Raw genomic sequence first — 67,929 nt, forward strand, 5'->3', positions numbered from 1 at the left:
GGGGTCACCTTGGTGCCACGCTGGGGACGTGGTGGGGCCACATTGGGGTCACATTGGGGTTAAATCAGGGCCACTTTGGGGCCACATTGGGGTCACATGGGGGCCACATTGGGGTCACATGTGGGGCACATTGGGGCCATATTGGGGTCACACTGGGGTTAAATCAAGGCCACTTTGGGGCCACATGTGGGGACATGTTGGGGCCACTTTGGGGCCACATTGGGGCCACATGGGGGCCACATTGGGGACACGCTGGGGTCACATTGGGGTCACATGTGGGACACTTTGGGGTCACATTGGGGCTACATGGGGGCCACATTGGGGACACGCTGGGGTCACATTGAGGTCACATGTGGGACACTTTGGGGTCACATTGGGGCCACATGGGGGCCACATTGGGGACACGCTGGGGCCACATTGGGGTCACATGTGGGACACTTTGGGGTCACATTGGGGCCACATGGGGGCCACATTGGGGACACGCTGGGGCCACATTGGGGTCACATGTGGGACACTTTGGGGTCACATTGGGGCCACATTGGGGACATGCTGGGGCCACATTGGGGCCACATGTGGGACACTTTGGGGTCACATTGGGGCTACATGGGGGCCACATTGGGGACACGCTGGGGCCACATGTGGGTCACATGTGGGACACTTTGGGGTCACATTGGGGCCACATGGGGGCCACATTGGGGGTCACATGTGGGACACTTTGGGGTCACATGTGGGGCACATTGGAGTCACATTGGGGACACGCTGGGGCCACATTGGGGTCACATGTGGGACACTTTGGGGTCACATTGGGGCCACATGGGGGCCACATTGGGGACACGCTGGGGCCACATTGGGGTCACATGTGGGACACTTTGGGGTCACATTGGGGTCACATGGGGGCCACATTGGGGACACGCTGGGGCCACATTGGGGTCACATGTGGGACACTTTGGGGTCACATTGGGGCTACATGGGGGCCACATTGGGGACACGCTGGGGCCACATTGGGGTCACATGTGGGACACTTTGGGATCACATTGGGGTCACATGGGGGCCACATTGGGGACACGCTGGGGCCACATTGGGGTCACATGTGGGACACTTTGGGGCCACATGGGGGCCACATTGGGGGTCACATGTGGGACACTTTGGGGTCACATGTGGGGCACATTGGGGTCACATTGGGGACACGCTGGGGCCACATTGGGGTCACATGTGGGACACTTTGGGGTCACATTGGGGCCACATGGGGGCCACATTGGGGACACGCTGGGGCCACATTGGGGTCACATGTGGGACACTTTGGGGTCACATTGGGGTCACATGGGGGCCACATTGGGGACACGCTGGGGCCACATTGGGGTCACATGGGGGACACTTTGGGGTCACATTGGGGCCACATGGGGGCCACATTGGGGACACGCTGGGGCCACATTGGGGTCACATGTGGGACACTTTGGGGCCACATGGGGGCCACATTGGGGGTCACATGTGGGACACTTTGGGGTCACATTGGGGCCACATTGGGGACACGCCAGGGACACATGTGGGGCACACTGGGGCCATATTGGGGTCACATCGGGGCCACATTGGGGCCACATTGGGGCCACATTGGGGTCACATGTGGGCCACACTGGGGGACACGCTGGGGCCACATCGGGGGGGGGGGTCACACGGGCCCCACGGTGGCCCCACGCCGGCCCCACGCCGGGCTCTCGCCAGGCTCCGCCCCCCCCCTCCCCTCCCCATTCCCGGGAACTGAGCTCATCCCGGCCGGAGGCGGCATCCGGTGCCGGGAGGTCACCGCCGTCCCCGTCCCACCGCCGGCCCCGTCCCACCGCCGGCCCCGGCCATGGGGACCCCGGAGCCCCCCGAGGTGGGACGAGTCTCAGCGCTTCGCTCCGGGCGGGGGGTGGAGGGGGGAGGGGGGGGGGAGGACATGGAGGGTGGGGACGGCGGCCGCGTCCCCCTGCTTGGGGATTGGGGTGGGGACGAGGGACGGTGGGGACCTCGAGGTGGCCCTGGAGAGGGGACGAGGGACATCAGGGACCTCGAGGTGGCCCTGGGGACCCGGGGAGGGGACAAGGGACATCAGGAACCTCAAGCTGGCCCTGGGGACCGTGGGAGGGGACAAGGGACATCAGGGACCTCGAGGTGGCACCAGGGACATGGGGAAGGGACCTCGAGGTGGCACTGGGGACCTGCAGAGGGGACAAGGGACATCAGGGACCTCGAGGTGGCACCAGGAACATGGGGAAGGGACCTCGAGGTGGCACTGGGGACCTGCAGAGGGGATGAGGGACGTTGGGGACCTTGAGGTGGCCCTGGGGACCCAGGAAGGGGACATGGGACATCTGAGACCTCGAGGTGGCACCAGGAACATGGGGAAGGGACCTCGAGGTGGCACTGGGGACCTGGGAAAGGGACCTCGAGGTGGCCCTGGGGACCTGCAGAGGGGACAAGGGACATCAGGGACCTCGAGATGGCACCAGGAACATGGGGAAGGGACCTCGAGGTGGCACCGGGGACCTGCAGAGGGGATGAGGGACGTTGGGGAGCTCAAGATGGCCCTGGGGACCCAGGAAGGGGACATGCGACATCAGGGACCTCAAGGTGGCACTGGGGACCTGGGGAGGGGATGAGGGACGTTGGGGACCTTGGGGTGGCCCTGGGGACCCAGGAGGGGGACAAGGGACATCAGGGACCTCAAGGTGGCCCTGGGGACCTGGGGAGGGGATGATGGACGTTGGGGAGCTCGAGGTGGCCCTGGGGACCCGGCTCAGCCGCGTCCCCGTCCCCAGGCGTCCCCGGGGCTGCTGGAGCCGCTGGTGGCCGCGGTGGCCGCCCTGGGCCAGCTGGCGGCCACCCCGGGGGACGTGGCCCTGCCGGCCCCGCTGGGCTCGCTGCGGGCCGCCTTGGTGGCCCTCAGCGCCGACGTCCGCCGGGCCCTGGACCACGGCCACGCCGAGGCCACCCGCCTCCGCCGGGCCCTGGCCACCGCCGGGGACAACCGGGCCACCAACCGGGACGCCGCGGCCACCACCTGCGACGACCGGGCCACCGCCGGAGGTGCCCAGGCCGGCAGGGCCACCGTAGGAGCCACCTGGGCCACCACTGGAGATGTTCAGGCCACCGCTGGGGACACCACTTGGGCCGCTGGAGCCGCCGGGGCCACCACCGGGGCCACCACCGGGACCACCGAGGGTGTCACGACCACTGAGGCCACCACCGGAGCCACCATGGCCGCTCCTGGGACCACCAGAGCCACCACCGATGGTTCCACGGCCACCGTGACGGCCACCGAGGCCACCACCGGAGCCACCATGGCTGCTCCTGGGACCACCAGAGCCACCGCCGAGGGTGCCACGGCCACCGTGACGGCCACCGAGGCCACCACCGGAGCCACCATGGCCGCTCCTGGGACCACCAGAGCCACCGCCGAGGGTGCCACGGCCACCGTGACAACCACCGAGGCCACCACCGGAGCCACCGCGGCCGGGGCCACCTGGGCAACGGCGGTGGCCACCGCCCGGCAGTGGCGGGAGGCGGGTGGCGGCCGTGGAGGCCACCTGGGAGAAGGCGGCGGCGGCCGCCGAGCGCCTGGGGGACGAGTGCGGGGCGGTGGTGGCCGCGGGGGCCACCGACGAGGCCACCGGCGAGGCGGCCAGGGCTTTGGAGGCCGCGGTGGCCCGGGAGACGACGGCGCGCCGGGAGCTGCTGGTGGCCGCCCGGACCTTGCCCGTGGCCACGGACCCGGCCGAGGCGGCCCAGGCGGTGGCCGCCCACGGGGACCGGGTGGCCGCGGCCGGCGCCGGGTTGCGGGAGGCCACCGAGGCCACCGGGCGGGCGGCGGAGGCCATGATGGCGGCGGCGGCGGCCGCGGCCCGGGGACACCGAGCCGTGGTGGCCAGGGGACCTCTGGGACAGCTGGTGGGCGCCTGCCGTGGGGCCACCTGCTTCTACCGGCACCTGCGGCACCGGCTGGAGGACATCGAGGCCACCTTGGCCACCGTCGGCTGCAGGGTGGCCCCGGCACCTGGGGGTGGCCTCCAGGTTGGACCTGGGGACCCCCTAGGAGGTTCTGGTGGCCCCGAGGTGGGTCCTGGTGGCCCCAAGGGGATCCATGGTGCCCCCAAGGTGGCCTCAGGGGCTCCAGGTGGCCCTGAGTTGGGTCCTGGTGGCCCCAAGGGGATCCATGATGTCCCCGAGGTGGCCCTGGGGCCTCCAGGTGGCCCTGAGTTGGGTCCTGGTGGCCCCAAGGGGATCCATGGTGTCCCCGAGGTGGCCCCGGGGCCTCCAGGTGGCCCTGAGTTGGGTCCTGGTGGCCCCAAGGGGACCCATGGTGTCCCCGAGGTGGCCCTGGGGCCTCCAGGTGGCCCTGAGTTGGGTCCTGGTGGCCCCAAGGGGACCCATGGTGTCCCCGAGGTGGGTCTTGGTGTCCCCAAGGCCGTTGAGGTGGCCCAGAGGGCTCCACGTGGCCCTGAGGTGGGTCCCGGTGGCCCCGAGGGGGTTCTCGGTGCCCCCGAGGTGGGTCCTGGTGGCCCCAAGGGGGATCCTGGTGGCCCCAGACCCGGCGAGGACCCCGGGCCGGCGGTGGCCCCGGGGGGCGGCGGGGACCTCGGGGACGTCCCCGCGCGGGTGGCGGCGGCGGCGGCGCTGTGGGGGGCCAGCGGGCGCCTGGCGCGGGGTCACCTCCTGGGGGCGCTGCGGGTGGCCCGAGGGGCGCTGGCGGCCACCGCCGCGGGACCGGGGGCCACCGCCGCCGCCGCCGAGGTGGCCCGGCGGTGCCAGGCCGCCGCCGCCGCCCTGCCGGGCCTGCTGCCCTCCGGCACACCGTAGCCCTTCGTTAGCCTTCATTAACCCTTCGTTAGCCTTCATTAACCCTTCCCGAGCCCTCGTTAGGCTTCATTAACCCTTCGTTAGCCCTCGTTGGCCTCCATCAGCCCTTCGTTAGCCCTCATCAGCCCTTCAGTAGCCCCCATCAGCCCTTCGGTAGCCCTTGGTAGGTTTCATTAGCCCTCGTTAGCCTTCGTTAGCCCTTGTTAGCTCTCATTAGCCCTTCGTTAGCCTTCTTCAGGCCTTGGTAGCCTTCATTAGCCCTCCGCTAGCCCTCATGGGCCCTCTGTGGGCTTCGTTAGCCCTCATTAGCCCTCATTAGCCCTTCGCTAGCCCTCATGGGCCCTCTGTGGGCTTCGTTAGCCCTCATTAGCCCTTCGTTAGCCCTCATTAGCCCTTCGCTAGCCCTCATGGGCTCTCTGTGGGCTTCGTTAGCCCTCATTAGCCCTTCATTAGCCCTCATTAGCCCTTCGCTAGCCCTCATGGGCCCTCTGTGGGCTTCGTTAGCCCTCATTAGCCCTTCATTAGCCCTCATTAGCCCTTCGCTAGCCCTCATGGGCCCTCTGTGGGCTTCGTTAGCCCTCGTTAGCCCTTCGTTAGCCTTCATTAGCCCTTCGCTAGCCCTCGCCAGCCTTCGTTAGCCATTTGCAGGCTTCGTTAGTCTTCCTGAGGCCTTCGTTAGCCCTCATTAGCCCTCGTTAGCCCTTCATTAGCCTTCTTCAGCCCTCGTTACCCTCAATTAGCCCCTCGTTAGCCCGAAGGACCTCTCGTTAGCCCGTCGTGCTCGTTAGTCATCGTCGGGCCTCGCTGAGCTTCGCTAGCCCTCGTTAGCCCAGATGAGCCCTCATTAGCCCTTCGTTAACCCTCGCTAGCCCTTCACCGGCCCTCGTTAGCCCTCGTTAGCCGTTCGTTAGCCCCTTCGTTGGGGCCCCACCCCCCGCGAGAACACGACATGGCCGCAGCCCTGGCTCCGCCTCTTCTTGGCCGCGACGCGTCCCCGACCCACCCGTGACGTCACGTGTCCACCACCACGTGACCCCTTGGTGGTCCCAAGGGCACCTCCGCGGGGACCTCGGGGAGCACCCAGGCTGGAGCAGGAGGTGGTGGCACCTCCACGGGGACCTCGGGGAGCACCCAGGCTGGAGCAGGAGGTGGTGGCACCTCCACGGGGACCTCGGGGAGCACCCAGGCTGGAGCAGGAGGTGGTGGCACCTCCACGGGGACCTCGGGGAGCACCCAGGCTGGAGCAGGAGGTGGTGGCACCTCCACGGGGACCTCGGGGAGCACCCAGGCTGGAGCAGGAGGTGGTGGCACCTCCACGGGGACCTCGGGGAGCACCCAGGCTGGGCCGGGAGGTGGTGGCACCTCCGCGGGGACCTCGGGGAGCGCCCAGGCTGGAGCAGGAGGTGGTGGCACCTCCACGGGGACCTCGGGGAGCGCCCAGGCTGGAGCAGGAGGTGTTGGCACCTCCACGGGGACCTCGGGGAGCACCCAGGCTGGAGCAGGAGGTGGTGGCACCTCCACGGGGACCTCGGGGAGCGCCCAGGCTGGAGCAGGAGGTGTTGGCACCTCCGCGGGGACCTCGGGGAGCACCCAGGCTGGAGCAGGAGGTGGTGGCACCTCCACGGGGACCTCGGGGAGCACCCAGGCTGGGCCGGGAGGTGGTGGCACCTCCGCGGGGACCTCGGGGAGCACCCAGGCTGGAGCAGGAGGTGGTGGCACCTCCACGGGGACATCGGGGAGCACCCAGGCATGGGCCGGGAGGTGACGGCACCTCCACGGGGACCTCGGGGAGCACCCAGGCTGGAGCAGGAGGTGGTGGCACCTCCGCGGGGACCTCGGGGAGCACCCAGGCTGGAGATGGAGGTGGTGGCACCTCCGCGGGGACCTCGGGGAGCACCCAGGCTGGAGCAGGAGGTGGTGGCACCTCCACGGGGACCTCGGGGAGCACCCAGGCTGGAGATGGAGGTGGTGGCACCTCCGCGGGGACCTCGGGGAGCACCCAGGCTGGGCCAGGAGGTGGTGGCACCTCCACGGGGACCTCGGGGAGCACCCAGGCTGGAGCAGGAGGTGGTGGCACCTCCGCGGGGACCTCGGGGAGCGCCCAGGCTGGAGCAGGAGGTGGTGGCACCTCCGCGGGGACCTCGGGGAGCACCCAGGCTGGAGCAGGAGGTGGTGGCACCTCCGCGGGGACCTCGGGGAGCACCCAGGCTGGAGCAGGAGGTGGTGGCACCTCCACGGGGACCTCGGGGAGCACCCAGGCTGGAGCAGGAGGTGGTGGCACCTCCGCGGGGACCTCGGGGAGCACCCAGGCTGGAGCAGGAGGTGGTGGCACCTCCACGGGGACCACGGGGAGCACCCAGGCTGGAGCAGGAGGTGGTGGCACCTCCACGGGGACCTCGAGAACCCAGGCTGGGCCGGGAGGTGACGGCACCTCCACGGGGACCTCGGGGAGCACCCAGGCTGGACCTGGAGGTGATGGCACCTCCACGAGAACCTTGAGGAGCACCCAGGCTGGAGCAGGAGGTGATGGCACCCCATGCCACCTCCACGAGAACCTTGAGGAGCACCCAGGCTGGACCTGGAGGTGATGGCACCTCCACGAGAACCTTGAGGAGCACCCAGGCTGGAGCAGGAGGTGATGGCACCCCATGCCACCTCCATGAGAACCTTGAGGAGCACCCAGGCTGGACCTGGAGGTGATGCCACCTATACGAGAACCTCAAGGAGCACCCAGGCTGGAGCAGGAGGTGATGGCACCCCATGCCACCTCCACGAGAACCTTGAGGAGCACCCAGGCATGGACCAGGAGGTGACGGCACCTCCATGAGAACCTTGAGGAGCACCCAGGTATGGACCAGGAGGTGATGGCACCCCATGCCACCTCCACGAGAACCTCAAGGAGCACCCAGGCTGGACCAGGAGGTGATGGCACCCCATGCCACCTCCACGAGAAGCTCGAGGAGCACCCAGGCTGGAGCAGGAGGTGATGGCGCCTTTATTGGGGGGCGGGGGGCCGGGGGCCGCGGGCCGGGGGGCCGCCGAGCCTGAAGGCCTCGAGCTGGAGCCGCTGCCGCAGGAGCCCCGTGAGCAGGAGCTCGGCGGAGGCGAGCGGCAGGCGGGCGCCCAGCGCCGGCCCCCAGCGCCCCGCGTCCGCCCCGCACGAGATCACCAGGCGCCGCGGCTGCGGGGGGGGGGGAGGGGGGGGGGCGGGGTCAGCGCCGGGACCCCCACCCCCACCATCACCCCCACCATCACCCCCACCCCACCACCATCATCCCCACCATCACCACCACCAACCCACCACCACCACCACCGTCCCGGCCAGGACAACCGAGACCCCCCCCCACCCCACCATGACCCGCCCTGGACACCCAGGACCCCCTGAGACCCCCCCAAGACCCCTGGGACCCCCCCAGGACCCCCTCAGACCCCCCTGGGACCCTCCCCCAGATCCCTGGGACCCCCCCCAGGTCCCCAAGACCCCCTGGGACCCCCCCAGGACACCCAGGGCCCCCTGAGACCCCCCCTGGGACCCTCCCCCAGATCCCTGGGACCCCCCCCAGGTCCCCAAGACCCCCTGGGACCCCCCCAGGATACCCAGGGCCCCCTGAGACCCCCCCTGGGACCCTCCCCCAGATCCCTGGGACCCCCCCCCAGGTCCCCAAGACCCCCTGGGACCCCCCCAGGACACCCAGGACCCCCTGAGACCCCCCCTGGGACCCTCCCCCAGATCCCTGGGACCCCCCCCAGGTCCCCAAGACCCCCTGAGACCCCCCCAGGACACCCAGGACCCCCTGAGACCCCCCTGGGACCCCCCCAAGACCCCCGGGACCCCCCCCATGACCCCCTCAGACCCCCCGGGACCCTCCCAGATCCCTGGGACCCCCCCCCAGGTACCCAAGACCCCCTGGGACCCCCCCCAAGACCCCCAGGACCCCCTGAGACCCCCCCTGGGACCCTCCCAGATCCCTGGGACCCCCCCAGGTCCCCAAGACCCCCTGGGACCCCCCCCAAGACCCCCAGGACCCCCTGAGACCCCCCTGGGACCCTCCCAGATCCCTGGGACCCCCCCAGGTACCCAAGACCCCCTGGGACCCCCCCAGGACACCCAGGACCCCCTGAGACCCCCCCCTGGGACCCTCCCCCAGATCCCAGGGACCCCCCCCAGGTCTACCTGAGACCCCCTCTGGGACCTCCAGGATCCCCCCCCAAATCCCTGGACCCCCCCAGGTCCCCAAGACCCCATGAGACCCCCCTGGGACCCCCAAGACCCCCCTGAGACCTTCCAGACCCGTGGGACCCCCCCAGGTCTCCTGAGACCCCCCTAGGACACCCAGGACCCCCTGACACCCCTCAGGGACCCCCCAAGAACCCCCCAGGACCCCCATAGGACACCCTGAAACCCCTCCGGGACCCCCAAGACCCCCCCAGATGCCTGGGACCCCCCCCAGGACACCCAGGACCCCCTGAGACCCTCCTGGGACCCCCAAGAACCCCCCAGAACACCCTGAAACCCCTCTGGGACCCCCAAGACCCCCCCAGATCCCTGGGAAACCCCCCCAAGTCTCCCAAGACCCCCTGAGACCCCCCCCGGACCCCCAAGACCCCCCCCACCCCAGATCCCTGGGACCCCCCCCACCTCAAACCGCCCCGAGACCCCTCCGTGTCCCCCCGCGTCCCCAACAGCCCCACGTCGCCCATGCCCAGGTCCCCGTAGGGCGGGGGGGGGGGGGCACCGCTGATGACCCACACCCTCCGTGTGTCCCCCCCCCCCGCCACCCCCCGTGTCCCCACGTCGCCGGGTGTCCCCCCCACCCCACCCCGCCCCACCCCCGGCGCTCACCCGGTAGGTGTGGGGCATGGCGGGCAGGAAGGTGCCGCCGCTGCAGGCGATGATGTCGCGCATGAGCTCGGGCTCGGGGCGGACGTTGGGGGTCACGTGAACCTCGTAGCCCTGGGGCCAGTGGGGCCGCGGTGGGGACGGCCGTCAGCACGGCCCCGGGGACGCCGTGGGGCCACCGCGGGGACGGGGAGAACCTCGGGGGCACCACGAGGGAGCTCTGGGGCCACCACGGAGATGGGGAGAACCTCGGGGGCACCACGAGGGAGCTCTGGGGACACCATGGAGATGGGGAGAACCTCGGGGGCACCACGAGGGAGCTCTGGGGCCACCGCGGGGATGGGGAGAACCTCGGGGGCACCACGAGGGAGCTCTGGGGCCACCGCGGGGATGGGGAGAACCTCGGGGGCACCACGAGGGAGCTCTGGGGCCACCGCGGAGACGGGGAGAACCTCGGGGGCACCACGAGGGAGCTCTGGGGCCACCACAGAGATGGGGAGAACCTCGGGGGCACCACGAGGGAGCTCTGGGGCCACCACGGAGATGGGGAGAACCTCGGGGGCACCACGAGGGAGCTCTGGGGACACCATGGAGATGGGGAGAACCTCGGGGGCACCACGAGGGAGCTCTGGGGACACCACGGAGATGGGGAGAACCTCGGGGGCACCACGAGGGAGCTCTGGGGCCACCGCGGAGACGGGGAGAACCTCGGGGGCACCACGAGGGAGCTCTGGGGCCACCACGGAGATGGGGAGAACCTCGGGGGCACCACGAGGGAGCTCTGGGGCCACCGCGGAGACGGGGAGAACCTCGGGGGCACCACGAGGGAGCTCTGGGGACACCACGGAGACGGGGAGAACCTCGGGGGCACCACGAGGGAGCTCTGGGGCCACCACGGAGATGGGGAGAACCTCGGGGGCACCACGAGGGAGCTCTGGGGCCACCGCGGGGACGGGGAGAACCTCGGGGGCACCACGAGGGAGCTCTGGGGCCACCGCGGGGACGGGGAGAACCTCGGGGGCACCACGAGGGAGCTCTGGGGCCACCACGGAGACGGGGAGAACCTCGGGGGCACCACGAGGGAGCTCTGGGGCCACCACGGAGACGGGGAGAACCTCGGGGGCACCACGAGGGAGCTCTGGGGCCACCACGGAGACGGGGAGAACCTCGGGGGCACCACGAGGGAGCTCTGGGGCCACCGCGGAGACGGGGAGAACCTCGGGGGCACCACGAGGGAGCTCTGGGGCCACCATGGAGATGGGGAGAACCTCGGGGGCACCACGAGGGAGCTCTGGGGCCACCGCGGGGACGGGGAGAACCTCGGGGGCACCACGAGGGAGCTCTGGGGCCACCGCGGGGACGGGGAGAACCTCGGGGGCACCACGAGGGAGCTCTGGGGCCACCGCGGAGACGGGGAGAACCTCGGGGGCACCACGAGGGAGCTCTGGGGACACCGCGGAGACGGGGAGAACCTCGGGGGCACCACGAGGGAGCTCTGGGGCCACCACGGAGACGGGGAGAACCTCGGGGGCACCACGAGGGAGCTCTGGGGCCACCACGGAGATGGGGAGAACCTCGGGGGCACCACGAGGGAGCTCTGGGGCCACCACGGAGATGGGGAGAACCTCGGGGGCACCACGAGGGAGCCCTGGGGACACCACGGAGATGGGGAGAACCTTGGGGGCACCACGAGGGAGCTCTGGGGCCACCACGGAGATGGGGAGAACCTCGGGGGCACCACGAGGGAGCCCTGGGGACACCACGGAGATGGGGAGAACCTCGGGGGCACCACGAGGGAGCTCTGGGGACACCACGGAGATGGGGAGAACCTTGGGGGCACCACGAGGGAGCTCTGGGGCCACCACGGAGATGGGGAGAACCTCGGGGGCACCACGAGGGAGCTCTGGGGCCACCGCGGAGACGGGGAGAACCTCGGGGGCACCACGAGGGAGCCCTGGGGACACCACGGAGATGGGGAGAACCTCGGGGGCACCACGAGGGAGCCCTGGGGACACCACGGAGATGGGGAGAACCTCGGGGGCACCACGAGGGAGCCGTGGGGCCACCACGGAGATGGGGAGAACCTCGGGGGCACCACGAGGGAGCTCTGGGGCCACCGCGGAGACGGGGAGAACCTCGGGGGCACCACGAGGGAGCTCTGGGGCCACCGCGGAGACGGGGAGAACCTCGGGGGCACCACGAGGGAGCCCTGGGGCCACCACGGAGACGGGGAGAACCTCGGGGGCACCACGAGGGAGCTCTGGGGCCACCATGGAGACGGGGAGAACCTCGGGGGCACCACGAGGGAGCTCTGGGGCCACCACGGAGACGGGGAGAACCTCGGGGGCACCACGAGGGAGCTCTGGGGCCACCGCGGAGACGGGGAGAACCTCGGGGGCACCACGAGGGAGCTCTGGGGCCACCATGGAGACGGGGAGAACCTCGGGGGCACCACGAGGGAGCTCTGGGGCCACCGCGGAGACGGGGAGAACCTCGGGGGCACCACGAGGGAGCTCTGGGGCCACCACGGAGATGGGGAGAACCTCGGGGGCACCACGAGGGAGCTCTGGGGCCACCATGGAGATGGGGAGAACCTCGGGGGCACCACGAGGGAGCTCTGGGGCCACCATGGAGATGGGGAGAACCTCGGGGGCACCACGAGGGAGCTCTGGGGCCACCGCGGAGACGGGGAGAACCTCGGGGGCACCACGAGGGAGCCGTGGGGCCACCATGGAGATGGGGAGAACCTCGGGGGCACCACGAGGGAGCTCTGGGGCCACCATGGAGATGGGGAGAACCTCGGGGGCACCACGAGGGAGCTCTGGGGCCACCGCGGAGACGGGGAGAACCTCGGGGGCACCACGAGGGAGCCGTGGGGCCACCATGGAGATGGGGAGAACCTCGGGGGCACCACGAGGGAGCTCTGGGGCCACCACGGAGATGGGGAGAACCTCGGGGGCACCACAAGGGAGCTCTGGGGACACCATGGAGACGGGGAGAACCTCGGGGGCACCACGAGGGAGCCCTGGGGCCACCACGGAGATGGGGAGAACCTCGGGGGCACCACGAGGGAGCCGTGGGGCCACCATGGAGACGGGGAGAACCTCGGGGGCACCACGAGGGAGCCCTGGGGACACCATGGAGATGGGGAGAACCTCGGGGGCACCACGAGGGAGCTCTGGGGCCACCACGGAGATGGGGAGAACCTCGGGGGCACCACGAGGGAGCTCTGGGGCCACCACGGAGACGGGGAGAACCTCGGGGGCACCACGAGGGAGCCCTGGGGCCACCACGGAGACGGGGAGAACCTCGGGGGCACCACGAGGGAGCTCTGGGGCCACCACGGAGACGGGGAGAACCTCGGGGGCACCACGAGGGAGCTCTGGGGCCACCACGGAGACGGGGAGAACCTCGGGGGCACCACGAGGGAGCCCTGGGGCCACCACGGAGACGGGGAGAACCTCGGGGGCACCACGAGGGAGCTCTGGGGCCACCACGGAGATGGGGAGAACCTCGGGGGCACCACGAGGGAGCTCTGGGGCCACCACGGAGATGGGGAGAACCTCGGGGGCACCACGAGGGAGCTCTGGGGCCACCACGGAGATGGGGAGAACCTCGGGGGCACCACGAGGGAGCTCTGGGGCCACCGCGGGGATGGGGAGAACCTCGGGGGCACCACGAGGGAGCCCTGGGGACACCATGGAGATGGGGAGAACCTCGGGGGCACCACGAGGGAGCTCTGGGGCCACCATGGAGACGGGGAGAACCTCGGGGGCACCACGAGGGAGCCGTGGGGCCACCACGGAGATGGGGAGAACCTCGGGGGCACCACGAGGGAGCTCTGGGGACACCACGGAGACGGGGAGAACCTCGGGGGCACCACGAGGGAGCTCTGGGGACACCGCGGAGACGGGGAGAACCTCGGGGGCACCACGAGGGAGCTCTGGGGACACCACGGAGACGGGGAGAACCTCGGGGCACCACGAGGGAGCTCTGGGGACACCGCGGAGACGGGGAGAACCTCGGGGGCACCACGAGGGAGCTCTGGGGCCACCACGGAGATGGGGAGAACCTCGGGGGCACCACGAGGGAGCTCTGGGGCCACCATGGAGACGGGGAGAACCTCGGGGGCACCACGAGGGAGCTCTGGGGCCACCATGGAGACGGGGAGAACCTCGGGGGCACCACGAGGGAGCTCTGGGGCCACCATGGAGACGGGGAGAACCTCGGGGGCACCACGAGGGAGCTCTGGGGCCACCATGGAGACGGGGAGAACCTCGGGGGCACCACGAGGGAGCTCTGGGGACACCACGGAGATGGGGAGAACCTCGGGGGCACCACGAGGGAGCTCTGGGGCCACCACGGAGACGGGGAGAACCTCGGGGGCACCACGAGGGAGCTCTGGGGCCACCATGGAGACGGGGAGAACCTCGGGGGCACCACGAGGGAGCTCTGGGGCCACCACGGAGATGGGGAGAACCTCGGGGGCACCACGAGGGAGCTCTGGGGCCACCATGGAGACGGGGAGAACCTCGGGGGCACCACGAGGGAGCTCTGGGGCCACCACGGAGATGGGGAGAACCTCGGGGGCACCACGAGGGAGCTCTGGGGACACCACGGAGATGGGGAGAACCTCGGGGGCACCACGAGGGAGCCCTGGGGCCACCACGGAGATGGGGAGAACCTCGGGGGCACCACGAGGGAGCTCTGGGGCCACCGCGGAGATGGGGAGAACCTCGGGGGCACCACGACGGAGCTCTGGGGCCACCGCGGAGACGGGGAGAACCTCGGGGGCACCACGAGGGAGCTCTGGGGCCACCACGGAGACGGGGAGAACCTCGGGGGCACCACGAGGGAGCTCTGGGGCCACCGCGGAGACGGGGAGAACCTCGGGGGCACCACGAGGGAGCTCTGGGGCCACCACGGAGACGGGGAGAACCTCGGGGGCACCACGAGGGAGCTCTGGGGACACCATGGAGATGGGGAGAACCTCGGGGGCACCACGAGGGAGCTCTGGGGCCACCACGGAGACGGGGAGAACCTCGGGGGCACCACGAGGGAGCCCTGGGGCCACCACGGAGACGGGGAGAACCTCGGGGGCACCACGAGGGAGCCCTGGGGACACCATGGAGATGGGGAGAACCTCGGGGGCACCACGAGGGAGCTCTGGGGCCACCACGGAGACGGGGAGAACCTCGGGGGCACCACGAGGGAGCTCTGGGGCCACCACGGAGACGGGGAGAACCTCGGGGGCACCACGAGGGAGCTCTGGGGCCACCACGGAGACGGGGAGAACCTCGGGGGCACCACGAGGGAGCTCTGGGGCCACCGCGGAGATGGGGAGAACCTCGGGGGCACCACGAGGGAGCTCTGGGGCCACCGCGGAGACGGGGAGAACCTCGGGGGCACCACGAGGGAGCTCTGGGGCCACCACGGAGACGGGGAGAACCTCGGGGGCACCACGAGGGAGCTCTGGGGCCACCACGGAGATGGGGAGAACCTCGGGGGCACCACGAGGGAGCCCTGGGGACACCACGGAGATGGGGAGAACCTCGGGGGCACCACGAGGGAGCTCTGGGGCCACCACGGAGACGGGGAGAACCTCGGGGGCACCACGAGGGAGCCCTGGGGACACCACGGAGATGGGGAGAACCTCGGGGGCACCACGAGGGAGCTCTGGGGCCACCATGGAGACGGGGAGAACCTCGGGGGCACCACGAGGGAGCTCTGGGGCCACCACGGAGACGGGGAGAACCTCGGGGGCACCACGAGGGAGCCGTGGGGCCACCATGGAGATGGGGAGAACCTCGGGGGCACCACGAGGGAGCTCTGGGGACACCACGGAGATGGGGAGAACCTCGGGGGCACCACAAGGGAGCTCTGGGGACACCATGGAGACGGGGAGAACCTCGGGGGCACCACGAGGGAGCCCTGGGGCCACCACGGAGATGGGGAGAACCTCGGGGGCACCACGAGGGAGCCGTGGGGCCACCATGGAGACGGGGAGAACCTCGGGGGCACCACGAGGGAGCCCTGGGGACACCATGGAGATGGGGAGAACCTCGGGGGCACCACGAGGGAGCTCTGGGGACACCATGGAGATGGGGAGAACCTCGGGGGCACCACGAGGGAGCTCTGGGGCCACCACGGAGACGGGGAGAACCTCGGGGGCACCACGAGGGAGCCCTGGGGCCACCACGGAGACGGGGAGAACCTCGGGGGCACCACGAGGGAGCTCTGGGGCCACCACGGAGACGGGGAGAACCTCGGGGGCACCACGAGGGAGCTCTGGGGCCACCACGGAGACGGGGAGAACCTCGGGGGCACCACGAGGGAGCCCTGGGGCCACCACGGAGACGGGGGAGAACCTCGGGGGCACCACGAGGGAGCTCTGGGGCCACCACGGAGATGGGGAGAACCTCGGGGGCACCACGAGGGAGCTCTGGGGCCACCACGGAGATGGGGAGAACCTCGGGGGCACCACGAGGGAGCTCTGGGGCCACCACGGAGATGGGGAGAACCTCGGGGGCACCACGAGGGAGCTCTGGGGCCACCGCGGGGATGGGGAGAACCTCGGGGGCACCACGAGGGAGCCCTGGGGACACCATGGAGATGGGGAGAACCTCGGGGGCACCACGAGGGAGCTCTGGGGCCACCGCGGAGATGGGGAGAACCTCGGGGGCACCACGAGGGAGCTCTGGGGCCACCACGGAGATGGGGAGAACCTCGGGGGCACCACGAGGGAGCTCTGGGGACACCACGGAGACGGGGAGAACCTCGGGGGCACCACGAGGGAGCTCTGGGGCCACCATGGAGACGGGGAGAACCTCGGGGGCACCACGAGGGAGCTCTGGGGACACCATGGAGACGGGGAGAACCTCGGGGGCACCACGAGGGAGCCGTGGGGCGCCCGCGGGGCCCCGTGGGGCGGGCACGCACCTCGAGGAGGCCGCGGCGGCGGGCGCGCCGCAGGGCGCCGGCCAGGCTGAAGCCGAGTCCTCGCTCCCGCTCGGCGTCGCGCACCAGGAAGGCGCCGGGCGGCAGGACGCAGCCGCTGCGGGCGCTCTGCGGCCACGCCCGCGTCACCGCCACCGCCCCCGGCTCCGCCCCCACCGCCGCCACCACCAGCATCACCAGCACCACCACCACCACCACCATCTGCACCACCAGCACCATCGCCACCATCGCCACCACCACCACCATCGCCATCGCCACCACCACCACCATCGCCATCACCACCACCACCACCACCATCTGCACCACCACCAGCATCGCCACCATCGCCACCACCACCACCATCGCCATCACCACCACCACCACCACCATCACCACCACCATCGCCACCATCGCCATCACCACCAGCACCACCAGCACCACCACCATCACCATCACCACCACCACCACCACCATCGCCACCACCACCAGCACCATCACCATCACCACCGGCACCACCATCACCATCACCACCAGCACCACCACCACCACCACCATCTGCACCACCAGCAGCACCACCACCACCAGCACCACCACCGTCACCACCATCTCCACCACCACCAGCACCACCACCACCATCTCCACCACCACCACCATCGCCGCCACCAGCACCGTGGCGCCCAGCGGACGTCCCGACCTCCCTCCCGACCTCCCTCCCCCAGACGTCCCTCTCCCCCTAGGAGCCTCCCCCTTCCAATGTCCCCGAGCTCCCCCGATGTCCCCAAGCTCCACCTGTCCCCAAGCTCCACCTTGGCCCCAGGAGAGACCCCCAATGTCCCCAAGGTCCCCTGATGTCCCCGAGGTCCCACGTCCCCAAGCTCCACCTGTCCCCAAGCTCCACCTTGGCCCCAGGAGAGACCCCCAATGTCCCCGAGGTCCCCTCATGTCCCCAAGGTCCCACGTCCCCAAGCTCCACCTGTCCCCAAGCTCCACCTTGGCCCCAGGAGAGACCCCCAATGTCCCCGAGGTCCCCTGATGTCCCCAAGGTCCCACGTCCCCAAGCTCCACCTGTCCCCAAGCTCCACCTTGGCCCAGGAGAGACCCCCAATGTCCCCGAGGTCCCCTGATGTCCCCAAGGTCCCACGTCCCCAAGCTCCACCTGTCCCCAAGCTCCACCATGGCCTCAAGAGAGACCCCCAATGTCCCCGAGGTCCCCCAATGTCCCCGAGGTCCCCTGATGTCCCCGAGGTCCCACGTCCCCAAGCTCCACCTGTCCCCAAGCTCCACCTTGGCCCCAGGAGAGACCCCCAGTGTCCCCGAGGTCCCCCGATGTCCCCAAGGGTACCCAGATCCCCCAGGTCTACCCGCCCTCGAGGTCCCCCCAAGGTCCCTCAGGTGCCCCCCAACGTCCCCCAGGTCCACGTCCTCAAGGATCCCACCCCTCGTCCCCAAGCTCCAGCTGGCCCCCAGGTCCGCCCTGGCCCCCGGGAGCCCCCCAGCACCCCGAGGTCCCCGCCGTCGCCCCGGGGGCCGCCCCGCGCGACGGGTCACCTTGAGCAGCCACTCGGGGGTGACGATGGGGACGCCGCGGGCCAGGGCGCAGAGGAACTTGACGGTGCGTCGGACCCGGTCGGTCACCAGGTGGGTGCAGTCGAAGACGGAGGCGGCCACCGAGCCGCCGAGGAGCCCCAGGGCGGCCACCGTCCCCGCCGCCGCCACCACCCCCGTGAAGAGGACCTGCGCGCGCCGGGACGCGTCGGGGACGCGCCGGGGACGCGCCAAAACCCGCCGGGGACGCGCCAAAACCCGCCGGGGACGCGCCAAAACCCGCCGAGGGCGCGCCAAAACACGCCGAGGACGTGCCACCAAGCCGGTGAGGAGCCCAAGGGCGGCCACTGTTGCCCGGTGGCCACCGACCCCCATGAGTGACACCTGCACACACCAAAACGCATCAAGGACACGCCAAAACACGTCAAGGACGTGCCAAAACACGTCAGGGACGTGCCAAAACGCGCTGAGGACGTGCCACCAAGCCGGTGAGGAGCCCAAGGGCGGCCACTGTTGCCCGGTGGCCACCGACGCCCATGAGTGACACCTGCACACACCAAAACACGCCAAGGACACGCCAAAACACGTCAAGGACATGCCAAAACACGTCAAGGACGTGCCAAAACACGTCAGGGACGTGCCAAAACGCGCCAAGGACGTGCCACCAAGCCGGTGAGGAGCCCAAGGGCGGCCACTGTTGCCCGGTGGCCACCGACCCCCATGAGTGATGCCTGCACACGCCAAAACGCATCAAGGACACGCCAAAACACGTCAAGGACATGCCAAAACACATCAGGGACGTGCCAAAACACGCCGAGGACGTGCCACCAAGCCGGTGAGGAGCCCAAGGGCGGCCACTGTTGCCCGGTGGCCACCGACCCCCATGAGTGACACCTGCACACACCAAAACACATCAAGGACACGCCAAAACACGTCAAGGACATGCCAAAACACATCAAGGACGTGCCAAAACACGTCAGGGACATGCCAAAACACGCCGAGGACGTGCCACCAAGCCGGCGAGGAGCCCCAGGGCGGCCACTGTTGCCCGGTGGCCACCGACCCCCATGAGTGACGCCTGCACACACCAAAACACGTCAAGGACACGCCAAAACACGTCAAGGACGTGCCAAAACACGTCAGGGACGTGCCAAAACGCGCTGAGGACGTGCCACCAAGCCGGTGAGGAGCCCAAGGGCAGCCACTGTTGCCCGGTGGCCACCGCCCGCCATGAGTGACACCTGCACACACCAAAACACGCCAAGGACACGCCAAAACAGGTCAAGGACATGCCAAAACACGCCAAGGACATGCCAAAACACGTCAAGGACGTGCCAAAACACGTCAAGGACGTGCCACCAAGCCGGTGAGGAGCCCAAGGGCGGCCACTGTTGCCCGGTGGCCACCGACCCCCATGAGTGACACCTGCACACACCAAAACACATCAAGGACACGCCAAAACACGTCAAGGACGTATCAAAACACGTCAGGGACGTGCCAAAACACGCCAAGGACGTGCCACCAAGCCGGCGAGGAGCCCCAGGGCGGCCACCGTCGCCCGGTGGCCACCGCCCCCACGAGTGACACCCGCACACGCCAAAACCCGCGGAGGACACGCCAAAACCCGCCCCGGGGCCCCGTCTCCCCTCCCGTCATGGCCGCCCCGTCCCACGATGCCGCGGGGCCCTACCTTGGGGGGGGTGGAGCTGGACCAGCCCCGGGGGCAGCGCTGGGGGCGGGGCCTCGGCGCCTCCTCCTCCTCCTCCTCCTCCTCATTGGGCTCCGCTGGCTCCTGGGCGGGGCAGGGGGGGGCGGAGTCACGCACAAGGCCCCACCCACAGCTCTAACCCCGCCCACCTGTATGCAAGCCCCGCCCACCTGGCCCCTCCCGCGACAGGCCCCGCCCACCTGCCGGCTGCGTCGTCTGCTCCCGGGGCGGGAGGCGGCGGCGGCCTGGCGGGGGCGGGGCCTGGCGGGGCGGGGCTCCGTGGGGCGGGGCTCCGAGGGGCGGGGCTCGGCCCGGCCCCGCCCCTTCTTGGCGGGCGGCTCCGGGGGCGGCGGCGGCGGGTGGGGGGGGCGGCGGCGGCTGCTGCGGCGCAGGGGGGCGGGGCCGGGCGGGGGCCCCGCCTCCCCCGGGGCTCCGCCCCCCGAGGCCCCGCCCCCCGAGGCCCCGCCCGCCCGACTCCGGGCCAGGCGTTGGCTGCGGCGGAGCCCCGCCCCCGCCTGCGGGAAAGGGGGAGGCGGGGTCAGCGCCCGGACGCCTGGGCCCCTTCGCTCGCGGGGGTGGGGTCAGCGCCCGGACGCCTGGGCCCCTTTTTTGCGTGTGGGGGGGGCGGTCACCTCGGGCGGGGGCGTGGCGGGAGGGGCCCAGGCGTCCGGGCGGGGCGGGGCCGCCGGCGGCTCCTCCTCCTCCTCGGCGAGGCCGAAGGCGCCGACGGGCGGCGGCGGCTCCTCGGCGGCTCCTGTGGGGGAGTCGCGGGCAGGGCCCAGGCGTCCGGGGCACCCATCACCCCCCCCCCCACCGCCCCCCCCCCCGCCCGGCGGGCCCAGGCGTCCGAGGGGCCCAGGCGTCCGGGCCGTCCTACCCTCGGGCGCCGGCGGCAGGAAGTTCTGCGTCGGCTCCAGGAAAAGTTCGGGATCGTCTGCGGGGAGAAAGGGGCGAGCCCCGAACGGGGCCCAGGCGTCCGGGAGGGGCCCAGGCGTCCGGGCAAAGAGGGGCCCAGGCGTCCTGGGAAAACAGGAGCCCAGGCGTCCTGGGAAGGAGGGGCCCAGGCGTCGGGGCAAAGAGGGGGCCCAGGCGTCCGGGGAAAGAGGGGCCCAGGCGTCGGGGGAAAGAGGGGGCCCAGGCGTCCAGGAGGGGCCCAGGCGTCCGGGGCAAAGAGGGGGCCCAGGCATCTGGGGAAAGAGGGGCCCAGGCGTCCGGGGAAAGAGGGGGCCCAGGCGTCCGGGAGGGGCCCAGGTGTCCGGGGAAAGAGGGGGCCCAGGCGTCCGGGGGGAAAGAGAGGGCCCAGGCGTCTGGGGAAAGAGGGGCCCAGGCGTCCGGGGAAAGAGGGGGCCCAGGCGTCCGGGGAAAGAGGGGCCCAGGCGTCCGGGGAAAGAGGGGGCCCAGGCGTCCGGGAGGGGCCCAGGTGTCCGGGGAAAGAGGGGGCCCAGGCGTCCGGGGGGAAAGAGGGGGCCCAGGTGTCTGGGGAAAGAGGGGCCCAGGTGTCCGGGGGGAAAGAGGGGGCCCAGGCGTCCGGGAGGGGCCCAGGTGTCCGGGGAAAGAGGGGGCCCAGGCGTCCGGGGGGAAAGAGGGGGCCCAGGCGTCTGGGGAAAGAGGGGCCCAGGTGTCTGGGGGGAAGGAGGGGCCCAGGCATCCGGGGCAGTGAGGGGCCCAGGCGTCCGGGGAAGGAGGGGCCCAGGCGTCCGGGCCGTTGCTTACCCCCGGCCTCGCCGGCGCTCCCCTCCGCGGCGCCCGGACTCCGGGGCGACGGATCCGGGGCGAAGAGCTGCGTTTCGGGCAGAACATCTGGGGCGGCGCCGGGGGGCGGCGCCACATCTGGCGCGGGGGGCGGGGCCACATCCGGCGCGGGGGGCGGGGCGAAGGGCTGCGTGGCCCCGTCGTCGTCGCCGCCCTCCGCCACAGCTGGATGGGGGGCGGCGAACATCTGCGTGGCCGGCAGCTCCGCCCCCTCCCCCACATCTGGTGGGGGCGGGGCCCGCGGAGGGGGGCGGGGCCACGGGGCGGGGGTGGGGGCCACCAGCTCCACATCCGGGTCGCTGTCGGAGGCAAGGGCGCGAACATCTGGATTGGGGGTCGCCTCCACATCTGTATCGCTGCCGCTGGGGGCAGGGGACGTGGGGAGGCGGCGAACATCTGGATTGGGGGTCGCCTCCACATCTGTATCGCTGCCGCTGGGGGCGGGGTACATGGGGTGACGGCCAACATCTGGATTGGGGGTCGCCTCCACATCTGTATCGCTGCCGCAGGGGGTGGGGGAGGTGGGGCGGCGGCGCACATCTGGATGGGGCGTCGCCTCCACATCTGTATCGCTGCCGCTCAAGGCCACAACCCGGGGGCGAACATCTGGATCCGGCCAGGCTTCAACATCTGTATCGCTGTCGACGGGGAGGGCGAGGCGGCGCCGCACATCTGGACCGGGCGGGGCTCCCACATCTGGATCCGGCGTCTCCGCCACATCTGCACGGCCGGCGAGCGCCGCGGGTGGTCCGGGGCGGCGGCGAACATCTGGCTCCGGCGTCTCCTCCACATCTGTATCGCTGTCGAGGCGCAGGGGGGGCAGCTCGGGCCCGCCGCCCCCCCCGCGCACATCTGGAGGGGGGCGGGGCGGGAGGAGGCCGTTGCGGAGGCCGCCGGGGCGAACATCTGGGCTGAGAGCGTCCGGATCGCTGGGCGGGGGAGGGAGGCGTGAGCACAGCTGGATCCCCGGAACCACAGCTGGATCCGGCCTCGAGCCACAGCTGGGGCCGGCTCAGGGCCACAGCTGGAGCCGCCGCAGGATCCACAGCTGCATCCAGCCTAGAACCACAGCTGGAGCTGACCCCGGATCCACATCTGGATCTGCCTCCGGGCCACGTCTGGGTCAGTTGTGGCATCCACAGCTGGATCCGGCCCAGAGCCACAGCTGGATCCAGCTCAAGGCTGCAGCTGGAGCCGCAGCGGGATCCACAGCTGGATCCGGCCTCGAGCCACATCTGGATCAGACGCCGGATCCACATCTGGATCAGACGCCGAACCCACAGCTGGATCCGGCTCAGGGCCACAGCTGGATCCTCCCCTGCCCCCCCCCCCCGCAAACATCTGGACCCTCCAACCCCTCCCCCCCCCCCCCGCCCGCCGCGGGCCCAGGCGTCCGGGCGGCGCCTCCTACCTGTCGGGGACGGCGGCGGGCGACGCTTCCGCCCCGTTGGGGGTCCGGGCGGCGCCTGGGGGGGGGGGAGGGAGGGGGGGCCGGAGGGGGGGGGGAGGGGCGTTACGGCAGGACCCCCCCCCCCGCCCCCCACCCCCAAAATACAACACGTTCCCCCTCCCTCCTTCCCCCTTGCCCCCCCCCCCTCCCCCAACCCGCCCGGCACACGCGTGTGCACACGCGCGCGCGTGACCCTCCCACCCCCCCCCGCCACCGCCGCCCGCCCCTCCCCCACACTCACGGCGGCGGCGGGGGGGGGGGCGCCGGCGCGGGGGGGGGCCCCTCGTCGCCCTCCGAGTCGCTGGCCAGGGCGGCGGCGGCGGCGGGGGGGGGGCTGCGGGGCGGCTCCGGCTGCGGGGGGAGGGGGAGGGGGAAGGGGCCCAGGTGTCCGGGTGAGGGCGGCCCTGATACCTCCGTGTGTCCCCCCCCCCCCCCCCCTCCCCCCACACCCAGGGGCCCAGGCGTCCGGGAAACCTCACCGTTCCCTCCCCCCCCCCCCCAAAATAGGGGCCCCAGGTGCCCCCTCCACTCGACGAGGGGCCCAGGCGTCCGGGTAACCTTCCCCTCCCTCCCTTCCCCCCCCCCCCCCCCGAGGGGCCCAGGCATCCGGGTGTCCCCTCCCCCAGGGGCCCAGGTGTCCGAGTAACGTGTCCCCCCCCCCCCCCGAAAGAGGGGCCCAGGTGTCCGAGTACAGTCCCCCCCCCCCACCAAGGGGCCCAGGTGCCCCCCCTGCAAAGGGGCCCAGGTGTCCGGCCTCCCCCCCCCCCCCCAAAGGAGCCCAGGCGTCCGGGTAACCTTCCCCCCCCCCCCAAATAGGGGCCCAGGCGTCCGGGTAACCTTCCCCCCCCCAAATAGGGGCCCAGGTGTCCGGGTCCCCCCCCCCCACCGCCCCGCCAAAGGGGCCCAGGCGTCCGGGTAACTTCCCCCTCGCCTGAGGAGCCCAGGCGTCCGGGTGCCCCCCCAAAGGGGCCCAGGCATCCGGGTGCCCCCCCAAAGGGGCCCAGGCGTCCGGGTGCCCCCCCCAAAGGGGCCCAGGCGTCCGGGCCGTACCTGGGCGGGGGCAGCTGAGACCCCGCAGGTGCCGCTTCATGGCCTGGGGGGGGGGAAGGGGGGGGCTGCGAGGGGGAACAGCCCCCCCCAACCTGCCCCACGGCCCCCCCCGGGACCCCCAACCTGCCCCAGGGCCCCCCCAACCTGCCCCAGGGCCCCCCCAACCTGCCCCCCAACCCCCATCCTGCCCCAGGGCCCCCCCAAACTGCCTCCTGGGACCCCCATCCTGCCCCAGAGCCCCCCTAAACCGCCCCCCAACCCCCCAAACCGCCCCAGAGCCCCCCCAAACTGCCCCCTGGGACCCCCAAACCGCCTCCTGGGACCTCCAACCTGCCCCCCCAACCCCCATCCTGCCCCAGAGCCCCCCCAAACTGCCCCCCGGGACCCTCAACCTGCCCCAGAGCCCCCCTAAATCGCCCCCAACCCCCAAACTGCCCCCCGGGACCCCCAAACTGCCCCCTAACCCCCATCCTGCCCCAGAGCCCCCCCAAACCGCCCCTGGGACCCCCAAATCGCCCCCTGGGACCCCCAAACTGCCCCAGGGCCCCCCCAAACCGCCCCCTGGGACCCCCAAACTGCCCCCTAACCCCCATCCTGCCCCAGAGCCCCCCCAAGCCGCCCCTGGGACCCCCAAATCGCCCCCTGGGACCCCCAAACTGCCCCAGGGCCCCCCCAAACCGCCCCCTGGGACCCCCAAACTGCCCCCTAACCCCCATCCTGCCCCAGAGCCCCCCCAAACCGCCCCCCGGGACTCCCAAACTGACCCCGGGACCCCCAAACTGCCCCAGGGCCCCCCCAAACCGCCCCCTGGGACCCCCAAACTGCCCCTGGGACCCCCAAACCGCCCCCCGGGACCCCCAAACTGCCCCAGCCCCCCCCCAAACTGCCTCCTGGGACCCCCAAACCGCCCCTGGGACCCCCAAACCGCCCCCCGGGACCCCCAAACTGCCCCAGCCCCCCCCAAACTGCCTCCTGGGACCCCCAAACCGCCCCTGGGACCCCCAAACCGCCCCCCGGGACCCCCAAACTGCCCCAGGCCCCCCCCCCAAACTGCCCCTGTGACCCCCAAACCGCCCCCCGGGACCCCCAAACTGCCCCTGTGACCCCCAAACTGACCCCCGGGACCCCCAAACTGCCCCCAGAACCCCCAAACTGCCTCCTGGGACCCCCAAACTGCCCGAGGGCCCCCCCAAACCGCCCCCTGGGACCCCCAAACTGCCCCTGTGACCCCCAAACCGCCCCCTGGGACCCCCAAACTGCCCCTCCAACCCCCGAACTGCCCCCCTGGGACCCCCAAACTGCCCCTGTGACCCCCAAACCGCCCCCTGGGACCCCCAAACTGCCCCTCCAACCCCCGAACTGCCCCCCCGGGACCCCCAGGCCGCCCCCGCCCCCCCGGCCCCGGGGCCCCTCCCGGCGCCCCCCGCCCCGCGCAGCCCCGCGCTCACCCCTCCCGCGCCGCGCGCGCCGCCGCCGCCTCGCCCCGCCCCCTCGCCGCCCATTGGCCCGCGCCGCCCGCCCGCCGCGCGCGCCGCCAGCTCTGACTGGTTGTCGGGCACGTCCGTCCCGGGGCGCTCCGGGCGGGAGGGGGCGGGGCCGGAGCGGGTGAGTCCTCCGGGATATGGCGGCGCGGCCGCTGCAAGGCGGCGCCATAGAGTGCGGGCGGGCAGAGCGGCCGGGCGGAGGGCCCGCTCCCGCCCCCGCCCGGATGTGCAGTAGAGAGCAGCCACCTGCGCCTCCCGCGCCGCCGTTGCACCATAGAGAGGCGCCTAGAGCGTCCGCTCGCACCACAGAGCGGCCACGCGGCGCGGGGAAGAGCGGCGCGCCCCTGGGGTCCTCCAAAGCATGGCGCCGGGCCCTAATTAGAGCCGTTAATTAATTACGGCTCATGCTAACGAGCCGCCCGGTGGGGCGGCGGCGAGGAGGAGGAGGAAGGGGGGGGTGCAGGAGAGCACACACGCGCCGCGGACACGCGTGAGGCCTGCGCACGCCACGGGCACGCTAAACACGTGCCACGGACACGCTACGCACACGCCACGGACACGCTACGCACATGCCACGGACACGCTAAGCACGTGCCACGGACACGCGTGGGGCCGCACACGCCACAGATGCACGTGGGGCCGCACACGCCACGGGCACGCGTGGGGCTGCTGAGTCGTGCGTGGCCGCGCCCCCTCCCCGGACGCCTGGGCCCCTCCCCGGACGCCTGGGCCCTTCCCGGGAGTTGGGGGGGGGGGGGGGGAGGGGGGGAGGAGAGCCGAGGGGCCCAGGCGTCCGGGGAGGGGCCCAGGCGTCCGAGGCCGCCTTTGTTCTGCCTCAGCGCCGGCCCGGAACTACATCTCCCAGCAGCCCCCGCGCGGCCGCGCCCTTCCCGCCCCGCCCCTCCCTCACGTGACCTCGCGGGAAGGCCAATGAGAGGCGGCGGCGCCGCCTGGCGCGGCGGGGAAAAGGGAGGGCGGGGCGCGGGGTGGGGGCGGGCGCGTCGCCGCGGCGGCGGCCAATGGGAGCGGCGGCGCCGCGGCGGCGGCGGCCAATGAGCGCGCGGCGCCGCCCGCCGGGGCTTTGTCTATATGAGGCGCGGCGGCGCCGCGAGTTGCCGCACTGCCGCCGCCGCCGCGCTCGCGCCAGCGCTCCCGCCTTAAAGGGGCCGCGCCGCCACCGCACCCTCCCCCCTCCCCCCCCAGCCGCGTTCAACCTGCACCCGGGCAGGGTCGGCAGGGCAGAGAGAGGCAGAGAGACACCGGCAACCGCGCCGAGCCCGACCCGCCGCCGCCATGAGGGAGATCGTCCACATCCAGGCCGGCCAGTGCGGCAACCAGATCGGGGCCAAGGTGAGGGTGGGCGGCGGGGAGGGGCCCACAGTTTGAGGGGGGGGTTGCCCTTTTAAGCGGCCTCTGCCCCCCCCCCCCTTCCTCCCCGCAGCGCGCGGGGCTCCTGAGGGGAGGGGGGAGCGGCCGCGCGCGCCCCTCCCCCACCGGCGGCCAGACAAAGGCGGGGGGAGGGGCGAGGCGGGGGGGGGAGGGGCGGCGAAGCCCCGGATTAAGGGGGTTTTCGGCCCAAAAAACCGCGCCTTTCCCGCCCGCGCGGGAGGGGGCGGCCCCGAGGGGATGCGGTTTGCTGCTTAATTAAAAAAAAAATTAAAAAAAAAAGAGGGGGAAAATATATAATTTTTTTTCCCGAAATGGAGGTTTTTCGCCCCGAAATGGAGGCTTTCCCGCCACAAAACGGAAGCCGGCGGCCCCGGAACGGGGGGGTTTCAGTCAGGGAACGGCGGTTTCGCGCCGCTGAGGAGCGCGTTTCCCGCCCCGCCCCTGCGGCTCCGAAAAGCGCCTTTTTCACCCCGAAACGAGCGGCTTTGTGCGCCCCTCCCCCCCCCCCCGCGCGCTCCCCTTTTCGCCGAAATGGAGGTTTCCGGCCCCAAAACGGGGCTTCGCGGCTCCTCAAAGGGGAGTTTTTCGCCTCAAAGCCGGCGCCGCCCCTCCCCCCCCCCAGCGTGGCTTTTCCAGCCCCAAAATGGAGGTTTTCGGCCCCAAAACGGGAGCTGCGTTACCAGCGCGGGTTTCACTTCGGAAAAGAGCAGGTTTTGCCCCAAAAATGGGCTTCTCCCGCACCGAAAAGAGCTATATTTTTTTTTGTGGGGGGGGGCTCCCCAGAAAGCCCCTTTTTGGGGGCGCTGAAACGGGGGGTTTTCAGCCCCCAAAATGGAGGCGTTTCCGCCCCAAAATGGAGGCCGCCGCGGCCTTTGTGCTCCCAAACGGCGGGGTTTCGCCCCAAATCGGGGCTTGGCAACGCCCCGATTCACGTTTTTTCACCCCAAAACAGCATCTTTCAGCCGTGGATGATTTTTTTTTTTTTCATCCCCGCCCCCAAATGCGGGTTTTTTTTTTTGCTGCCGAATGAAGCTTGGTGACCCAAAATGTTGATTTTTTTTTAAAGTCATTTTTCATAAAAATAGCCTTTTTTCCCACCCTTGAAATTTCTTTTTCTTTTTCCCCAGCTTCAAAGCAGTTCTTCGCTCTTAAAGGGCTTTTTGCCCCCAAAATGGAGGTTTTCTGCCCCAGAATAGGACCTTTGTGTCCCTGAAGGGATTTTTTTTCCAGCTCCCAAATGGAGGTTTTCTGCCCCAAAAAGGTGCTTTCAGCTCCAAAATGGGCGGTTTTTTGACGCTAAAATATGATTGTTCCACCCTTAAATTTTTGCGGCCGCGAAAACGGGGAGGTTCTGCCTCAAAATGGAGTTTTCGCCTCAGACTGAAAGGCTTTGGCCGTAGAATCCGATTTTTTCTACCCCAAAATCATCCATTTTCAGTCCCTAAAAATGCAGCTTTTGTGCTTCAGAATAAAAATTTCGGCGCTTAAATCGGGGTTTCTCCGCCCCAAAACGTTTTTTTTTTTTCTTTTGCATCCTTAAATGGAGCTTTCTTCAGCCTCCAAAAATGCCGCTTTTTCCCCCCCAGAATGGCCTTTCCAGCTGCAAAATGGAGGGTTTTGCCCCCAAAACCGCATCTTGCCGTGCCAAAACGTCTTTTTTTCGTCCCCAAAGCGATTCCTCCAGCCCGCAAAAGGAGCTTTTATTTATTTATTTATTAATTTTTTTTTTTGCTGACGAAGACGTTTTGCAGCCACAAAGGAAAAACTTCCCACCCTAAAAACAGATCGTTGCACCAAAAAATAAAAATAAAAATAAATAAAAATAAAAACAAACATCCCAAACTCCAAGCCGGAGCCCCCCTGAGACGCCTCCTCCGAACCTCCGGAATGGGGTTTTCCACCCCGAAATGCCGTTTTCCCACCTCCTTTCTCTCGCCTTTTTGCCCCAAAATCGCAGCCTTTTGGCCCGCCTGGGGCCGCCCCCCCCCCCCACACCAAGGTGACCTTGGGGGGCGCCACCCCCCCCCCCTCAACTCGGACCCTCCCCAATTCGGGGTGGGGGGGGGGGGAGAATTGGGGCAAAAGGAAGGAGAAAAACCCAAATTCTCTGTTTTGGAGGCGCCCGTTTCCCCCCGGGAGAAGGAACTGGTGGGATTTTTTTTTTTTTTGAGGGGGAAACACGCGAATTTGGCTAATTTGGCCCATTTTGAAATTTCGGCGGCGCCCGGGCGCTTCCGCTTCCCGCCCGGCCGGGTTTTTTTTTATATTTTTTGGAGGGGGGGGGGGAGGCGACGCCCAAGTGGGGCCCCGCCCCCTAGGTGGCCACGCCCCCTTGCGGGCCACGCCCCCCTCTAGGCCAGACAGGCCCCGCCCTTTGGAATGGCCCCACCCACCCTGTGACAGGTCACACCTCCTGGAGTGGCTCCACCCCCTCGCCTTAGAACTGGCCCCGCCCCCTTGCGATGACTCCACCCCCAGCCTCAGGCTCCACCCACCCCCCCCCAACACCCCATAGGTTGGAACCGAGGTGTCTGGGTTGTCCCCAAGGTGGGGAGGGGACCCAAGATGAGGAGGAGACCCCAAGGTGAGGAGACCCAGGTGTCCAGGAGGGACCCAGGTGTCCAGGTTGTCCCCAAGATGAGAAGGAGACCCCAAGATGAAGAGACCCAGGTGTCCAGGAGGGACCCAGGTGTCCAAATTGTCCCCAAGATGAGAAGGAGACCCCAAGATAAGGAGACCCAGGTGTCCAGGAGGGACCCAGGTGTCCAAATTGTCCCCAAGATGAGAAGGAGACCCCAAGATGAGGAGACCCAGGTGTCCAGGAGGGACCCAGGTGTCCAAATTGTCCCCAAGATGAGAAGGAGACCCCAAGATAAGGAGACCCAGGTGTCCAGGAGGGACCCAGGTGTCCAAATTGTCCCCAAGATGAGGAGGAGACCCCAAGGTGAGGAGACCCAGGTGTCCAGGAGGGACCCAGGTGTCCAAATTGTCCCCAAGATGAGGAGACCTAGGTGTCTGGGTTGTCCCCAAGGTGGGGAGGAGACCCAGGTGTCCAAGTTGCCCTCAAGATGAGGAGAACCTGGTGTCCAGGAGGGACCCAGGTGTCCAAGTTGTCCCCAGGATGAGAAGGAGACCCCAAGATAAGGAGACCCAGGTGTCCAGGAGGGACCCAGGTGTCCAAGTTGTCCCCAGGATGAGAAGGAGACCCCAAGATGAGGAGACCCAGGTGTCCAGGAGGGACCCAGGTGTCCAAATTGTCCCCAAGATGAGAAGGAGACCCCAAGATAAGGAGACCCAGGTGTCCAGGAGGGACCCAGGTGTCCAAATTGTCCCCAAGATGAGGAGGAGACCCCAAGGTGAGGAGACCCAGGTGTCCAGGAGGGACCCAGGTGTCCAAATTGTCCCCAAGATGAGGAGACCTAGGTGTCTGGGTTGTCCCCAAGGTGGGGAGGAGACCCAGGTGTCCAAGTTGCCCTCAAGATGAGGAGAACCTGGTGTCCAGGAGGGACCCAGGTGTCCAAGTTGTCCCCAGGATGAGAAGGGGACCCCAAGCTGAGGAGACCCAGGTGTCCAGGTTGTCCCCAAGGTGGGGAGATCCTGCTGTCTACATCCTCCCCAAGATGAGGAGACCCAGGTGTCCAGGAAGGACACAGGTGTCCAAATTGTCCCCAAGATGAGAAGGGGACCCCAAGATGAGGAGACCCGAGTGTCCAGGAGGGACCCAGGTGTCCAAGTTGCCCTCAAGATGAGAAGGGGACCCAGGTGTCCAGGTTGTCCCCAAGGTGGGGAGAGGCCCCAAGTGTCCAGGTTACCTCCAAGATGAGGAGAACTTGGTGTCCAGGAGGGACCCAGGTGTCCAAGTTGTCCGCAGGATGAGAAGGGGACCCCAAGCTGAGGAGACCCAGGTGTCCAGGTTGTCCCCAAGGTGGGGAGAGGCCCCAAGTGTCCAGGTTGTCCCCAAGCTGAGGAGACCCAGGTGTCCAGGTTGTCCCCAAGGTGGGGAGAGGCCCCAAGTGTCCAGGTTGTCCCCAAGCTGAGGAGACCCAGGTGTCCAGGTTGTCCCCAAGGTGGGGAGATCCTGCTGTCTGCATCCTCCCCAAGATGAGGAGACCCTGGCTTCCAGGCTGGCCCCGAGATGGGGTGGGTGGCCGGGCCTCGAGGTCGTCCCCGAGGTGGGGAGCGGGGCCCAGGCGTCCGGGCGCGCTGACGTCATCCCCCCCCCCCCCCCGCAGTTCTGGGAGGTGATCAGCGACGAGCACGGCATCGACCCCACCGGCACCTACCACGGCGACAGCGACCTCCAGCTCGACCGCATCAGCGTCTACTACAACGAGGCCACCGGTACCGTCACCCTCGCTGTCCCCGACCCCGTCACCGCCCCCCAACCCCGCCCCACTGAGCCCTCGCCCCGTGGTTGGGGGGAGGGGGGGGGGTCTCCCTTCCGGGGGAGGTGGTGAGACACGACCCGCGGTGGTGGGGGGCGGCTCGGGGTGACGGTGGTGGCCCCGTGTCACCTCCTCCTCCTGCCCCACCGCCCCTTGGTGACGCGGTGATGTCCCCAGGGGGCAAGTACGTGCCGCGGGCCATCCTCGTGGACCTGGAGCCGGGCACCATGGACTCGGTGCGCTCGGGACCCTTCGGGCAGATCTTCCGGCCTGACAACTTCGTCTTCGGTGAGTCCTCCCCGGTGTCACCTCCTGTCCTGCTGTTGGCCCCGCGCCGGTGGCCGCGTCCTGCTGTGGGACGGGTTCCTCGTAGGGCCCGTGGGACGTCGCGGGGGGCGGCGGGTCCCACTAGGCTGTTCTCAAAGGAAGGTGGTGGAGGTCCCCCGAGGAGGACGTGGAGGTTCTCAAGGGAGAAGTGGAGATGCCCAGGGAGGACGTGAAGGTCCCCAAGGAGCACAAGGTCCCCATGGGTGGGCTGGAGATACTTGGGGGAGGTGGTGGAAGTCCCTGAGAAGCTCAGGGTTCCCAAGGAAGGTGATGGAGGTTCCCAAGGGTGGGCTGGAGATGGCCAAGGAGAGCGATGGAGGTCTCCAAGATGCACTGGGGGTACCTGGAGAGCTTGAAGAAGTCCTGAACTGGGAGATTGAGGTCCCCAAGGGGGAGATGGAGATGCCCGAAGAGAAGATACAGGTCCCCAAGGTGCTGGAGAGACCCTCTGGGTGGGTCGCAGATGCCCGAGGAGGAGAATTGGCATCACCGAGGTGCCCAGGGGATACCTGGGGAAGACGATGCAGGTCCCCAGGGAGGAACTGGAGGTCCCCAAGGAGCTCAGAGTCTCCAAGGAGGATGGCAGAGGTCCCCAGGGGTGAGAGACGGAGGTGTCCAAGGAGAAATCTGAGGTCTCCAACGGGGAGATTGAGATGTCCAAGGAGCAAATGGAGGTCGCTAAGGAGCTCAGATTCACCAGGGAGGATGGAAGAGGTCCCTGAGGAGAAGGTGGAGGTCCCCAAGGAGCTCTGGGTCTCTGAGGAGGAGATGGAGGTCCCCGAGGAGAAGATGGAGGTCCCTGTAGGAGCTCTGGGTCCCCGAGGGGGAGATGGAGGTCCCCAAGGAGCTCTAGGTCCCCGAGGGGGAGATGGAGGTCCCCAAGGAGAAGATGGAGGTCCCTGGGTCCCTGCAGGAGCTCTAGGTCCCCAAGGGGAAGATGGAGGTCCCTGAGAAGATGGAGGTCCCTGCAGGAGCTCTAGGTCCCCGAGGGGGAGATGGAGGTCCCTGAGGAGAAGATGGAGGTCCCTGCAGGAGCTCTGGGTCCCCGAGGGGGAGATGGAGGTCCCCAAGGAGAAGATGGAGGTCCCTGCAGGAGCTCTGGGTCCCCGAGGGGGAGATGGAGGTCCCTGAGGAGAAGATGGAGGTCCCTGCAGGAGCTCTAGGTCCCCGAGGGGGAGATGGAGGTCCCTGAGGAGAAGATTGAGGTCCCTGCAGGAGCTCTAGGTCCCCGAGGGGGAGATGGAGGTCCCTGAGGAGAAGATGGAGGTCCCTGCAGGAGCTCTAGGTCCCCGAGGGGGAGATGGAGGTCCCCAAGGAGAAGATGGAGGTCCCTGCAGGAGCTCTAGGTCCCCGAGGGGGAGATGGAGGTCCCCAAGGAGAAGATGGAGGTCCCTGCAGGAGCTCTAGGTCCCCGAGGGGGAGATGGAGGTCCCCAAGGAGAAGATGGAGGTCCCTGCAGGAGCTCTAGGTCCCCGAGGGGGAGATGGAGGTCCCCAAGGAGAAGATGGAGGTCCCTGCAGGAGCTCTAGGTCCCCGAGGGGGAGATGGAGGTCCCTGAGGAGAAGATGGAGGTCCCCAAGGAGAAGATGGAGGTCCCTGCAGGAGCTCTAGGTCCCCGAGGGGGAGATGGAGGTCCCCGAGGGGGAGATGGAGGTCCCCAAGGAGAAGATGGAGGTCCCTGCAGGAGCCCTTGGTCCCCGAGGAGAAGATGGAGGTCCCAAGGAGCCCAGGGTCCCCACGGGTGGGTCAGAGACGCCCAAGGAGGACGCTCGAGCTCCCCAAGAGAGCTCCCACAACCCCCTGAGGAGACCCAAGAGCCTTCTCCGCGGCCCCGCCGGGGGTGGGGGGGGGCTCCTCCACGTTGTCCCCACGGCACGTCCCCGCCCCCCCCACCACCACCAACCATGTTTGTGTCGTCCCCCCCCCCCCGCCCCCCAACCCCAAACCAGGCCAGAGCGGCGCCGGCAACAACTGGGCCAAGGGCCACTACACGGAAGGGGCCGAGCTGGTGGACTCGGTGCTGGACGTGGTGCGCAAGGAGGCGGAGAGCTGCGACTGCCTGCAGGGCTTCCAGCTGACCCACTCGTTGGGGGGCGGCACGGGCTCGGGCATGGGCACCCTGCTCATCTCCAAGATCCGCGAGGAGTACCCCGACCGCATCATGAACACCTTCAGCGTGGTGCCCTCGCCCAAGGTCTCGGACACGGTGGTGGAACCTTACAACGCCACGTTGTCGGTGCACCAGCTGGTGGAGAACACGGACGAGACCTACTGCATCGACAACGAGGCGCTCTACGACATCTGCTTCCGCACGCTCAAGCTGACCACGCCCACCTACGGCGACCTCAACCACCTGGTGTCGGCCACCATGAGCGGCGTCACCACCTGCCTCCGCTTCCCCGGGCAGCTCAACGCCGACCTGCGCAAGCTGGCGGTCAACATGGTGCCCTTCCCGCGGCTCCACTTCTTCATGCCGGGCTTCGCCCCGTTGACGTCGCGCGGCAGCCAGCAGTACCGCGCCCTCACCGTCCCCGAGCTCACGCAGCAGGTCTTCGACGCCAAGAACATGATGGCCGCCTGCGACCCGCGTCACGGCCGGTACCTCACGGTGGCCGCCGTCTTCCGGGGCCGCATGTCCATGAAGGAGGTGGACGAGCAGATGCTCAACGTGCAGAACAAGAACAGCTCGTACTTCGTCGAGTGGATCCCCAACAACGTGAAGACGGCGGTGTGCGACATCCCGCCCCGCGGGCTGAAGATGGCCGTCACCTTCATCGGCAACAGCACGGCCATCCAGGAGCTCTTCAAGCGCATCTCGGAGCAGTTCACGGCCATGTTCCGCCGCAAGGCCTTCCTCCACTGGTACACGGGCGAGGGCATGGACGAGATGGAGTTCACCGAGGCCGAGAGCAACATGAACGACCTGGTCTCCGAGTACCAGCAGTACCAGGACGCCACGGCCGAGGAGGAGGAGGACTTCGGCGAGGAGGCCGAAGAGGAGGCTTGAGGAAGGCCGCCGCCGCGTCCCTCTCCGTCGTCTGTCTTCGTCGCCGTGGAGCCCTCGTCCGTCGTCGTCACCGGAGAAGCCTCTTCCTCGTCTCTTCCTCCAGCGTCACCGGAGAGCCCTTGTCCTCCATCATCATCATCACCGGAGAGCCCTTGTCCTGCATCACCAGCATCACCGGAGAGCCCTTGTCCTCCATCATCATCATCACCGGAGAACCCTCTGCCTTGCCCTTCTCCAGCGTCCCTGGAGAGCCTTTGTCCTCGTCCTCCATCGTCACCAGAGAAGCCTCTTCCTCATCTCCTTCAGCATCACCGGAGAGCCCTTGTCCTCCATCATCATCATCACCAGAGAACACTCTTCCTCATCTCCTCCAGCATCACCGGAGAGCCCTCGTCCATCATCGTCGTCGTCACCGGAGAGCCCTCTTCCTCGCCCTTCTCCAGCGTCCCTGGAGAGCCTTCGTCCTCGTCCATCATCACCACCAGAGAAGCCTCTTCCTCATCTCCTCCAGCGTCACCAGACAGCCCTTGTCCTCCATCATCATCATCACCGGAGAGCCCCTGTCCTCCATCATCATCATCATCACCGGAGAACACTCTTCCTCATCTCCTCCAGCGTCACTGGAGGGCCTTCATCCTCATCCATCCATCTCACCGGAGAACCCCCTTCCTCATCCTCCTCCAGCGTCACCGGAGAGCCCTCGTCCTCGTCCATCATCCTCCTCACCGGAGAGCCTTCGCCCTTCATCGTCCCCACAGGAGCGACGTTGGCCTGCGCCGCCGGAGGAGATCCCTCGTCCTCGGCCTTCGTCGTCCTCGTCACGGGAAAACACTCGTCCACCGTCCTCATCCTCGCCGGGGACCCCCCCGTCCTCGGTCTTCGTCGGCGCCCCGGGTGAAGCCCTCGTCCCCGCTCCGTCACCACGGTCCTGGTGGTCCTTCATCCTCCTCCTCCTCCTCCTCCTCCTCCTCCTCCTCCGAGAGCCTTCGTCGCCGAGGGGGCGTCCCAGCTCCTCCGTCGTCATCGTCGCCGGAGAGCCCTGGGCCCCTCCCTCGTCGTCCTTCCTCCTCCTCCTCCTCCTCCTCCTCCCCCCCCGCGAGCCTTCATCCCTGGCGCTCGTCCTCATCCTCGCCGCCGCCCTCCCCCGCCACTAAATTATTGCGGCCTCCCCACCCCTCCCCACCCCCCTTTGAACCAAATCGGCCCGGTTTGTCCCCGGAACGGGGGCTCCCGGGTGGCCCCTCGGTGGCCCCCCGGCCTGTCCCCGCGCGTGTCCCCTCCCCCCCCCCCCCCGATCCAGCCGCTCCGGGGCTTCGACCCGTGTTTTTTTTTTTTTCCCCCCTTTTGTTTTTGGGTCATTTTCCTCCTTTTTTGTTCTTTTTTTTTTTTTTTCATATTGAAAAGCCGCCCCCGGGCGAGGAATAAACCCGGGATGTAAAGCCACCGCCTGGCCCCGTGTCCTCATGTCCTCCCCCCGTGTCCCCCCACCCCCACCCCAGGAGGTCCCCAGCCCCACGGGCAAGCGGGTGGCCCCTGGAAGGTCCCATCTCACGTCCCCACGGGGTCCCACCAGTGTCCCCATGGGGCATCCGAGGTTCTCCTGTCCCCTTTACGGTCTCCAGAAGGTCCCATCTCACGTCCCCATGGTCCCACCAGTGTCCCCATGGGGCATCCAAGGTTCTCCTGGCCTCTTCAGGGTCTCCAGAAGGTCCCATCTCATGTCCCCATGGTCCCACCAGTGTCCCCATGGGGCATCCGAGGTTCTCCTGTCCCCTTTACGGTCTCCAGAAGGTCCCATCTCACGTCCCCATGGTCCCACCACTGTCCCCAGGGGCCATCCAAGGTTCTCCTGTCCCCTTTAAGGTCTCCAGAAGGTCCCATCTCATGTCCCCACGGTCCCACCAGTGTCCCCATGGGGCATCCGAGGTTCTCCTGTCCCCTCTGGAGGTCTCCATCCCCATGGAGAAAGGGGGAGGGGTGGCTGTGGCCCCTTTAGGGTCTACAGAAGGTCCCATCTCATGTCCCCATATCCCTACGGGGGTCCCACCAGTGTCCCCACAGGCCATCCAAGGTTCCCTGTCCCCTCTGGAGGTCTGTCTCTGTCCCCATGGAGAAAGGGGGAGGGGTGGCCATGGCCCCTCTAGGGTCTCCAGAAAGTCCCACCTCACATCCCCATGGTGCCCCTGGAGGTCCCCAACCCCATGGGGAAGCAGGTGGCCACACTGGGTCCCCTCTGGACGGTCCTCTGGGCCTTCTGGTGTCCCCAACTCCTGGCCCCACAGGGTCCCCTGGCCCCTTCAGGGTCTCCAGAAGGTCCCATCTCACGTCCCCATGGGGTTCCACCGCTGTCCCCAGGGGCCATCTGAGGTTCTCCTGGCCCCTTTAAGGTCTCCAGAAGGTCCCATCTCATGGCCCCACGGTCCCACCAGTGTCCCCATGGGTCATCCGAGGTTCTCCTGTCCCCTTCAGGGTCTCCAGAAGGTCCCATCTCATGTCCCCATGGTCCCACCAGTGTCCCCATGGGTCATCTGAGGTTCTCCTGGCCCCTTCAGGGTCTCCAGAAGGTCCCATCTCACGTCCCCACGGGGTCCCACCGCTGTCCCCATGGGCCATCCGAGGCCCCCCCCCCCCAAAACCGCCAGGATTCACCCCAAAACCCACCCCAGGCCCCTCCCCAACGCACTGAGCACAGAGGGAGCCAGACTTCCAGGGAAGGGGGGGGGCCCAGGCGTCCGGGCCCTCCCCCCCCCCCCGCTCCCCCCCGGGGTGGGGTGGGGTGGGGGGAGGGAAAGGGCCCAGGCGTCCGGGCGAGGTTTATTGCGCTGGGTGGGGGGGGAGGGGCGCGGCCCCTCCTTAAATAACAGCAATAAATACACAGAAAAAAAACCCCAAAACCCCCCAAATTAAGTAAAATAGAATAAAATTAAATAGAATAAAATTAAATAGAATAAAATTAAATAGAATAAAATTAAATAGAATAAAATTAAATAAATAGAATAAAATGAATAAAATTAAATAAAATAGAATAAAATTAAATAAAATAGAATAAAATAGAACAGAATAAATAACGGGCGCCGGAGCCCCCACGGCGCCGCCCTGAGGCCACGGTGACGGGTGCCGGCGCGAGTCCATCGCTCTGGGTGCTGCCCCATAGCGGGTGCCGGGTCCTTAGTGTCACCCCACGGCGGGTGCCAGGTCCTTGGGTGCTGCCCCACGGCGGGTGTCGAGTCCTTGGGGCTACCCCATAGCGGGTGCCACCCCATAGTGGGTGCCTGGTCCTGGGTGCCGCCCCATGGTGGGTGCCGCCCCACGGCGGGTCCTGGGTGCTGCCCCACGGCGGGTGCCGGGTCCTTAGTGTCACCCCACGGCGGGTGCCGGGTCCTTAGTGTCACCCCACAGTGGGTGCCGGGTCCTTGGGTGCCGCCCCACGGCGGGTGCCGCCCCACGGCCAGTGCCTGGTCCTAGGTGCCGCCCCACGGCTGGTCCTGGGTGCTGCCCCATGGTGGGTGCTGCCCCACGGTGGGTCCTGGGTGCCGCCCCACAGCCGGTGCCTGGTCCTGGGTGCCGCCCCACGGCGGGTCCTGGGTGCCGCCCCACGGCCAGTGCCTGGTCCTGGGTGCCGCCCCACGGCGGGTCCTGGGTGCCGCCCCACGGCCGGTGCCTGGTCCTGGGTGCCGCCCCATGGTGGGTGCCGCCCCACGGCGGGTCCTGGGTGCCGCCCCACGGCGGGTGCCGCCCCACGGCTGGTCCCAGGTGCCGCCCCACGGCGGGCGCCCTCAGCAGGCGGCGGGGGGCCGCAGGGCGGGCGAGAGCGGCGGCCGGGGGCAGGAGGGGGCGGCGGGGGTCGCGGCGGGGGGGCTCGGGGGGGCGGCGTGGGGCGGGGCGGCGGCGGTGTGGGGCGGGGCGGCGGCGGTGTGGGGCGGGGCGGCGGCGGTGTGGGGCGCGGGCCCCTCCCCGGGGGTGCTGTACACCTGGGCCCCCACCACCGCCAGCAGCAGCAGCAGCAGCCGCTTGGCCGCGCTCGGCCCCTCGCCCGGGGGCGGCCGCACCACCTGGGGGGGGGGGAAGGGGGGTCCGTCAGCAACTGCCCCCGGGGGGCGGGGGGCAAATAACCCCCCCGGGGCAAATAACCCCCCCGGGGCAAATAACACCCCCCGGGGGGGCAAATCCCCCGCAGGCGTCACCCATCCACAGCCCGACCCGGCCGGGCCCTGCTTAGCTTCCAGCGCGAGGCCAGGGCCCTGCGGGAGGGGGGGGAAGGGGGCGAAATAACCCCCCCCCGATGGGGCAAATACCCCCCCACGGGGCAAATACCCCCCCAATGGGGCCAATAACCCCCCCAATGGGGCAAATATCCCCCCGATGGGGCAAATACCCCCCCACGGGGCAAATACCCCCCCAATGGGGCCAATAACCCCCCCAATGGGGCCAATATCCCCCCCCACGGGGCAAATACCCCCCCGATGGGGCCGATAACCCCCCCAATGGGGCCAATAACCCCCCAATGGGGCCAATATCCCCCCCACGGGGCCAATATCCCCCCCACAGGGCCAATAACCCCCCCATGGGGCAAATACCCCCCCCAATGGGGCCAATAACCCCCCCCACGGGGCAAATACCCCCCCAATGGGGCCAATATCCCCCCCACGGGGCCAATAACCCCCCCACGGGGCAAATACCCCCCCAATGGGGCCAATAACCCCCCCACGGGGCAAATAACCCCCCCCCGGGGGTAAATCCCGCCCCTCCCCCTTCCCGGACGCCTGGGCCCGCCGCCACCGCCGGGGGGGGGGGGGGTGAGTCAGGCCGGGAGGGAGAAGCCGTGATTCACCCCCACCCCCACGCGCGGGGGGAAGCGGCGGCTTCCGGCTCGCGTGGCCGCCTCGGGGGGGGGGCCCAGGCGTCCGGGAGACCCCCAAAAAAGGGCCCAGGCGTCCGGGTACCCCCCCAACCCCCTCAGAGGAGGGGCCCAGGCGTCCGGGTGACCCCCAACCCCCTCAGAGAAGGGGCCCAGGCGTCCGGGTGACCCCCAACCCCCTCAGAGAAGGGGCCCAGGCGTCCGGGTGACCCCCAACCCCCTCAGAGAAGGGGCCCAGGCGTCCGGGTACCCCCCCAACCCCCTCAGAGAAGGGGCCCAGGCGTCCGGGAGACCCCCAACCCCCTCAGAGGAGGGGCCCAGGCGTCCGGGTGACCCCCAACCCCCTCAGAGGAGGGGCCCAGGCGTCCGGGTAACCCCCCAACCCCCTCAGAGGAGGGGCCCAGGCGTCCGGGTGACCCCCAACCCCCTCAGAGGAGGGGCCCAGGCGTCCGGGTGACCCCCAACCCCCTCAGAGGAGGGGCCCAGGCGTCCGGGTAACCCCCAACCCCCTCAGAGGAGGGGCCCAGGCGTCCGGGTAACCCCCAACCCCCTCAGAGAAGGGGCCCAGGCGTCCGGGTGACCCCCAACCCCCTCAGAGGAGGGGCCCAGGCGTCCGGGTGACCCCCAACCCCCTCAGAGGAGGGGCCCAGGCGTCCGGGTGACCCCCAACCCCCTCAGAGAAGGGGCCCAGGCGTCCGGGTGACCCCCAACCCCCTCAGAGGAGGGGCCCAGGCGTCCGGGTACCCCCCCAACCCCCTCAGAGGAGGGGCCCAGGCGTCCGGGTGACCCCCAACCCCCTCAGAGAAGGGGCCCAGGCGTCCGGGTAACCCCCAACCCCCTCAGAGAAGGGGCCCAGGCGTCCGGGTGACCCCCAACCCCCTCAGAGGAGGGGCCCAGGCGTCCGGGTGACCCCCAACCCCCTCAGAGGAGGGGCCCAGGCGTCCGGGTGACCCCCAACCCCCTCAGAGGAGGGGCCCAGGCGTCCGGGTGACCCCCAACCCCCTCAGAGAAGGGGCCCAGGCGTCCGGGTACCCCCCCAACCCCCTCAGAGGAGGGGCCCAGGCGTCCGGGTAACCCCCAACCCCCTCAGAGAAGGGGCCCAGGCGTCCGGGTAACCCCCAACCCCCTCAGAGGAGGGGCCCAGGCGTCCGGGTAACCCCCAACCCCCTCAGAGGAGGGGCCCAGGCGTCCGGGTAACCCCCAACCCCCTCAGAGGAGGGGCCCAGGCGTCCGGGTACCCCCCCAACCCCCTCAGAGGAGGGGCCCAGGCGTCCGGGTGACCCCCAACCCCCTCAGAGAAGGGGCCCAGGCGTCCGGGTAACCCCCAACCCCCTCAGAGAAGGGGCCCAGGCGTCCGGGTAACCCCCAACCCCCTCAGAAAAGGGGCCCAGGCGTCCGGGTAACCCCCAACCCCCTCAGAGAAGGGGCCCAGGCGTCCGGGTGACCCCCAACCCCCTCAGAGGAGGGGCCCAGGCGTCCGGGTACCCCCCCAACCCCCTCAGAGAAGGGGCCCAGGCGTCCGGGTAACCCCCAACCCCCTCAGAGAAGGGGCCCAGGCGTCCGGGTAACCCCCAACCCCCTCAGAGGAGGGGCCCAGGCGTCCGGGTAACCCCCAACCCCCTCAGAGAAGGGGCCCAGGCGTCCGGGTACCCCCCCAACCCCCTCAGAGAAGGGGCCCAGGCGTCCGGGTAACCCCCAACCCCCTCAGAGGAGGGGCCCAGGCGTCCGGGTGACCCCCAACCCCCTCAGAGGAGGGGCCCAGGCGTCCGGGTGACCCCCAACCCCCTCAGAGGAGGGGCCCAGGCGTCCGGGTACCCCCCCAACCCCCTCAGAGAAGGGGCCCAGGCGTCCGGGTACCCCCCCAACCCCCTCAGAGAAGGGGCCCAGGCGTCCGGATAACCCCCAACCCCCTCAGAGAAGGGGCCCAGGCGTCCGGGTACCCCCCCAACCCCCTCAGAGAAGGGGCCCAGGCGTCCGGGTGACCCCCAACCCCCTCAGAGAAGGGGCCCAGGCGTCCGGGTGACCCCCAACCCCCTCAGAGAAGGGGCCCAGGCGTTCCCCCCCCCCCCCCGTTCCCCCCCCGCCACTCACGGCCGGCGGGTAGAGGACGCGGCGGCGGCGGCGGCGGGGCCGCGGCGCGGCGGGGGCGGCGGGCGGCGGCTCGAAGGTGAAGTGCCGCGGGGGGGAGGCGAGGCCGAGGCCGCCGGGCGCCGCCGCCGCCGCCGCTGCTGCTGCTGCCGCCGCCGGTGTCGCTGCTGCCGCCGCCGCCGCCGCCATCGCGAGCGCTGCAAAATGGCGCCGCCGCCGCCGCCGCGCCCCTCTTATAGCCTCGGCTCCGCCCGCGCCCCGCCCCCGAGGCTCCCCATTGGCCGCGGCGCCACTCCCCCCCCCCCGGCCCCGCCCCGCCCCCGAGGCTCCCCATTGGCCGCGGCTCCGCCCCACCCCGGCCCCGCCCCGCCCCCGAAGCTCCCCATTGGCTGGCGGGGAAGGGCGGCAGCGGCGGGGGTGGGGGAAGCCCGGGGGGGGGGGGAGGAGGGGAGGAGCCGGCCCCGCCCACCGCGGGGTTCATGGGGGGACCATGGGGGGCCATGGGGGGCTATGGGGGCTATAGGGGTGTATGAGCCCTATAGGGGGCCATAGGGGGCCATGGGGGCCATGGGGGGCTATGGGGGCTATAGGGGTGTATGAGCCCTATAGGGGGCCATAGGGGGCCATGGGGGGCCATGGGGGCCATGGGGGGCTATGGGGGCTATAGGGGTGTATGAGCCCTATAGGGGGCCATAGGGGGCCATGGGGGACCGTAGGGGGCCATGGGGGGCTATGGGGGCTATAGGGGTGTATGAGCCCTATAGGGGGCCATAGGGGGCCATGGGGGGCCATGGGGGGCCATGGGGGGCTATAGGGGTGTACGAGCCCTATAGGGGGCCATAGGGGGCCATGGGGGACCGTAGGGGGCCATGGGGGGCTATGGGGGGCTATAGGGGTATATGAGCCCTATAGGGGGCCATAGGGGACCATGGGGGACCATGGGGGGCTATAGGGGTGTACAAGCCCTATAGGGGGCCATAGGGGACCATGGGGGGCCATGGGGGCTATAGGGGTGTACGAGCCCTATAGGAGGCCATAGGGGACCATAGGGGGCCATGGGGGGCTATAGGGGTGTACGAGCCCTATAGGGGGCCATGGGGGGCCATGGGGGGCTATAGGGGTGTACGAGCCCTATAGGGGGCCATAGGGGGCCATGGGGGACCGTAGGGGGCCATGGGGGGCTATGGGGGGCTATAGGGGTGTATGAGCCCTATAGGGGGCCATAGGGGGCCATGGGGGACCATAGGGGGCCATGGGGGGCTATGGGGGGCTATAGGGGTGTATGAGCCCTATAGGGGGCCATAGGGGGCCATGGGGGGCCATGGGGGACCATAGGGGGCCATGGGGGGCTATGGGGGCTATAGGGGGCTATAGTGGTGTATGAGGCCTATAGGGGGCCATAGGGGGCTGTAGGGGGGCCATGGGGGGCTAGAGGGGGCTAGAGGGGTGTATGAGCCCTGTAGGGGGCCATGGGGGGCCATGGGGGGCCATGGGGGGCTATAGGGGAGTATAGGGGGCTATAGCGGTGCATGAGCCCTATGGGGGCCATAGGGGACCACAGGGGACCATAGGAGGCTATAGGGGGCCATAGGGGACCATAGGAGGCTATAAGGGTGTATGAAGCCTATAGGAGTTTATAGGGGCTATAGGGGACCGTAGGGGTGTATGGGGGCTATATGAGGCTACAGGGATGTATGGGAGTTATAGGGGTTTATGGAGGCTATAGGGGCCCCTGTAGGGGTGTATTGGGGCTCTGGGGGCCTCTAGGGCTATAGGGGTCCATAGGGTATAGGGGGCTATAAGGGTCCACAGGGGTGTAGCGGGCTATTGGGGGCTATAGGGATGCATGGGGGCTATAGGGGTCCATAGGGGTGTATGGGGGCTATATGGGGCTATAGGGATGTATGGCGGTTATAGGGGGTATCAGGGGCTGTATGGGTGAGTGGGGGCTATAGGGGTGAATGGGGGCTACAGAGGGCTGCAGGGGTATCGGGGGCTATAGGGGTGAATGGGGGCTATAGAGAAATATAGGGGTGTGGGGATGCATAGGGGTATGTAGGGGCGTGGGGGGGCTATAGGAGCGTGGGGAAGTGTAGGGATGTGGGCGGGTATGGGGGATATAGGGGATATAAGGGTGTATGGGGGGATATGGGGAGTATAGGAGGATATAAGGGGCACGGGGAGCCACGGGAGGTATAGGGGAGTATAGAGGTATAGGCGAGGGGGGCGTAGGGGCGTATAGGGCCGTGCAGGGGTGCCAGGGAAAGCACAGGGCATATAGGGGTATATAGGCGTATGGCGAGGCGTATAGGGTTGTATATGCCGTAGTATGGGGGCGCTTGGGGCGTATAGAGGTGCGTAGGGGTGCCCGCAACATATGGGGCGCATAGGGGTGCATAGGGGTGTGGGAGGCCCTATGGGGGAGCAGAGCGGCTGCACTGCTGCGTAGGGGCGTATAGGGGCATGTAGGCGCGTATAGGGGCACGTGGGGGTGCACGGGGAGCGGGGGGGTTATATAGGGGCTGCAGGGGGGGTGTATAGGGGCTGCCTCACACGGACCCCCCCCATCCCCTATGGACCCCTATAGAGTCCTATACAGCCCCCAACCCCCCTCAACTCCCCCATCGGTCCCTATAGCGCTCGGCCCCCCCCCCCACGCCCCCATAGAGCTCCGCCCCCCCCACGCTCCCCCCATAGGCCCCTATAGGCCCCTATAGAGCCCCGAGCCCCTACACGCCCCTATAGGCCCCTATAGCCCCCCCCCCCACGTGTGTCACGCCACGGCCCGGCTTTTCCCGGGTTGCACAACCCGGCGCAGATGCGTGCGAGGGCGCCCGGACGCCTGGGCCCCTCGGGGTGGGGGGAGGGGAGGGGGCGACCCGGACACCTGGGCCCACCATGCCCAGCGTGACGCAATCCCCCCCCCCTCCCCCGCCCCCCTTCCTGCCGTGACTCAGGGCTGAGGAATCCGCCGGGGGCCCAGGCGTCCGGGTGACCCCGCCGCCTTCCGGGGGCCCAGGCGTCCGGGTGCTCCCATCGCCCCCCCCCCCCCAACCAGGGGCCCAGGCGTCCGGGTGACCCTGCCGCCTTCCGGGGGCCCAGGCGTCCGGGTGCTCCCATCGCCCCCCCCTCCCCCCCCCACCAGGGGCCCAGGCGTCCGGGTGCTCCCATCACCCCACCCCCCCCAACCAGGGGCCCAGGCGTCCGGGTGACCCTGCCGCCTTCCGGGGGCCCAGGCGTCCGGGTGCTCCCATCGCCCCCCCCTCCCCCCCCCACCAGGGGCCCAGGCGTCCGGGTGCTCCCATCGCCCCCCCCCCCCCCAACCAGGGGCCCAGGCGTCCGGGTGACCCTGCCGCCTTCCGGGGGCCCAGGCGTCCGGGTGCTCCCATCGCCCCACCCCCCCCAACCAGGGGCCCAGGCGTCCGGGTGACCCTGCCGCCTTCCGGGGGCCCAGGCGTCCGGGTGCTCCCATCGCCCCCCCCTCCCCCCCCACCAGGGGCCCAGGCGTCCGGGTGCTCCCATCGCCCCCCCCCCCCCCCAACCAGGGGCCCAGGCGTCCGGGTGACCCCGCCGCCTTCCGGGGGCCCAGGCGTCCGGGTGCTCCCATCGCCCCCCCCCCCCCCCAACCAGGGGCCCAGGCGTCCGGGTGACCCCGCCGCCTTCCGGGGGCCCAGGCGTCCGGGTGCTCCCATCGCCCCCCCCCCCCCCAACCAGGGGCCCAGGCGTCCGGGTGACCCTGCCGCCTTCCGGGGGCCCAGGCGTCCGGGTGCTCCCATCGCCCCCCCCTCCCCCCCCCACCAGGGGCCCAGGCGTCCGGGTGCTCCCATCGCCCCCCCCCCCCCCCCACCAAGGGCCCAGGCGTCCGGGTGACCCTGCCGCCTTCCGGGGGCCCAGGCGTCCGGGTGCTCCCATCGCCCCCCCCTCCCCCCCCACCAGGGGCCCAGGCGTCCGGGTGCTCCCATTGCCCCCCACCCCAACACACACACCAGGGGCCCAGGCGTCCGGGTGCTCCCATCGCCCCCCCCCCCCCACCAGGGACCCAGGCGTCCGGGTGACCCCGCCGCCTTCCGGGGGCCCAGGCGTCCGGGTGCTCCCATCGCCCCCCCCCCCCACCAGGGGCCCAGGCGTCCGGGTGCTCCCATTGCCCCCCACCCCAACACACACACCAGGGGCCCAGGCATCCGGGTGCTCCCATCACTGCCCCCCCCCCACCAAGGGCCCAGGCGTCCGGGTGCTCCCATCGCCCCCCCCCCCCCACCAAGGGCCCAGGCGTCCGGGTGCTCCCATCACTGCCCCCCCCCCCGAGGGGCCCAGGCGTCCGGGCAGCGCCGGTCGCTCCCGGCTCCGAGACCTTCCAGGAATCTTCACTTCACCGAGCTGGGAAATTCCCCCGCGGCCCGGACGCCTGGGCCCCTTCCCGGACGCCTGGGCCCCTTCCCGGACGCCTGGGCCCCGGGAAGTCTCCACGTGTCAGAGAACGGGGGGGGGGGGGGTGGGGGCAGCCCGGATGCCTGGGTCCCCTGGCGGGGGAGGGGGGGGGAGGGGCACTGCCCTACCCCCCACCCCAGAGGGGGCCCAGGCGTCCGGGTGCCCCTCCCCCAACAGAAAACGCAGAAACAAACAAATCACCCCCAAAAAGAGAGAAATTTCTATATATTAAATGTAAAAATCTCTGGCCCCGCCCAGCCCCTCCCCCACCCCGAGGAACCCCCCCCTCCCCCCACACACTAATTAGCCCCCGCTAATGAGACCCCGGACAAACGAGGAAGCGGCCGAAAGGGTCAAGTGGAGACGGCCCAAGCCGGGGGGGGGAAGGGCCCAGGCGTCCGGGGCAGGGGGGGCCCAGGCGTCCGGGGCAGGAAGGGCCCAGGCGTCCGGGGCAGGAGGGGCCCAGGCATCCGGGGCAGGGGGGGCCCAGGCGTCCGGGGCAGGGGGGGCCCAGGCGTCCGGGGCAGGAAGGGCCCAGGCGTCCGGGGCAGGAGGGGCCCAGGCATCCGGGGCAGGGGGGGCCCAGGCGTCCGGGGCAGAGGGGGCCCAGGCGTCCGGGACAGGGGGGGGTCCAGGTATCCGGGACAGGGGGGGGTCCAGGTATCCGGGACAGGGGGGGCCCAGGCGTCCGGGCGAGGGGCCCAGGCGTCCGGGCGAGGGTCCCCCGTGTCAGTAGTGTTCAGCGTTTCCAGTGTTGCGTGGGAGGAGGAGGAAGGAGGAGGAGGAAGACGAGGAGCGCGAGGACGAGGGGGACGAGGCCGAAGGGCGCCGGCGGCGCTCAGGCGGGTGACGGTGACGATGATGATGATGACGGTGGCGGTGCCGAGGCCGAAGGGCGCCGGCGGCGCTCAGGCGGGCGACGGTGACGGTGACGATGATGATGACGGTGGCGGTGCCGAGGCCGAAGGGCGCCGGCGGCGCTCAGGCGGGTGACGGTGACGGTGACGATGATGATGACGGTGGCGGTGCCGAGGCCGAAGGGCGCCGGCGGCGCTCAGGCAGACGATGGTGACGGTGACGATGATGATGATGACGGTGGCGGTGCCGAGGCCGAAGGGCGCCGGCGGCGCTCAGGCGGGCGACGGTGACGGTGACGATGATGATGGTGGTGGCGGTGCCGAGGCCGAAGGGCGCCGGCGGCGCTCAGGCGGGCGACGGTGACGGTGATGGTGACGATGATGATGGTGGTGGCGGTGCCGAGGCCGAAGGGCGCCGGCGGCGCTCAGGCGGGTGACGGTGACGGTGACGATGATGATGATGACGGTGGCGGTGCCGAGGCCGAAGGGCGCCGGCGGCGCTCAGGCGGGCGACGGTGACGGTGACGATGATGATGATGGTGGTGGTGGCGGTGCCGAGGCCGAAGGGCGCTGGCGGCGCTCAGGCAGACGATGGTGACGGTGATGATGATGATGATGACGGTGGCGGTGCCGAGGCCGAAGGGCGCCGGCGGCGCTCAGGCGGGTGACGGTGACGGTGACGATGATGATGACGGTGGCGGTGCCGAGGCCGAAGGGCGCCGGCGGCGCTCAGGCGGGTGACGGTGACGGTGACGATGATGATGATGGTGGTGGTGGCGGTGCCGAGGCCGAAGGGCGCCGGCGGCGCTCAGGCGGGCGACGGTGACGGTGACGATGATGATGATGATGATGGTGGCGGTGCCGAGGCCGAAGGGCGCCGGCGGCGCTCAGGCGGGTGACGGTGACGGTGACGGTGATGATGATGATGACGGTGGCGGTGCCGAGGCCGAAGGGCGCCGGCGGCGCTCAGGCGGGTGACGGTGATGATGACGATGATGACGGTGGCGGTGCCGAGGCCGAAGGGCGCCGGCGGCGCTCAGGCGGGTGACGGTGACGATGATGATGATGGTGGTGGCGGTGCCAAGGCCGAAGGGCGCCGGCGGCGCTCAGGCAGGCGACGGTGACGGTGACGATGATGATGATGACGGTGGTGGTGCCGAGGCCGAAGGGCGCCGGCGGCGCTCAGGCGGGCGACGGTGACGGTGACGGTGACGATGATGATGATGACGGTGGCGGTGCCGAGGCCGAAGGGCGCCGGCGGCGCTCAGGCGGGTGATGGTGACGGTGACGATGATGACGATGATGACGGTGGCGGTGCCGAGGCCGAAGGGCGCCGGCGGCGCTCAGGCGGGTGATGGTGACGGTGACGATGATGATGATGACGGTGGCGGTGCCGAGGCCGAAGGGCGCCGGCGGCGCTCAGGCAGGCGACGGTGACGGTGACGATGATGATGATGACGGTGGCGGTGCCGAGGCCGAAGGGCGCCGGCGGCGCTCAGGCGGGCGACGGTGACGGTGACGATGATGATGATGACGGTGGTGGTGCCGAGGCCGAAGGGCGCCGGCGGCGCTCAGGCAGGCGACGGTGACGGTGACGATGATGATGACGGTGGCGGTGCCGAGGCCGAAGGGCGCCGGCGGCGCTCAGGCAGGTGACGGTGATGGTGACGATGATGATGATGATGGTGGCGGTGCCGAGGCCGAAGGGCGCCGGCGGCGCTCAGGCGGGTGACGGTGACGGTGACGGTGATGATGATGATGACGGTGGCGGTGCCGAGGCCGAAGGGCGCCGGCGGCGCTCAGGCGGGCGACGGTGACGGTGACGGTGACGATGATGATGATGACGGTGGCGGTGCCGAGGCCGAAGGGCGCCGGCGGCGCTCAGGCGGGTGATGGTGACGGTGACGATGATGACGATGATGACGGTGGCGGTGCCGAGGCCGAAGGGCGCCGGCGGCGCTCAGGCGGGTGATGGTGACGGTGACGATGATGATGATGACGGTGGCGGTGCCGAGGCCGAAGGGCGCCGGCGGCGCTCAGGCGGGCGACGGTGACGGTGACGATGATGATGATGACGGTGGCGGTGCCGAGGCCGAAGGGCGCCGGCGGCGCTCAGGCGGGTGACGGTGACGGTGACGGTGACGATGATGATGACGGTGGCGGTGCCGAGGCCGAAGGGCGCCGGCGGCGCTCAGGCGGGTGACGGTGATGGTGACGATGATGATGATGATGACGGTGGCGGTGCCGAGGCCGAAGGGCGCCGGCGGCGCTCAGGCGGGCGACGGTGACGGTGACGATGATGATGATGACGGTGGCGGTGCCGAGGCCGAAGGGCGCCGGCGGCGCTCAGGCGGGCGACGGTGACGGTGACGATGATGATGATGGTGGTGGTGGCGGTGCCGAGGCCGAAGGGCGCCGGCGGCTCTGGCCCAGCAGCGCAGCGGGGGAGGGGGGGGGAAGGGGCCCAGGCGTCCGGGACGGGGGCGGGGGGCAGCGTCTGGGGGGGAGGGGCAGCGCCTGGGGAGCGATCCCAGTGCTCCCAGTGCTCCCAGTGCCCCCCAGCGCTCCCAGTGCCCCCCAGTGCTCCCCAGTGACCCCAGTACTCCCAGTGCTCCGCACGATCCCCTTAACCCCGCCCCCATTCCCTTAACCCCGCCCCCACCCCCTTAACCCCGCCCCCACCCCCTTAACCCTGCTTCTCCTGGGGCGGGGCTTCCCTGGGGCGGGGCTTCCTCGGGGCGGGGCTTTGCCTGGGGCGGGGCTTCGCTGCGGGGGCGGGGCATTCCAGGCAGAGAGCTCGTGGGGGTGTGGCTTCACCGGGGGGGGGGGGGGGAGGAGGCGGGGCTTCCAGAGCACAGGCCCTCCCTGTGGGCGGGGCTAGCGAGGGGGTGGGGCTTAGTCAGGGGAGGACCAGACCTGGGGGCGGGGCTTCCAAGGGGGCAGGACTTCCTGTGGGGCGGGGCTTCCAAGGGGGCGGGGCTCCTCAGAGATTTAAGTACCTAGGGTGGGGCCTCCCGGGGGGGGTGGGGCCTCCCAGGGCGGGGCTTCAAGGGGGAGGGGCTTCTGGGGGGGGGGGGCTTGGCTGGGGGGCGGGGTCGTTGGGGGGCGGGACTTACCTCTCCGGACCGCCCCTCCCCCAGCTTCTCTCAGTAGCGGTGCCAGGGGGAGTCGGGCTGGGCGTGGCCGGGGGCGTGGCCGGGGGCGTGGCCGGGCGCGGCATGGGCGGGGCTTCCGGTGACGTCGGCCTCCGCGTGGGCCCCCGCCCCCGCCGGGCCTGCGGGGGGCGGGGCCTCGGGGGGGGCGGGGCATCATCAACGGGGGTGGAGCATCATCAGCGGGGGGCGGGGCATCATCAGCGGGGGGCGGGGCATCACCAGCGGGGGCGGGGCTAGGGCAGCGTCCCTGGGGGTGGGGCTGGACCAGTAGGGGAGGGGTTTATATGGGAGGGGCGGGGCTTCAGCGGGAGGGGAGGAGCCACGACGGGGGCGGAGACGAATCAGAAGGAGGGTGGGGCTACAGGAGGGGAGGGGCTAAGTGGGGAGGGGGCGGGGCTACTCTGGGAGGGGGCAGGGCAAGGAGGGGGAAGGGGAGGAGCTAAAGGAGTGTGCTATGAGGTCGGGAGGCGGGGCCAAGCCAGGGGGTGGGGCCAAGCGGGAGGCGGGGCTACATGGCCGGCGCCAACCCGGGAGGGGCGGAGCCTCCCCAGGGGCTCAGCGGCGGGGGCGGAGCCTCACGCGGTGGGGCGGGGCTTCGCCAGGAGGGGGCGGGGCCGCACGAGGGGGCGGGGGGAGGCGGGAGGCGGGGCTCCCCTCCCCCCCGCCCCCCGCCCTCACCGTCCGTGTTGATTGGCTTAGCCCCGTCGGGCGGGGCACGAGCGGGGCCTCCCATTGGCTGGGCGTAGGTGGCCAGCAGGAGGCGATAGGCCGGGTTGGCGAGGGGCGCCGCTGCCGGGGGAGGGGCGAGAGGGGGCGGGGTCAGGCCCGGGGGGGCGGGGCGGAGCAGGAGGGCTCCAATCCCCTCCCACCGCAGCCCTCCCTCCACCCCGATTGGTTCTCCATCCATCCCTCCATCCCTATTGGTTCTCCATCCCTCCCTCCACCCCCACGTGGTCTCCATCCCTCCATCCCTATTGGTTCTCCATCCCCCCATGGTCTCCATCCCTCCATCCCTATTGGTTCCCCATCCCTCCATGGTCTCCACCCCTCCATCCCTATTGGTTCTCCATCCCTCCAGGGTCTCCATCCCTATTGGTTCTCCATCCTTCCACCTCCACATGGCCTCCATCTCTCCATGCCTCCATCCCCTCGTGTTCTCCATCCCTCCAGGGTCTCCATCCCTATTGGTTCTCCATCCTTCCACCTCCACATGGCCTCCATCTCTCCATCCCTCCATCCCCTCGTGTTCTCCATCCCTCCAGGGTCTCCATCCCTATTGGTTCTCCATCCTTCCACCTCCACATGGCCTCCATCTCTCCACGCCTCCATCCCCTTGTGTTCTCCATCCCTCCAGGGTCTCCATCCCTATTGGTTCTCCATCCTTCCACCTCCACATGGCCTCCATCTCTCCATCCCTCCATCCCCTCGTGTTCTCCATCCCTCCAGGGTCTCCATCCCTATTGGTTCTCCATCCTTCCACCTCCACATGGCCTCCATCTCTCCATGCCTCCATCCCCCCGTGTTCTCCATCCCTCCAGGGTCTCCATCCCTATTGGTTCTCCATCCTTCCACCTCCACATGGCCTCCATCTCTCCATCCCTCCACCCCCCCGTGTTCTCCATCCCTCCAGGGTCTCCATCCCTATTGGTTCTCCATCCTTCCACCTCCATCTCTCCATGCCTCCACCCCCCTGATGTTCTCCATCCCTCCAGGGTCTCCATCGCACCCTCCCCCGGTGTCCCCCCCCCGCTCACCAGGCCCTGGGGGGGTGGGGGGCGGCTCGGGGCGCGCCGGGGGCCACCGCAGCGGCTCCTGGTAGTCGCCCTGGCCCGGGAGGATGCGCTCGTAGCGGGGGGGGCCCCGCGCCGCCCCCGCCGCGCTGTCCAGGACGACGGCGTCGCCCGGCGCCGCGAGCCGCGCCGTCAGGTCGTCCTCCGAGCCGCGGCGCCGCGCCTGCGCCCGCGCCCACCCGTCAGGCGGGCCCGGCTCCTCCCGGGCCACCCCACCACCCTCCCGCGGCCCAGGGCGCCCAGGTCCTCCCGGGCCACCCCACCACCCTCCCATGGCCCAGGGCGCCCGGGTCCTCCCGGGCCACCCCACCACCCTCCCGCGGCCCAGAGCACCCAGGTCTCCAGGCGCCCAGGTCCTCCTGGGCCACCCCACCACCCTCCCGTGGCCCAGAGCATCCAGGTCTCCGGGCGCCCAGGTCCTCCCGGGCCACCCCACCACCCTCCCACGGCCCAGGGCGCCCAGGTCCTCCCGGGCCACCCCACCACCCGCCCACAGCTCAGAGCACCCAGGTCTCCAGGCGCCCAGGTCCTCCTGGGCCACCCCACCACCCGCCCACAGCCCAGGGCACCCAGGTCTCCAGGCGCCCAGGTCCTCCTGGGCCACCCCACCACCCTCCCACAGCCCAGGGCACCCAGGTCTCCAGGCGCCCAGGTCCTCCTGGGCCACCCCACCACCCTCCCACAGCCCAGGGCACCCAGGTCTCCAGGCGCCCAGGTCCTCCTGGGCCACCCCACCACCCTCCCATGGCCCAGAGCACCCAGGTCTCCGGGCGCCCAGGTCCTCCTGGGCCACCCCACCACCCTCCCACGGCCCAGGGCACCCAGGTCTCCGGGCGCCCAGGTCCTCCTGGGCCACCCCACCACCCTCCCACAGCCCAGGGCACCCAGGTCTCCAGGCGCCCAGGTCCTCCTGGGCCACCCCACCACCCTCCCACAGCCCAGGGCACCCAGGTCTCCAGGCGCCCAGGTCCTCCTGGGCCACCCCACCACCCTCCCACAGCCCAGGGCACCCAGGTCTCCAGGCGCCCAGGTCCTCCTGGGCCACCCCACCACCCTCCCACGGCCCAGAGCACCCAGGTCTCCGGGCGCCCAGGTCCTCCCGGGCCACCCCACCACCCTCCCACAGCCCAGGGCACCCAGTTCTCCGGGCGCCCAGGTCCTCCTGGTTGACCCCACCACCCTCCCACGGCCCAGAGGACCCAGGCGTCCGGGGCCCTTCCCTGCCCACCTTGCCCAGGATCTTCTTCCAGTACTGCCGCCAGAGGATGAGGAAGATGACGACCAACAGGAGCAAGATGATGGCCACCAGGCAGCCAATGAGGATGGAGGTGTGGCTGGTGTCATCCTTGGCGATGGGCTGCCCCGCCTTGGCCTCATCTACGTCGGCGAGAAAGGGGCGTGGCCAGCAATGAGACCCCGCCCCTCCAGCCCTGCCCCCGCCCCCCCCGCGGCTCCGCGCCCTCGGGCTCCCCCTTACCCTGGGCCGTGAGGTTGGCGGTGGCCTCCCCGTGCCGGGGGGGGGGACCCAGGTCCTCGGGGGCGGCCCCGGCCCAAGGGTCTGGGGGGGCCGCCGGGGGCCACCCGCTGGCGCTCGCCGTGTCCTCCACCACGTCTGCGAGGGAGGGCGACGGCGCGGCCTTAACGAGGCGGCTGACGACCGCCGCAGTGTCCCACCACCCCAACGTCCAACCCCCCCGACGTCCAACCAACCGCCTCAGCGTTTGACAAAGCGCCTCAACGTCCAGCCGACCACCCCGACGTCCAACCAACCCGAAGTCCAACCAACCACCCCAACGGCCAGCCGACCACCCCAACGCCCAACCAGCCACCCCAACGTCCAACCAACCAACCCAATGTTCAACCACCCCATCATCCAACCACCTCAACATCCAACCAACCAACCCAATGTTCAACCACCCCATCATCCAACCACCTCAACATCCAACCAACCAACCCAATGTTCAACCGCCCCATCATCCAACCATCCCAACATCCAACCAACCGCCTCAACATCTAACCAAGTACTTCACTGTCCAACCAGCTGCCCCGACGTCCATCCAGCCTAACATCCAACCAACCACCTCGATGTCCAACCAAGCACCCCACCATTCAACCAACCAACCCAATGTTCAATCAACAACCCCATCATCCAACCACCCCAACATCCAACCAACCCAACGTCCAACCAACCACCCCAATGTCCAATCAACCGCCCCAATCTCCAACCATCCCAACATCCAACCAACCACCTCGATGTCCAACCAACCGCCTCAACATCTAACCAAGTACTTCACTGTCCAACCAGCCGCCCCGATGTCCATCCAGCCTAACATCCAACCAACCAACCCAACGTCCAACCAACCACCTCAATGTCCAACCAACCGCCCCAATGTCCAACCACCCCAACATCCAACCGACCACCCCAACATCCAACCAACCCAACGTCCAACCAACCACCCCAATGTCCAACCAATCGCCCCAATGTCCATCCCAACAACCAACCAACCGCCCCAATGTCCAACCATCCCAACATCCAACCAACCACCTCGATGTCCAACCGACCACCCCAACATCCAACCAACCCAACGTCCGACCGACCACCTCAATGACCAACCACCCCAACATCCAACCACCTCAACGTAATGCCAACCATCTCAACGGCCAACCGAGTACTTCATCATCCAAGCGACCATCCCATCATCCAAGCAGCCACCCCACTGTCCCCCCAAGCGCTCTGTCATCCACCCACCCACAGCAGGAGGAGGACTCACCGGAGAGGAAGGTGACCTCGCTGAAGAGCATCCACTCGCTGGCGAAGAAGAAGTGGCACTGGACGAAGCGGGCCCGGCGCCCGCCCAGGGGGACGGTGACCCAGCGGGCGCTGGGGTCCTCGGCGGCCCCGGCCGGGCTGTGGGAGGCCGGGGTGGCCTCCCAGGCGGAGGTCGGGCTCCTCTTGAACCGACACTCCACCTCGCTGAAGACGCTCACCCCCCGCGCCTGCATGTTGTTGCAGTGCACCTAGGGGTGGGGATGGGGGGGGGGCGGGGCAGGGGGCGGGGTTCAGCTGCCGTCCCACAAGGCCCTGGGGCACCCAGGAGGTGAATGGCCGCCCCGAGCAAGGACCCACAATGCCTTGGGGCAAAGGGGTCCCGGGGAGCCCCCCTGGAGCCCCACAGCCCTCCAGTCTCCCATGATGCCCTGGGGCACCCATTGACCATTCCCATGATACCCTGGGACACCCATCACCCAGATGCCCACGATGCCCTGGGGCACCCAATCACCCACTCTCCCATGATGCCTTGGGGCACCCATTGACCAGGTTCCCCAGCCCTCCAGGCTCCCATGATGCTTTGGGGCACCAACTGACCACTCCCACGATGCCTTGGGGCACCCATCGACCATGTTCCCCAGCCCTCCAGGCTCCCACGATGCCTTGGGGCACCAATTGACCATGCTCCCCAGCCCTCCAGGCTCCCATGGTGCCCTGGGGCACCAACTGACCACTCCCACGATGCCTTGGGGCACCCATTGACCAGGTTCCCCAGCCCTCCAGGCTCCCATGGTGCCCCGGGGCACCAACTGACCACTCCCACGATGCCTTGGGGCACCAACTGACCACTCCCACGATGCCTTGGGGCACCCATTGACCATGCTCCCCAGCCCTCCAGGCTCCCATGATGCCCCGGGGTGCCCCATCACCCACACTCCCATGATGCTTTGGGGCACCCATTGACTACTCCCACGATGCCTTGGGGCACCCATTGACCACTCCCACGATGCCTTGGGGCACCCATTGACCAGGCTCCCCAGCCCTCCAGGCTCCCATGATGCTTTGGGGCACCAACTGACCACTCCCACGATGCCTTGGGGCACCCATTGACCAGGCTCCCCAGCCCTCCGGGCTCCCATGATGCTTTGGGGCACCCATTGACCACTCCCACGATGCCTTGGGGCACCCATTGACCACTCCCACGATGCCTTGGGGCACCCATTGACCAGGCTCCCCAGCCCTCCAGGCTCCCATGATGCCTTGGGGCACCCATTGACCACTCCCACGATGCCTTGGGGCACCCATCGACCATGCTCCCCAGCCCTCCAGGCCCCCATGATGCTTTGGGGCACCAACTGACCACTCCCACGATGCCTTGGGGCACCCATTGACCATGCTCCCCAGCCCTCCAGGCTCCCATGATGCCCCGGGGTGCCCCATCACCCACACTCCCATGATGCTTTGGGGCACCCATTGACTACTCCCACGATGCCTTGGGGCACCCATTGACCACTCCCACGATGCCTTGGGGCACCCATTGACCAGGCTCCCCAGCCCTCCAGGCTCCCATGATGCTTTGGGGCACCCATTGACCACTCCCACGATGCCTTGGGGCACCCATTGACCATGCTCCCCAGCCCTCCGGGCTCCCATGATGCCCCGGGGCGCCCCATCACCCGCCGCCCTTTCCCGTGACGCCCCGGGCGTCCCAAGGGCCCGGCCTCCCAGCATGCCCTGGGGCACCTGCATGGCGCGGAAGAGGCGGGGCTGCTCGAACTCGAACTCGAGGCCCAGGCGGGGCCGGGGCCCGGGCGGCCGCCGCCAGCCCACGTAGTCGTAGCCCGGCCAGAGGCGCCGCTCGCGGCTCCGCGCAAAGTCGTCCAGGCCCAGCACGCCGTCGGCCAGCTGCCCCAGGCCCCCGAAGCGCAGCCTGCGGGCGCCCGGACGCCTGGGCCCCCCGCCACCGGGCGTGGGAACCCACCCCACGGCACGCCCGGACGCCTGGGCCCCCGCTCCCGGGTGTGGGAACCCGCCCCTCGGCACGCCCGGACACCTGGGACCCCCGCTCCCGGGCGTGGGAACCCGCCCCTCGGCACGCCCGGACGCCTGGGCCCCCGCTCCCGGGTGTGGGAACGCGCCCCACGGCACGCCCGGACGCCTGGGCCCCCCGCTCCCGGGCGTGGGAACGCGCCCCACGGCACGCCCGGACGCCTGGGCCCCCGCTCCCGGGCGTGGGAACCCGCCCCACGGCACGCCCGGACGCCTGGGCCCCCGCTCCCGGGCGTGGGAACCCGCCCCTCGGCACGCCCGGACGCCTGGGACCCCGCTCCCGGGCGTGGGAACCCGCCCCTCGGCACGCCCGGACGCCTGGGACCCCGCCACCGGGCGTGGGAACCCGCCCCCCGGCACGCCCGGACGCCTGGGCCCCCCGCTCCCGGGCGTGGGAACGCGCCCCACGGCACGCCCGGACGCCTGGGACCCCGCTCCCGGGCGTGGGAACGCGCCCCACGGCACACCCGGACACCTGGGCCCCCGCTCCCGGGCGTGGGAACGCGCCCCTCGGCACGCCCGGACGCCTGGGACCCCAACCCGGGCGTGGGAACCTGCCCCACGGCACGCCCGGACGCCTGGGCCCCCGCTCCCGGGCGTGGGAACCCGCCCCTCGGCACACCCGGACGCCTGGGCCCCCGCTCCCGGGCGTGGGAACCCGCCCCTCGGCACGCCCGGACGCCCGGGCCCCCGCTCCCGGGCGTGGGAACCCGCCCCTCGGCACGCCCGGACGCCTGGGCCCCCCGCTCCCGGGCGTGGGAACCCGCCCCACGGCACGCCCGGACGCCTGGGACCCCAACCCGGGCGTGGGAACCCGCCCCTCGGCACGCCCGGACGCCTGGGACCCCGCTCCCGGGCGTGGGAACGCGCCCCACGGCACGCCCGGACCCCTGGGCTCCCAACCCGGGCGTGGGAACCCGCCCCTCGGCACGCCCGGACGCCTGGGCCCCCCGCTCCCGGGCGTGGGAACCCGCCCCACAGCATGCCGGGATGCCTGGGACCCCAACCCGGGCGTGGGAACCCGCCCCTCGGCACGCCCGGACGCCTGGGACCCCCGCTCCCGGGCGTGGGAACCCGCCCCTCGGCACGCCCGGACGCCTGGGACCCCAACCCGGGTGTGGGAACGCGCCCCTCGGCACGCCCGGACGCCTGGGCCCCCCGCTCCCGGGCGTGGGAACCCACCCCTCGGAACGCCCGGACGCCTGGGCCCCCGCTCCCGGGCGTGGGAACCCGCCCCTCGGCACGCCCGGACGCCTGGGACCCCGCCACCGGGCGTGGGAACGCGCCCCATGGCACGCCCGGACGCCTGGGCCCCCCGCTCCCGGGCGTGGGAACGCGCCCCTCGGCACGCCTGGACGCCTGGGACCCCAACCCGGGCGTGGGAACCCGCCCCACGGCACGCCCGGACGCCTGGGCCCCCGCTCCCGGGCGTGGGAACCCGCCCCTCGGCACGCCCGGACGCCTGGGCCCCCAATCCGAGACACAGGAACCCGCCCCTGATGTTCCCGGACGCCTGGGCCCCCTGAGGGACATCCTAGAGCAGCTTGGGGACAGTTCATGGAGCTTTGGGGACACTCGGGGTTGGTTTGGGGACATCCGGGGACATCCTAGAGCAGCTTGGGGACAATCCATGGAGCTTTGGGGACACTCGGGTTGGTTTGAGGACATCTGGGGACATCCTAGAGCAGCTTGGGGACAGTTCATGGAGCTTTGGGGACACTCGGGGTTGGTTTGGGGACATCCGGGGACATCCTAGAGCAGCTTGGGGACAATCCATGGAGCTTTGGGGACACTCGGGGTTGGTTTGAGGACATCTGGGGACATCCTAGAGCAGCTTGGGGACAATCCATGGAGCTTTGGGGACACTCGGGGTTGGTTTGGGGACATCTGGGGACATCCTAGAGCAGCTTGGGGACAATCCATGGAGCTTTGGGGACACTCGGGGTTGGTTTGGGGACATCCGGGGACATCCTAGAGCAGCTTGGGGACAGTTCATGGAGCTTTGGGGACACTCGGGTTGGTTTGGGGACATCTGGGGACATCCTAGAGCAGCTTGGGGACAATCCATGGAGCTTTGGGGACACTCGGGTTGGTTTGGGGACATCCGGGGACATCCTAGAGCAGCTTGGGGACAGTTCATGGAGCTTTGGGGACACTCGGGGTTGGTTTGGGGACATCCGGGGACATCCTAGAGCAGCTTGGGGACAATCCATGGAGCTTTGGGGACACTCGGGTTGGTTTGGGGACATCCGGGGACATCCTAGAGCAGCTTGGGGACAATCCATGGAGCTTTGGGGACAGCCGGGGCCCGACCGAGGCCGCGCGGACTCACTGGCCGACGCCGTGGCCGTCGTAGGTGGAGTCGTTGAGGACGGCGGGCGCCGGGTCGAGGGCCATCACGTGGCCCTGGGGCGCCGCGTAGGACAGGAGGCCCGCTGGGGACGGCGGCGCGTCACCCCCCTGCGCGGGGCCGGGCCGGGCGGGGCCGGGCGGGGCCCCGGCGCCGGTGACACTCACCCCGCCACGCGCAGCCGTAGAGCTCGAGGCGCAGGCAGACGCTCATGACGCGGTCGGCGCGCGGGTAGACGCGCAGCGCCCGGGCCACCACCGCCGGCGCCAGGTCCTTCAGCACCACGGCCTCCGGGTCCTCGTTGCCCGCGATGACCTGCGGCGCCGCGTCCCGCCCCCACCCCGCCCCGGGAAGCCCCCACGGTCACCGAAGGGGTCCACGTGGGCCCTCGAGGTCCCTCAGGTCCCCTGGGATCCCACCACCACGTCCCCAACCACCTCTGGGAGCTCCTGGGGCCACCAGGGATCCACGTGGGCCCTGGTGACGCTTGGAGACCCCCATGGTCACCTAAGGGGTCCCACAGCCCTCGAGGTCCCTCAGGTCCCCTGGGATCCCACCACCACGTCCCCAACCACCTCTGGGAGCTCCTGGGGCCACCAGGGATCCACATGGCCCGTGGTGACGCTTGGAGACCCCCATGGTCACCTAAGGGGTCCCACAGCCCTCGAGGTCCCTCAGGTCCCCTGGGATCCCACCACCACGTCCCCAACCACCCCTGGGAGCTCCTGGGGCCACCAGGGATCCACGTGGGCCCTGGTGACGCTTGGAGACCCCCACGGTCACCTAAGGGGTCCCACAGCCCTCGAGGTCCCTCAGGTCCCCTGCGATCCCCTCAACCACCCCTGGGAGCTCCTGGGGCCACCAGGGATCCACCGCGTCCCTGTGTCCCCAAGGTGTCCCCATGGCCCCAAGGTGTCCCCAAGGTGTCCCCAAGGCCCCCGGTCACCTCGGCGCCCCAGCGGTCGCGCCAGCGGAGCCAGTGGTGCCGGTCGCGGCTGTAGCGCAGCCGGTATGCCCCGTGTCCCCACCGCGTCCCCGTGTCCCCAAGGTGTCCCCAAGGTCCCCAAGGTGTCCCCAAGGTGTCCCCAAGGCCCCCGGTCACCTCGGCGCCCCAGCGGTCGCGCCAGCGGAGCCAGTGGTGCCGGTCGCGGCTGTAGCGCAGCCGGTACGCCCCGTGTCCCCACCGCGTCCCCGTGTCCCCAAGGTGTCCCCATGGCCCCAAGGTGTCCCCAAGGTGTCCCCAAGGCCCCCGGTCACCTCGGCGCCCCAGCGGTCGCGCCAGCGGAGCCAGTGGTGCTGGTCGCGGCTGTAGCGCAGCCGGTACGCCCCGTGTCCCCACCGCGTCCCCGTGTCCCCAAGGTGTCCCCAAGGTGTCCCCATGGCCCCAAGGTGTCCCCAAGGTGTCCCTAGGGCCCCCGGTCACCTCGGCGCCCCAGCGGTCACGCCAGCGGAGCCAGTGGTGCCGGTCGCGGCTGTAGCGCAGCCGGTACGCCCCGTGTCCCCACCGCGTCCCCGTGTCCCCAAGGTGTCCCCAAGGTGTCCCCATGGCCCCAAGGTGTCCCCAAGGTGTCCCCAAGGCCCCCGGTCACCTCGGCGCCCCAGCGGTCGCGCCAGCGGAGCCAGTGGTGCCGGTCGCGGCTGTAGCGCAGCCGGTACGCCCCGTGTCCCCACCGCGTCCCCGTGTCCCCAAGGTGTCCCCATGGTCCCAAGGTGTCTCCAAGGTGTCCCCAGGGCCCCCGGTCACCTCGGCGCCCCAGCGGTCGCGCCAGCGGAGCCAGTGGTGCCGGTCGCGGCTGTAGCGCAGCCGGTACGCCCGGGCGAACTCCTTGCCGTGGCCACCGGCGTGCCGGCCCTGCGTCCCCACCAGCGTCACCACGTGGAGCTGGCCCAGGTCCACCTCGAGGAACTCGGCCTCGTCCGGGTACACGGGGCCCGCGGGGCACCAGGCGCCGTCCCCGTCGCTGCGGCCCAGCCTGGGGACAGCCGGGGACGTCGGGGGGATTGGGGGGAAGGGGGGGGGGGGGACCCGGGCGCGTGGGGGACGCGCGGGGGACGCGTGGGGCCCGCGGGCCACCGGGCACCATCCCCGTCGTGACATCGTTGGGATGTCGGGGGTGCGGAGGGGACTTGGGGACACAGGGCCATTGAGGGGACCCGGGGACATCTGGGGGGCGTGGGGACATCTGGGGGTGGGGGACATCAAGGAGGGCGTGGGGACATCAAGGGGATATGGGGACACTTGGGACATGGGGACATCCAGGGGACACAGGGACATGGGGACATCCAGGGGACTCAGGGACATCTGGGGGGCGTGGGGACATCTGGGGGTGTGGGGACATCAAGGGGGGCGTGGGGACATCTAGAGGGTGTGGGGACATCAAGGGGACATGGGGACACCTGGGATGTGGGGACATCCAGGGGACACAGGGACATCAAGGGGGGTGTGGGGACATCAAGGAGGGCGTGGGGACATCAAGGGGGGGCATGGGGACATCAAGGGGAGCATGGGGACATCAAGGAGGACGTGGGGACATCAAGGGGGGCGTGGGGACATCAAGGAGGGTGTGGGGACATCAAGGGGGGGCATGGGGACATCAAGGGGGGCGTGGGGACATCAAGGAGGGTGTGGGGACATCAAGGGGGGGCATGGGGACATCAAGGAGGGCGTGGGGACATCAAGGAGGACATGGGGACATCAAGGGGAGCATGGGGACATGAAGTGGATATGGGGACACCTGGGACGTGGGGACATCCAGGGGACACAGGGACATCAAGGAGGGCGTGGGGACATCAAGGGGATTTGGGGACACTTGGGACATGGGGACATCAAGGGGGGGCGTGGGGCCACCCAAGGGACAGTGAGGGGCCACAGGGCCCCCCAGGGGACGTGGGGCCCCCGTCGGGGAGCTGTGGGGCGGGGACACCGGGCAGGGGCAGGGGACACCAGCAGGGGACACCGGGACGTGCTGGGTGGGCCCCCAAGCCCATACTGGTCCATACTGGTCCACAGCAGCCAGCGGCGGGCTGTGAGGGCTCGGGGCCGGCGGGACGGGGCCGAGCCGGGACCGCGCTGGTCCGTACTGGTCCGTACTGGTCCATACTGGTCTCACCGGCCGTGGCGGGCGGCGGTGGACTCGGACCAGGCGCTGGAGGCCGCGAGGCGGCTGTCGGGGATGGCGCCGTCCTGCATGCCCAGGGCGTAGCGGCACCTGCCTGGGGACGCGGGGGGACGCGGGGGGACACGGGGGGACACCGGGGACACGGGGGGACACGGGGGGCATCGGGGACACGGGGGGGACACGGGGGGACACGGACATGGGGGGCGTCAGGGACGTTGGGGATACACAGGGATGTAGGGACACGGGGGGGACACGGTGGACATCAGTGACACGGGGGACACGGGGACATCGGGGACACGGGGGGACATAGGGGACACGGGGGGACGGAGGGGACACGGGGGATACGAGGACATCAGGGACATGGGGACATGGGGGCACGTGGGGGGACATGGGGGGACGGAGGGGACACGGGGGATACAAGGACATCAGGGACATGGGGACATTGGGGACATGGGGGGACGTGGGGGGACGTGGGGGCACCAGGGGGACATCAGAGACATGAGGGACATAGGGGACATCAGGGACATGGGGACATCGGGGACATGAGGGACATAGGGGACATTGGGGACGTGGGGGGACACAGGGGACATGGGGGACATGGGGGATGTGGGGGATGTGGGGACACGGGGGGCATCAGGGACATGGGGACATCAGGGACACAAGGGACATAGGGGACGTGGGGGGATATAGGGGACATGGGGACATGGGGGATGTGGGGGGACGTGGGGACACGGGGGTCACAGGGGACCCCTTGGCCTCACGTCCCCTATAGACCCCTCCACCCCCCCCAGCCCCTATAGACCCCCTGTAGCCCCCACGCTCCATACAGGGCCCCTATGGCCCACTTGCCCCCCCAGGGCCCCTATAGGGCACCCTCAGACCCACATGGCCCCTATACACCCCCCACAGCTCCACGGCCCCTATAGGGCACCCTCAGCCCCATACGGCCCCTATACACCCCCACAGCTCCATGGCCCCTATAGGGCACCCTCAGCCCCATACGGCCCCTATACACCCCCCACAGCTCCATGGCCCCTATAGGGCACCCTCAGCCCCATACGGCCCCTATGCACCCCCCACAGCTCCATGGCCCCTATAGGGCACCCTCAGCCCCGCATGGCCCCTATACACCCCCCACAGCTCCACGGCCCCTATAGGGCACCCTCAGTCCCATATGGCCCCTATGCACCCCCCACAGCTCCACAGACCCTATAGGGCACCCTCAGTCCCATATGGCCCCTATACACCCCCCAACAGCTCCACGGCCCCTATAGGGCACCCTCAGTCCCACATGGCCCCTATACACCCCCCACAGCTCCACGGCCCCTATAGGGCACCCTCAGACCCACATGGGCCCTATACACCCCCCAACAGCTCCACGGCCCCTATAGGGCACCCTCAGCCCCATACGGCCCCTATACACCCCCACAGCTCCATGGCCCCTATAGGGCACCCTCAGTCCCATATGGCCCCTATGCACCCCCCACAGCTCCACGGACCCTATAGGGCACCCTCAGTCCCATATGGCCCCTATGCACCCCCCAACAGCTCCACGGCCCCTATAGGGCACCCTCAGCCCCATACGGCCCCTATACACCCCCACAGCTCCATGGCCCCTATAGGGCACCCTCAGTCCCATATGGCCCCTATGCACCCCCCACAGCTCCACGGACCCTATAGGGCACCCTCAGTCCCATATGGCCCCTATACACCCCCCAACAGCTCCACGGCCCCTATAGGGCACCCTCAGACCCATACGGCCCCTATACACCCCCACAGCTCCATGGCCCCTATAGGGCACCCTCAGACCCATATGGCCCCTATGCACCCCCCACAGCTCCACGGACCCTATAGGGCACCCTCAGTCCCATATGGCCCCTATGCACCCCCCACAGCTCCACGGCCCCTATAGGGCACCCTCAGTCCCATATGGCCCCTATACACCCCCCACAGCTCCATGGCCCCTATAGGGCACCCTCAGACCCATATGGCCCCTATGCACCCCCCACAGCTCCACGGACCCTATAGGGCACCCTCAGTCCCATATGGCCCCTATGCACCCCCCACAGCTCCACGGACCCTATAGGGCACCCTCAGTCCCATATGGCCCCTATACACCCCCCACAGCTCCACGGCCCCTATAGGGCACCCTCAGACCCATACGGCCCCTATACACCCCCACAGCTCCATGGCCCCTATAGGGCACCCTCAGTCCCATATGGCCCCTATACACCCCCACAGCTCCATGGCCCCTATAGGGCACCCTCAGCCCCATACGGCCCCTATACACCCCCCACAGCTCCACGGCCCCTATAGGGCACCCTCAGCCCCGCATGGCCCCTATAGGGGTCTCACCCAGGTCGAGGAGCCCGTCCAGCTCCAGCTCGGACGCCTGGGCCCCCGCGGCGGCGACGAGGAGGAGGAGGAGGAGGCCGAGGGGGGCGGCGAGGCCGAGGGGCCCCATGGCGGCCCGGGGGCGGCCCCGACGCGGCGGCGTCACGGCGGCGTCACGGCGGCGGGGATTTGTTCCGGCCCAGGCCGGAGGAAAGTCAGTTTCGAGCTGCCCCTTCAGCCCAAAATGGCAGTTTCAAGCCCCTTTCCACACAAAATGGCAGTTTCGAGCCCCCCTTGGGCCAAAATGGCAGTTTCGAGCCCTGCTTGGCCCAAAATGGCAGTTTCAAGCATCCTCTCTGCACAAAATGGCAGTTTCGAGCCCCCCCTTGGCCCAAAATGGCAGTTTCAAGCACCCTCTCTGTCCAAAATGGCAGTTTCGAGCCCCCCTTGGCCCAAAATGGCAGTTTCGAGCCCCCCTTGGCCCAAAAATGGCAGTTTCGAGCCCTGCTTGGCCCAAAATGGCAGTTTCGAGCACCCTCTCTGCGCAAAATGGCAGTTTCGAGCCCCCCCTTGGCCCAAAATGGCAGTTTCAAGCACCCTCTCTGTCCAAAATGGCAGTTTCGAGCCCCCCTTGGCCCAAAATGGCAGTTTCGAGCCCGCCTTGGCCCAAAAATGGCAGTTTCGAGCCCTGCTTGGCCCAAAATGGCAGTTTCAAGCACCCTCTCTGCGCAAAATGGCAGTTTCAAGCCCCCCTTGGCCCAAAATGGCAGTTTCAAGCACCCTCTCTGTCCAAAATGGCAGTTTCGAGCACCCCTTCTGCACAAAATGGCAGTTTCGAGCCCCCCTCCGCCAAAAATGGCAGTTTCGAGCCCCCCTTGGCCCAAAATGGCAGTTTCGAGCCCCCCTTGGCCCAAAATGGCAGTTTCAAGCACCCTCTCTGTCCAAAATGGCAGTTTTGAGCACCCCTTCTGCACAAAATGGCAGTTTCGAGCCCCCCCTCCGCCTAAAATGGCAGTTTCGAGCACCCCCTTCCTTGAAGTGTCAGTTTCAAGCCCCTCTGCCCCCGTAAGGTCGGTTTCGAGCCCCCCTCTTCACCCTGAAAGGTCAGTTTCGAGGCCCCCTCTTTGGCCCCAGAGGTCGGTTTCGAGGCCCCCCCCGCCCCCAGCAAATCCCCACGGCGCAGGCACACCCCTGCGCCCGTAAGAGCACGCGCGGACGCGCAGGCGGCGACCCCCTATAGCGCCCCACACGCGAGGCCTCCGCGCGCGCTCCCTCGCTATACGCTCACCTCCTATAGGCCTCCCTGCGTCTATACGTGCCGAGCGCGCGCAGGGGCCGTGCGGCTCTATAGGCACCCGCAACGTATAGAGCCACAGGGGTCGGGGGGGCAGGGAGCCCTTAAAGGCTCTTAAGGAGTTATATAGGCACCCGCGCACCCCCCTCCCCCCGGGGCGCCGCGTGCGGGGGGCGTATAGAGACGCGCTATAGGGTCTCATCCTATAGGTACCTGCAAAACGCTCCGGGGTCGGTATAGGGGGTGCTCAGAGCTGCGCTGCCTTGTCTGGGGTCTATAGGTGCCTCTGTAGGGAGCTCTATGGGGGGACAGCGGGAGCCTATAGGTGTTATAGGGGGGCGGCCCCCGGGGCTCTATAGGCACCTCCATAGGGGTGGGCATGGGGTGCCTATAGGGCTGCCAGGGGCTGGGGGGACCCCCTTGCCCCAGGCTCCCCATATGGGCCCCATAGGGCTCCCCATAGGGTGTCCGGCTCCCTGCGCCTTCCCAAGTGCCCTAAATGCCCCCCAAAGTGCCCCAAATCCCCCCCCCCAAGGGCCCCCAATATCCCCCAAAGTGCCCCGAATCCGCCCAAAGTGCCCCGAACTCCCCCCAAATGCCCCAAATCCCCCCCAAGTGCCCCAATCCCCACAAATCCCCCCAAATGCCCCCAAACCCCCCCAAGTGCCCCAGTCCCTCCCAAATCCCCCCCAAATGCCCCAAATCCCCCCCGAAGTGTCCCAATTCCTCCCCAAAGTGCCCCAAACTCCCCCCGAATGCCCCAAACCCCCCCAAGTGCCCCCAACTCCCCCCAAAGTGCCCCAATCCCCCCCAAATGCCCCAAATCCCCCCCAAATGCCCCAATCCCCCCCAAGTGCCCCAAGTCCGCCCAAATGCCCCCAAATCCCCCCAAAGTGCCCCAATCCCCCCCAAATGCCCCAAATCCCCCCAAATGCCCCCAACTCCCCCCCAAGTGTCCCCAACTCCCCCCAACTCCCCCCAAAGTGCCCCAATTCCCCCCAAATGCCCCAAACCCCCCCAAGTGCCCCAAACTCCCCCCAAATGCCCCCAAATCCCCCCCAAAGTGCCCCCAACTCCCCCCAAAGTGCCCCAATCCCCCCCAAATGCCCCAAATCCCCCCAAATGCCCCCAACTCCCCCCCAAATGCCCCAATCCCCCCCAAGTGCCCCAAGTCCCCCCCAAATGCCCCCAAATCCCCCCCAAAGTGCCCCAATTCCCCCCAAATGCCCCAAACCCCCCCAAGTGCCCCCAACTCCCCCCCAAATGCCCCCAACTCCCCCCCCAAGTGCCCCAATCCCCCCCCCCCGGGCGCCCCCCGGGCCCCCACCGCGCTCCGCGCCGCCTCCTGCTCGCCGCAGCCCCCCGGACGCCTGGGTCCTGCCGGAGGGGAGGGCAGCCCGGACGCCTGGGCCCTTCTCCCCCTCTTCCTCCTCCTCCTCCTCCGGGGGGGAGGGGAGGGCAGCCCGGACGCCTGGGCCCCCCCCCCCAACCCCCCCCTCCCCCCGCTCCCCGTCCCTTCCCCCCGCCGCTCCGAGTGGGGCTGCCAAGGGGGCTTGGGAGCCCGGACGCCTGGGTCCCTCCGGCGGAGCAGGTGGGGAGGGGGGCAGCTAGGACCCGGGGGGTTCCCACGCCGCACCCTGGGGTGGGGGGGGGGGGAGGGGAGGAGCCCGGACGCCTGGGCCCTCTCTGGGAAGCCCTTTGTTCCCCTCCCTTTGTCCAACCGGGGGGGGGGGGGGGGGGGCTGGGGGAGCCTGGAAACCCCCAAAAGGGGCCTTGGAAATCACGGGAGGGGGCTGGACCCCCCCCCAAGGGCCTTTCCCCAAAAGGGGGGGGGGCTTGAAACCGACCCCCCCCCAAAAAAAGTGAAACTGTCTTTTTGGGGTACCTCGAAACCACCTTTTTAGAGACACCCCCCCTCCCTCGAAACTGCCTTTTTGGGTTGCCTCGAAACCGCCTTTTCGGGGGACCCTCCAAACTGCCCTTTTTGGTGACCCTCAAATCTGCCCTTTCCGGGGCTCCCTTGAAACTGCCTTTCTAGGGACCATCAAAACTGCTTTTTTGGGGGGGGGGTCCCCAAATTTGCCCTTTCGGGGACCCCTCAAAACTCCCCGTTTTGGGGTTCCTCAAA

At 69.5% G+C, this 67,929-nt stretch overlaps 4 protein-coding genes and 2 long non-coding RNA genes across 6 annotated transcripts; 2 read left to right on the plus strand and 4 right to left on the minus strand.

Moving 5' to 3' along the window:
- The first annotated feature begins 1,780 nt into the window (after positions 1-1,780).
- On the plus strand, positions 1,781-4,836 carry LOC134154086 (collagen alpha-1(I) chain-like). Its single transcript, XM_062600752.1, has 3 exons — positions 1,781-1,873; positions 2,799-3,962; positions 4,051-4,836. The coding sequence occupies exons 1-3, from the start codon at positions 1,850-1,852 to the stop codon at positions 4,834-4,836; spliced, it is 1,974 nt and encodes a 657-aa protein (XP_062456736.1). The 5' UTR covers positions 1,781-1,849.
- A 2,972-nt stretch (positions 4,837-7,808) lies between these two features.
- On the minus strand, positions 7,809-23,331 carry LOC134154084 (mediator of DNA damage checkpoint protein 1-like). The gene is made up of 10 exons (XM_062600750.1): positions 23,309-23,331; positions 23,029-23,083; positions 21,579-22,546; positions 20,743-20,799; positions 20,498-20,619; positions 19,848-19,949; positions 18,161-18,346; positions 16,616-16,741; positions 9,680-9,790; positions 7,809-8,017 (listed from the first exon to the last, which is right to left on the minus strand). Exons 3-10 carry the CDS (start codon positions 22,066-22,068, stop codon positions 7,832-7,834), a joined length of 1,380 nt encoding a protein of 459 aa, XP_062456734.1. The 5' UTR covers positions 22,069-22,546; positions 23,029-23,083; positions 23,309-23,331; the 3' UTR covers positions 7,809-7,831.
- Positions 23,332-23,345: 14 nt separating this feature from the next.
- Positions 23,346-25,605, minus strand: LOC134154085 (uncharacterized). The gene is made up of 3 exons (XR_009961333.1): positions 25,566-25,605; positions 24,118-24,160; positions 23,346-23,418 (listed from the first exon to the last, which is right to left on the minus strand). It is a non-coding gene; the product is annotated as an uncharacterized LOC134154085 (long non-coding RNA).
- A 1,119-nt stretch (positions 25,606-26,724) lies between these two features.
- LOC134154082 (tubulin beta chain) lies at positions 26,725-34,794 on the plus strand. Its single transcript, XM_062600749.1, has 4 exons — positions 26,725-26,951; positions 31,223-31,331; positions 31,553-31,663; positions 33,652-34,794. The coding sequence occupies exons 1-4, from the start codon at positions 26,895-26,897 to the stop codon at positions 34,707-34,709; spliced, it is 1,335 nt and encodes a 444-aa protein (XP_062456733.1). The 5' UTR covers positions 26,725-26,894; the 3' UTR covers positions 34,710-34,794.
- A 2,619-nt stretch (positions 34,795-37,413) lies between these two features.
- LOC134154083 (uncharacterized) lies at positions 37,414-41,712 on the minus strand. The gene is made up of 2 exons (XR_009961332.1): positions 41,659-41,712; positions 37,414-38,761 (listed from the first exon to the last, which is right to left on the minus strand). It is a non-coding gene; the product is annotated as an uncharacterized LOC134154083 (long non-coding RNA).
- Positions 41,713-48,976: 7,264 nt separating this feature from the next.
- On the minus strand, positions 48,977-64,637 carry LOC134154087 (epithelial discoidin domain-containing receptor 1-like). The gene is given in 15 exon segments (XM_062600753.1): positions 48,977-49,209; positions 49,251-49,362; positions 50,057-50,214; positions 50,768-50,884; positions 51,850-52,048; positions 53,114-53,262; positions 53,411-53,497; positions 54,657-54,903; positions 56,399-56,585; positions 59,037-59,139; positions 59,222-59,369; positions 60,799-61,027; positions 62,165-62,267; positions 64,299-64,311; positions 64,584-64,637. Coding segments are annotated over 15 exon segments (2,139 nt in total).
- Positions 64,638-67,929: the final 3,292 nt, after the last annotated feature.

The sequence above is a fragment of the Rhea pennata genome (assembly GCF_028389875.1).
Source record: "Rhea pennata isolate bPtePen1 chromosome 34 unlocalized genomic scaffold, bPtePen1.pri SUPER_34_unloc_2, whole genome shotgun sequence".
Taxonomy (NCBI): Eukaryota; Metazoa; Chordata; class Aves; order Rheiformes; family Rheidae; genus Rhea; species Rhea pennata.

Excerpts from the sequence above, each read along its gene's own strand:
- LOC134154086 (XM_062600752.1), top strand. The coding sequence starts at position 1,850 with ATGGGGACCCCGGAGCCCCCCGAG. Across the intron at positions 1,874-2,798 it reads GGACCCCGGAGCCCCCCGAG|GCGTCCCCGGGGCTGCTGGA; the intron begins GTGGGACGAGTC and ends CCCCGTCCCCAG. Across the intron at positions 3,963-4,050 it reads GGGGCCACCTGCTTCTACCG|GTTGGACCTGGGGACCCCCT; the intron begins GCACCTGCGGCA and ends GGTGGCCTCCAG.
- LOC134154084 (XM_062600750.1), bottom strand. The coding sequence starts at position 22,068 with ATGTACCCCGCCCCCAGCGGCAGCGATACAGATGTGGAGGCGACCCCC. Across the intron at positions 20,620-20,742 it reads CCTGCCGCCGGCGCCCGAGG|GAGCCGCCGAGGAGCCGCCG; the intron begins GTAGGACGGCCC and ends ACTCCCCCACAG. Across the intron at positions 8,018-9,679 it reads CCATGCCCCACACCTACCGG|CCGCGGCGCCTGGTGATCTC; the intron begins GTGAGCGCCGGG and ends CCCCCCCCGCAG.
- LOC134154082 (XM_062600749.1), top strand. The coding sequence starts at position 26,895 with ATGAGGGAGATCGTCCACATCCAGGCCGGCCAGTGCGGCAACCAGATC. Across the intron at positions 31,332-31,552 it reads CTACTACAACGAGGCCACCG|GGGGCAAGTACGTGCCGCGG; the intron begins GTACCGTCACCC and ends TGATGTCCCCAG. Across the intron at positions 31,664-33,651 it reads GCCTGACAACTTCGTCTTCG|GCCAGAGCGGCGCCGGCAAC; the intron begins GTGAGTCCTCCC and ends ACCCCAAACCAG.